The sequence below is a fragment of the Microcebus murinus genome, chromosome 24 (assembly GCF_040939455.1).
Source record: "Microcebus murinus isolate Inina chromosome 24, M.murinus_Inina_mat1.0, whole genome shotgun sequence".
Taxonomy (NCBI): Eukaryota; Metazoa; Chordata; class Mammalia; order Primates; family Cheirogaleidae; genus Microcebus; species Microcebus murinus.
Window position 1 is genome coordinate 25,238,314 of NC_134127.1, and position 63,306 is coordinate 25,301,619.

Consider the following 63,306-nt stretch of genomic DNA (forward strand, 5'->3'; position numbering starts at 1 on the left):
GAGCTTCAACCCAATAAATGTACTTTTCTCCGTTATAATGAAACTTTATAATAGTTTTCATTATAGCAATCCAGCATGATATTGACAGTTTTCTATCAAGGGCAAAAAGAGTTTATGGCTTTATGGAATAGTAAACATGTCTTACTTAATGACACCATGGTCTTTTCATAAGCTATCTCCGCCTCCCAGAAACTAAAAGAAAAAGGTAATAGAATTACCAAAGAATTTCTCCCCACCTCTAGCAGATATCCCTAAATTGGACATCTAATCTTGGCCACACTCTATTCAGAGTGTAAACCTTACTCATCCTTCAAGGTCCTTCCTTCAAAGGATGCCTTCTCCTTTAAGAGATAACTTTCCCCGATTCTTCACTCTGGAATTAAAGCCCCCTTCCACAATTGGTAGTTGTCATAATGAACCATGTAAGGGAAGAAAAAGATAAAAATTCCAGTTCAAAAAGATTGCTTTATAAATCATTTCCCTCATCCTCCCTTCTTTGTTGGTTCCTGTTTTTCTTTTGCAGACAAATAAGCTAAACTAGGCTCTCCGCGGTGACAACATTATGAAGTGTCTTAAGAAGGGAACACTTAAGGACAAAATAAAAGGATGGACAAGCATTGGGTGATGTGATGAAGCTGCACAATTTACTTTGTGAATACTGTGAGACTTCGGCCAACTCACTGTTCTTAGGTACTAAATGGTGAGGATTTCAAAGGTTAATGAAGTAACAGCAGACCAAAAACCGTATTTCCTATTTTAGAATTAAAAAAAAAATGTCAGTTTCAGGGAGGGGCGTGGGAGAGGAACAACGAAAGAGAAATTATTTGAATAAATTCCTGGCATAATTTAGACGTCTGGCAGTTCAGTTGGGTGGTACCTAATGGGGAGGCTGGGCGGTGGTGACCGATGCACCAATGTCTTAGACTTCATAGATGTGGGTGGAAGTTCAGGCTCTGTTACAGATTAACTGGGTGGCCTCTAGCAAGTCACTTGGGTGTCCCTATAGGAGAGGATTAATCACTTCCTCTTCTGTGCACTGTTTCTACATCTTCCTAGGTCCCTCTCACACGTCTTTTTTATGGTTGCCCTCCTTTGTTCAAGGTCACACCTCGTAGCGCGACGCTCGAGAGTCTGAGGCGGGGCCCTGGGTCCGTCCCCGACACCTGGCGGCTTCTCCCGGGCCACACAGCTTTCATGCCACGCTTGCCATCTTTTCATGGCGAATGCATACAAATAGTCACTATTTAAGGCACTCCACGCTCTGAAGAGCCGTTGGAGGGGATACCACTCAAGTGGAGGGCGGCAAGACAGGGTCCTCTTCTCGTCGTCCTGTCTTCCCAGGCCTTTTCTGTTGAGGAATATTTGGAGGGAGTGAGGGATGCCGCGGGAGGACGTGAGAACTAAGAAAAGCGTTTTCCTGGTAGGAACCCAAATCTTCGGGTCTGGCTGTGTCTCCGGAGGTATTTCCAAACGGACATAGGCGCGGACCCATTTCCGGCCCCGACTCGCGTGTCTTCCGAGTTTCGAGCTCCGCTGCTTCCGCCCGCAGTAGCTCTGCGCTGCCCCGCGAGCAGCTACTTCCGCCAGGAGTCCCTAGCGGCCCGGGCTTGGAAGCTGGCCCTACGGCCGCCTCGTCCTCTTGCCTTCAGTCCGCCCACGCGCGATCGGGTGCCCTGGTGACAGCGGCGGGCGTTCTCTGCGGCCGAGGCCTGGGCCTGGGCGACCGGGCGGTGCGGGAGAGACGCCGGGCCTGGCCCAGCCCCCGCCCGGGACTTCCCGCGGCCAGTGTCGAGGGCTGCAGGCCTCGCCGCGCCCACCCCGGCCTGGGGCGGGGCCCAGCCTCCCCGCCCGGCCCCGCCCCGCCCCTCCGGCCAGCCCGGCGCGGGTCACTCTCTGCGCTGCGGCGGCGTAACCGCCCCGCTCCTCCGGCGCTGGGCGGTGCCCTGGCCCCGGCCGCTGGGGGAACATGGAGTTCGCGGAGCTGATCAAGACCCCGCGGGTGGACAACGTGGTGCTGCACCGGCCTTTCTATCCGGCCGTCGAGGGCACGCTGTGTCTGACCGGCCACCACCTGATCCTGTCCTCCCGGCAGGACAACACGGAGGAGCTGTGGCTCCTCCATTCAAACATCGACGCCATCGACAAGCGGTGAGTGCCATCCCTCCGGAGTCCTGCGGCGGGGTCCCGGGGACACGCTTCCTTGTGTTTTCCTTGCGTCCCAGTAAGCCTCCAAAATGATCCGTCTGTGGCCTGGGTTGAGGAGTTTTAGGAAGCAGAAAGCCGTCCAGATGGGATACCTGGGTTCTGCTCAGTCTGGCCCTGGTGCTCAGGGTAATCACGTGGTTACCGTCCTGATAATCATGTTGGTGCATACCACCATTTGGGTGAATTTTCATTTTCTTTTTAAATTTCTTTTTCTTGCCCCATCATATTCTTTGAATCGCAACTGATTGTCAATCACAGCTCGTGAAGTTGTGATTGGATGTGATTTAGGCAAAGTCTTTATTTACCTCTTGGAGGAAAACTCAAAGAGCTCATTATGTAGTTAGGAGTGTCTACATGCCACGAACCCACGTTTTCTTCCTCAAAAATGTTCAGTTAGTCATATTTATACTTATTTCTTACCTTCTGGGTTATCAGTTTAGCACTTCTTCCCACTGAGGAAGGTTATAATGTCTTCTATTCATCTCTCTCTCTCTCTCTCTCTCTCTTTTAAGACAGAGTCTTGCTTTGTTGCCTGGGCTGGCCTGCAGTGGCGCTGTCGTAGCTCAAACTCCTGGGCTCAAGGGATCCTCAGCCTCGGAGCTAGGACCACAGGTGTGCGCCTCCACACCTGGTTAATTTTTAAATTTTTTGTAGAGACAGGGTCTTGCTATGTTGCCCAGGCTGGTCTGGAACTCCTGGTCTCAAGAGATCCTCTTGCCTCGGCCTCTCAAAGTGCTGGTAGAACAGGCCTGAGCCACCCAGCCCAGCCCTGCTCCAGTCCTTGCCTCATCTTTCCTTCTGCTTTTGGAAAAAACAGGGTTGGCTCTCAAGGAAAGGTATAATTAACGTTTTTTTTTTTTTTTTTGTACTCCAGACTTTTTATCTTTCCAAGGCAGTGTCTCAAAGTAAAAAAGTTACACTTTCATCTGCAGTCAAAATTCCCATCTCCTCAGTGGCCCTGTGTACTCTAGCCAGGAGAAGGCAAATTGATTATCCAATTTATGCTAAAGTATAGTAGAATCACAGCAATGTTTTCTATTGCCTCCCAGGAGAAATTGGATATTAAGAAAATTCCTAGAGAGGATATGCTTTAAACTATTTTCTAATGGTAGAATTTTGAGCAGTTTGAGTGGTAGATTTATTTATTTTTCGAGCAGAGGTCTCGTATTAGACACTTCAAATCACCTTTTCCTGTGTAAAGTTTTCGGTGGTCTCTGATGGCCTGCACGATATAGAAAGTCTGAACCCCTTCACCTGTCATTCATAGCAGTCCATGTTCTGGCCCTAACCTACTTTGTTTCTTGCCGTTCCTTTTCCTGAACCCTTCTTGCGTTTCCTTTCACGAAGCCTTTTTACTAGCCAGTCCTCACTATTTATTATTGCTCGTATACATCCTGAATTCTCTCATCTTTGTATTTTACTGACCTCTTTCTTCTACTGGAATGCCTTGCTTCTCCCAAGTTCGTTAAACATTTATTGAGTGCCTTTATGTTCCAGACATTTTGTGAGGCATTAAAGACACCAAGATGATTAAAATATATTAACAGTTCTTGTCTTTCAGGAGTTGATAGGCTGCCATCTCCCTGTTACCCCTCTGTCAGTGTTCACTTTAACCAGTTCCGCTGCCGCCACCTTCACGGATTCTTATGTCAGTCCCATAACTGGAAGTAATTCCTCTCACCTTGAAATTCTGCAGCTCTTTAATTATACTTTTTTCATAAGAGTATATTCAAATTTGCATTTTAACAGGTACATATATATTAGCTCTTGAAGCCAGGACTCACGTCTGATTCATTTTTATCTCCTTCAAAATGCCTCTAGACACATAGTAAATAGAAGGATTGACCACTGAATGGTCAGTGGTGCCAATAATGCAAATTAATAGTCTCTGTATGACCATCAACTCTCTTTTCTTTCTTATTTACCTCTTTTTTTTTTTTTCCCTTAACAATGCTATGACTGTGCTATTATTTACCTCTTTTGATGGTTACTTTTCATTCATTCATTTCTTCATATTTACCTAGCATTTACAAGGTGCTGGGCTTTGTAGGGCATAAAGAAGACATGTAAGACATGGACCTTTTATTAGGGGAGAAATGACAAACTGTACACATGCTTAACCTTTCCTGGGAAACAGCATGGTGTAGTGGAAAGGGCACAGGTGAAGTGGTCAGATTGCTTAGTTGTTGCTTTTAAGATCTATTTACTTCCACCTGTCTTCTCTGCGCTGAGCACTGTCTGGGCTCTGTGAAAGCCGTGGTGACTAAGTTTGCTTAGGAACTAGTGGAGAAGATGGACAGTCAGATGAATCAACAAGTAAATATACATATGACGATGTGAGGTAGTAAGTGCCAGGAAGGGAAATAAAGGAAGAGGAGATGATAGAGAATACCTGGAGGATTTCAGAGAAGACAGGTGACATTTGGATAGGTAAGTGACACCTGAATGAAGGGAGGAAGAGCATTCCAGCCAGAGGAACAGTGTATGCAAAGGCCCTGAGACAGGAATGTGGTTGGCCTGTGCAGGGAAGACAAAGAGGCCAGTGTGGCTGGAGAGCAGTGAGCAGAGGGAGGGTCTGGGGGGGAGAGGCTGGGGTTGGGGGGACTCGTAGGCCATGCTGCTTGTCATGGGAGCCCTTGGAGAGTTGAAAGCAAGGAAGTAGCAGCTGGTAGACTTTTTAGAAGATGGTTCTGGCTGCTAGCAGAAAGTGGATCGCAGAGGGTCAAGAGTGGAAGCAGCAGTCCCAGTTGGGAGACTGTTGAGTAGTTCACATAAAAGCTGACGGTGGGTGACTTAGTGGGAAGCAGTAGCATGGTCACAGGCAGTCCAATTTGGGATGTATTTTGAAGATTGAGCTGCCATGCCTTGCTAGTGAATCGTAGATGGGGTGAGTGAGAAAGTCTCATTAAGGATGAATTTAGTTCTGCTTCCTATTAGACAGGTGCCCTTGGGCAAGCTTCTTATCCTCTCTGGACCTCAGTTCTGGCACATAAGAGGAAGAGAAGCCCTTTCATATCGAGTGGTAACTTATATTTGAATAATGCTTTGCAAGTCTCACTCTTATATACATTGCTTACATCATTTTATTTGATCCTTTCAGCACACAACGTTGTCCACAAGTTGCTTTTTTTTTTTTTTTTTTTAAGAACCAGGGTCTCACTCTGACACTTAGGCTGGAGTGTAGTGGCATGATCATAGCTCACTGCAGCCTCGAACTCCTGGGCTCATGCTATGCTCCCGCCTCAGCCTCCTGAGTAGCTGGGACTACAGGTGCATGCCACTGTGCCTGGCACAAGTTTTGAAATTATACCTGTTGTTCTTTTTTATGGATCTCAGATTCAGAAAGTTAATTCTACTTAGTTGATGACTCGTTGTTTTCATGATTGATTCATTGAAAGGTTTCTCTGTTTTTTATTTTATTCTTCATACTAATTTTCACTCCCATTTTCCACTTCATCCACAATCCCTATAGGCAACCATGTTAAGTGTTGTTATAAAATAGCACTGTTGTATGTGGGTGTGTGCACGACGCGTGTGTGAATTTAATTTACCTGATTGGGAGTATGTCGTAGATCTTGTTCTATTCCTTAGTATTTTAACTCAATACTCTTTTTCAAGATGTCTTCATATTGCTGTATGTACATTCATTTCACTGCTAAAACATTTTACTTATCAGACCTTTTAGATAACCCCCAACTCCCTGCTATCACAGACAACTCTGATAAACACACTCTTTTATGTCCCATTATGATCTTGTGCAAGAGTTTCTCTGAGATTGTGCCTGGGACAGGATTGAGCTGTTGAAGTGAGTCAGACATCACTTCACAAACTGATTCCTTGCCAAAGTGACTATTCCAGATTGCTTTCCCACCATGGTGTAGGAGAGTCGTAATGCTCTAGATTCTTAACAACATTTGGTGTTATTGTCTCTCTAAGTTTTGCCACTCTGAAGATTGTGAAATGGTATCTCTTTGTTTTGCTCTATGGAGAAAGACAGAGTTGGGTTCTTATCACACTTAAAACAAAGGTAGACTCCAAAGGAATTAAAGACCGAAAAATGAAGAGTAAAACTATCAAGCTATGGTGGAAGAATATTAGATCAAACTGGTGGTTAGTGTTGTTCCAGTCTTCAGTGTTTCCTGACTTCTTGTTCTATTTATTATTGAGAGAAGGGTATTGAAATCTCTGACTATAATTATGGAGTAACTCCTTTTTAGTTCTGTCAGTTTTTGCTTTATGCTTTATTTTGAAGCAATGTTATTAGTGCACATGCATTTAGGATTGTTATGTCTTATTGATGAATTGACTCTTTTGGCATTATAAAAAGCCTTTATGCCTGGTAGTAATATTCCCCATTACTTACTTTGTCTCATAGTAATATAGCTATCATTGACTGGTGTTAGTGTGGTATGTATTTTTTATCATTTTATGTTAAACAATTTTTAAAATATTCTTTGAAGTAAGACCCTAAATAATTTTCATTAAAAGAATGAGACAAATGTGAATTACCTTATGTATCTGAAGTTTTAAAAAATACATATATTATAAATAATTTACAGCTCCCATTTTAATGATGCAGACTTGTCTCCTAATTAGACTAATTAGGGAGACGAAAGTTGAACACAAGATAGTGATTACAACTACATTCTCTTTTCAAAGACATAATCATATATTTGAAGTTCAGAATATATGTGTTCTAAGCATGATTTGTAATTTGTTACAGATTCGTGGGATCATTGGGTACCATCATCATAAAATGTAAAGATTTTCGAATTATACAGTTGGATATTCCTGGAATGGAGGAATGTTTGAATATAGCCAGTTCCATTGAGGTAAGTATTTTGGAGGCAAAATCTGATGGGTTGTATGCTCTGATGCTTCTTCATTAGATATTTGGTCATGTTCTCTGACTCAGATACTGAAGACTGGTAGGAAAAGCCTCACTTTGATTCACTGCTCTGTGAGTGTAGTGGGATGTTACTGACTTACAGCAGCATTTACTGTTACTCATTTTACAGGAGTAACCCCAATTCCATAAATTGCTTGGAATTCCGTGGAATTGTATTCTAATGGGTTTATGGAATTTTCATTGTTTTATTAAACCGGGAAAGCACATACAGTTAGAATTGGTTTCTGTATGTTATGATGAGCAGGTATTGAGTTGGGGGGAAGCCCTCATTGATTTGACCTTTCCCACCTGCCCTCTAAGGGCTTCCTTAGAGACGTTGAAAACCACTAGTGAGGGCTAATTGAGCACAGAATCTACTTTTCTGCCAGATTAGCAGCTAGACTTGGAATTGTTTTTTTTTTTTGAGTATGCTAGTATATCTTTTGTAATGCATTCCTAGAAATTTGAGTAGAATTGAAGTTTTCAGTTCTCTGAGCATCAATGTGTTTAAAGGAAAAGACCCATCTCTACTGATAACTGCAAGTCAAAATATAAGTGCTTATTGCCATCAGAGTGGCTGCTGACTTGCATTTAAAATAGTGCTGGCACTGACCGATGGCAGCTCTGACCAACGCCAGACATCCATATCTGACTGTTCTGCTTCTGTTTGGTGTGATTGGCAGCCACAGACGATATAGAAGGGGCAAAAAATATATTCATGTGTGTATATAGAAGTGGATAATGGATTCTATAGCCATGCTACTCCATATTTTATGAGCTGGTGGGGGGAAGGCTTCATGATGTATAGACAGATAGAAAAATAACTTTGGGTGGAGATGTTTGTGTTAAACTGCTGAGGTATACGTCCAGTCTATTACTGAATGAATCATGGGCCTGTGCTTTTGCGATCCTGGTCCTGTGACCTGACCCTCTGTGGTAACTGCATTCTGAGAGTCCATTCAGTTTGCTGCTGAGACTGTCGCCTCCCAGTAGCGTGCTGTCGGTTTACCTCCTCACCTACAGGTGAGTCTTCATAATTACTGCAGCATGAATTGTGCTAATTGATCTGGTGCCCGTCTTGTCCAGCCATGGACATACTCTTCATGAGCACCTGCCAGAGGGATGAACCTGCCAGGTGGTGGAGCATGTTGTGTCTGTTCCTCCTGTCTAGTCGGGCTTTCCTGGTTTGTCTGTTACCCAGAATTTAAGTGCTCCAGAGAAATATAGGCTCATTTTGGGACAGTAGAGTTATCTTCCCAACTTGAGAATGGGTTAGTGTAGCAGAAAGACAGGATGACACCTCACCAAATGGAATATCACTCTAGGAAGGGAGGAATTGAACATTGATGAGGTTTCTACACATATGAAGCATGTAAATAGATAAGTTATTTTAGATTTTATTGTGTGCCTGGAGCTGTTCTAAGCCTATTACATACAATATATCTCCTAATGCTCCAGCAACCCTATGAAGTAGGGACCGCCACTTCCCCCCATTTTATAGTCGAGGAAGTTGAGGTGTGGAGTGATTATGTTACTTAACCACTGTTGCACAGCTCGGATGTGGAATTTGAGTCCAGCAGTCTGACTCTTGTCTGACTATTGGCCACTAACCTATGTCAGTCTTTTTTATTGAGACCTTGACTTAAAATAATTTACATATATTTATATAGCTAATAACTGGATATTGAGCCAAGCCCTTACTGACTAACCAAAAACCATATATGTTCTCTGATCCCCAGCAATACTTGGACCTTTTCGTTAAGCTTTATTCAGTCGTGTCAAGGAGAGTTATTTTATTTTTCTTGTAGAATTAGTGTGTACATCTTTTTGTTCTCATTCAGTCAACACTTATTAAGTGTATGTTTTGTGTAGGCACCTTGTTAGATGCTGGAAGCATGGAAATTAGCTTCAGTGGGACTATAATTGTATGGAGTGATAAGTATAATATTAGAGAGACATATTGGGTACCCATCATTATTAGGCCATATTTGCTTAGTAACCAATCCATCAGTTAGAATGTGTTTCCAATTGTGGTATGTTCCTTTTTCCTTTCTGTCTTTTCTTTCTGCCCTTAGGCATTGTCTACCCTGGACTCCATCACTCTGATGTACCCTTTCTTCTACCGGCCCATGTTTGAGGTGGTAGAGGACGGCTGGCACTCGTTCCTTCCTGAGCAGGAGTTCGAGCTCTACTCCTCAGCTGTGAGTTACCTTTTGAGAACTATGGGTAATGAGAAATAACCCGTCACCTCACTGTGCTTGTAAAAATGATCACTTCCTTTTGAAAAGTTGAAAGGTGAAGCTGACTCATCCATGCTAAAAAGAAGTATATGCATTCATACGTTGCTCAATGACAAAGCTGCATTCTGAGAAATGTGTCATTTTTCTTAAAATATGGTACCCATAACATTTAGTAGCTTGGAACTATTAATATTATTAATACTTTAAGGTAGCCTAAAGTTGCATTAACTTTTTTGAGAATAAAATTACTAATGAAATAATGCAAAATTCCTACATCTTTTCACATTAAGAGATCCTACCTATGTTTACTTTTACTTATATTCAGTACTCTTTTCTACTAGGTATTTCCTTTTGGGTTTAGGTTAATTATTTAAGCAATTTGTATATTTGAATAGAGAGCCCTGTACGTTTGGAAACTTACAGTGTGACAGTATGGCATTGCAGATCGGTGGAGAGTCCTATCTTTATCTAGAGTAGCAGGAAATCAGTAAATAACATGCAATAGTGAAAACTCAGGAAATACCAATGTAATGTTTAATGAAATTAAAGTAAATGCCATTTAAAAATGTAGGAAATGATTGCCTTTTGGGGGAAGGGCTTTGGGATGGATCAGCAGAAAGTAGACAACCACTTTTTTTTGTAATCTTTTAGAAACTATCTTTTAAAATTGGTAACAAATAACTTTAAAAAGTGAAAAAAAATTGAAACTATCTTATAAAAGCATTTTAAAAATAATACTCTTATAGTTCATCTAACATACTTTTTAGCTTTATCCTCCTGTAAACTATGGCTGGTATGTTTGGCCAACTCAAATTTACAGGAACATGTTGAAATTTGATTTTTTTTTTTACTGTAAAAAGCTTTTTGCGGTTTCAGTTCTGATGTTTAAAATAAATCGTCAACTGTATTAGAAATTTTTTCATTGACTCCTATGTAACCTTCCTTAGTAATGAGTCATTTTTGTTTTAAGAAAGATGTACCAATCTTACTACATTTTGTTCCTTTTTTAAATAAAAGAAAGGAACAAAGGATTTGATGTAGGCAGTAGGTGTGTTCTGGTCTGTTCTGGTTAGTATTATCTGGTGTATTCTAGTCTTACTTGGGCAATACTTTAAGAGGACCACTAACAAACTAAAAGACCCAGAAAGGAGCAAATGGGATGATGTTGGCAATTGTAACCATGGATATACTTAATATATTTAATTTGGAGAATAGAAGACTGTGAGCAAACATGTGTCTTACAAATACTTGTTAGGATGCCATGTGAAATAGAGAACTTGCATTGTGTTGTCTGAAATCATGGTAAAGCCAGTATAGGAAGTTATGGGGCAACAGGTTTTGCTCAAGAGGAAGAAATTTCTAGGAACTAGTGATAGCTAGCAACACAGAATGGAGCTCCTTTTTTCTAGAGATATTTAATTGTAGACTAGATATCCTTCCATTAAATTCCCGAGAAATGGCTTCTTCATGAGTGAAAGTTGATCTCTAAGGTCTTTTTAAATTTTTCAGGTTTTTACATTGAGCTACTTGCTTAGCTTTGAAATATTTTGTGTTTTTCAGACCAGTGAGTGGAGGCTAAGCTATGTCAATAAGGAATTTGCTGTCTGTCCCTCGTACCCACCCATCGTCATAGTGCCCAAATCTGTTGATGATGAAGCTCTTCGGAAGGTAGCTACATTTCGACATGGAGGGCGCTTCCCAGTACTCAGCTATTATCATAAAAAAAATGGAATGGTAAGTGTAGAGTTGTGCTGCTTTTTTTAGAAGTGTCCCTTTTTCTATGTACCTGTTCATTGTAGTGATTGGCCAGGTCTCTCCAACTAGGACTTCTTTCATGTACACTTCAGAGAATCATGAATAGGGTGTCTTCTGTGTTGAAGATAAGACTATGAATTCTTTCCACGATCCTTCTCAACCTTAGAAAAGCCCAGATAGATTTATCTTCAGGACACCGTACAAAGGGAGCTAGTGTGTGTATAACGCTTACAGCAACGTTCTTTTTTTTTTTTGAGACAGAGTCTCGCTTTGTTGCCTAGGCTAAGAGTGAGTGCCGTGGCGTCAGCCTAGCTCACAGCAACCTCACACTCCTGACTCAAGCAATCCTCCTGCCTCAGCCTCCCAAGTAGCTGGGACTACAGGCATTCGCCACCATGCCCGGCTAATTTTTTGTATATATATTAGTTGGCCAATTAATTTCTTTCTATTTATAGTAGAGACAGGGTCTCGTTCTTGCTCAGGCTGGTTTCGAACTCCTGACCTTGAGCAATCCGCCCGCCTCGGCCTCCCAGAGAGCTAGGATTACAGGCGTGAGCCACCGCGCCCGGCTACAGCAACGTTCTTAAGGTAGAAAAATGAGAAATTTCTCTGCCCAGAATAATGTGTGAAAGGTGAATTGAGCAGACATTTTTATTTTCAAAGTGAGAAGAGTGACAAATGTCATTTAGTCACAACTTTCTAAACACAGGAGTCAAGATTAAATAGGCAAGGGCTCACTGTGTATTTATTTCCCAAGTATTTTCTAAATCTCTTTCTCCCCTCTCATTTTGTCAGTCAATAAACTCTGCTTCTCATTTTGAAATCATTAATAAATTAGTGGATGAGTTACAGCTATCTTCCATTTTCCTTTTTACTCCTGGTAATATGTCAAGAAATGGATATTTAGGATAGAAAGATACTTTACAAATTGCTACTTTAGCATCAGGCTTGCTCAGTAGAATTGCTCTTCAGAAGGATTTATTATAAAGCATTTTAACAACTGATATTAAATATAGTGTGGTATCTATTTGAATGGTAGGTGCTGTCTGAAAGGTAACCATTGTCATCCTCTGGGTAACCTTTCTTGGTCATATTAAAGGTCAGGGTAGCTAAGATAATAGTATATAATGATGGTCTCTTGAAATAACTCTAAACCATTCATTAGGGAAGAGATTAGTATAATAGATAATGATTTTTTAAAAAAAGATTTCCAAAGCACATCTTTCAAAATATATGGTTGGTAGGGTAGTCTTTGGAGACAGATGGTTAAGTCTGGAATTCTGAAAAGGGTGGTGGAGGCCACTGGAGAATACATAATGGACAAGCACCTTTTGAAGTATTGAAAATGATTCCCCAAACGAGAAGAATAGCGTGTGACCTTTTAAATTTTGCCATTGGTTCCGTGCCTTGTCTATTTATAATTCTTGCTAAAACCTGCCGACCCTATGTGTGTATCGTTGAAGTCTAGTTTTTTTGGCTCATAGGCCATCATTGTCTTCATTACAGGGCCAGGACTACTGGGTATTCGATTCCCAGACTAAATGAATTACCGTATTTGATCTTAAATAAAGAGGTGATATAATTTATCATGTGGATGTATTTGAGGTAGTAGGAAGAAAAATTGTGTAAAAGTACAAGACTTATCTATTTTACAGTTATTAACTATTATCAATATATGCCAATATTTTCTTGTTTTCAGATCATATCCATCTCCAAAGTGTCACACAGTTGTTTTTCAGATACCTCAATTCAGCTAATTTCTTTCTGTTTTCAGAAGCTTTAAAAGCAGATGCTATTGAATTTTCCCCTGTATTATGCTTTAAGGTAATTATGCGAAGTGGCCAGCCCCTCACTGGCACGAATGGGAGGAGGTGCAAGGAAGATGAGAAGCTCATAAATGCTACCCTCAGGGCGGGAAAGCGGGGCTACATCATCGACACCCGCTCTCTGAACGTGGCTCAGCAAGCCAGAGCCAAAGGAGGCGGCTTTGAACAAGAAGCTCATTATCCTCAGTGGAGGCGAATTCATAAGTCCATTGAGAGGTAAAAGATTCCAGAGATAGTAAGGACTTTTTTCTTCTTTTTTCCTCTTCTCTTTTTTAATTTCAGAATATTATGGGGATATAAACATTTTGGTTACATAAATTGCTTTTATAACATTTGAGCCAAAGTTATAAATGTGCCCATCATCCATTTACCCATCCCGTCATCCCCCCTCCCACCTGATTGATTTCCAATAAATGTTATTTCCATATGTGCACATAGATGCTGATCAATTAGTTCCAGTTTAATGGTGAGTACATGTGGTGTTTGTCTTTCCATTCTTCACTTAGAAAAATGGTCTCTAGTTCCATCTTAACACAAGAAGTATTAGTTCACCGTTTTTTTTTTATAGCAGCATAATGCACAATTGCAAAGATGTGGAAACAACCCAAGTGCCCTTCGGTACATGAATAGATTGATAAAATGTATTTAGGACTCTTATTTGAAGCTAATTAGAGTGGGTAAGTCCTTAGCTGTCCTCAAGATCAAAGTGCTCAAATGAACCTGCACATTAATTTAGGGTCAGTTACTGGCTGGACATCTTACTGTGTCTTGGTTTTTCGGGGTTTTTTGAGTCAGCTTTACCAAGGTTTAATTGACAAAAAATATATATATTTATAATGTACAATGTACTGTTTTGATATATGCATACATTGTGACATTAAATCAAGCTAATTAACCTATCTGTTGGTGAACATACTTATTTGTGTGTGGCAAACATTTAAGATCTGTGCTCTTAGCAGTTTTCAAGTCTACAATACACCATTATTAACGGTAGTCACCATCTTGTACAGTAGATCTCCAAAACGTATTCCTCCTGTTTTCTCAGCCTGTACAGTCTGTTGTTTATGCTTTAAGTGGGAAGTGTTTGAGTGTTTCTGGGTGGGTGGGAGGGAGCTGGAGCTAAAAAACAGTGGGATCCAAGCTGGTTTGGGGTATCACTGCTGATGGTGCCAGGTGTAGCGTTAGATCGGTGGGAATAGTATTGCAGATGCAATCTATCACAGACTGCAGGGCTCTGGCCCTCTCTCCTCCTCAGATAATCCAGCTATGTGAACTGGATTTTTCAGATGAGGAACAGGTTACCACCATAGGCATTTTAAGCATCTTTGCAACAATGTTTAAATATTAGTTTTTCAAGCCTTAATCCTGAAGTTACTGTACAGTGGGGTAAATATTTTTAGAGTATTAATATTTTGAACTACTTTTGCTCTTGGACATATTGGAGGCTGAATTTTTGATTTGGTTTCTTCCTTTGTCATTCTACATCCTGTTTTCTTTTTTAATATTTTTACTTTCTTTTTCTTATTTTTAAAAGATACCATATTCTTCAGGAGAGCTTAATCAAGCTTGTGGAAGCTTGTAATGAGCAAGCACATAACATGGACCGATGGCTCAGTAAATTGGAGGCCTCTAATTGGCTGACGCACATCAAAGAGATTCTGACGACCGCCTGCCTGGCGGCTCAGTGCATCGACAGGTAAAGTGCGCTTCAGCCTTCCTGAATGGCACACGCGCTGATAACTAGACTTATTCTTATCCAGACCAGACACGTGTTTATAGACGATGTTTAAGTTTGTGCCTGTCATATCTCATGATCAGATCATTTGTTAAATGTAAGATTGCCAACACCATTCAGTTATTGATGAGTTATGAGCGTAGAGTCTGGTGTTTAATGGATAATTCATGTTTGTTGAATGAATGTGAACCATGAACATATACACATCTTCTATGACACCGATTTTTTAATTACTAAAGCAACTATTTTTTCCCATAAAATCCTTAAATTATTATTTTACCAATTCTCTTAAGCTGTGAAAAAGAGTGAAAGCAAGTTTTTTAAATTTCTTCTCAGAGGACCAAATTTACCTCCTTACTTTAGAAATATCAATGAAAGGAAGCATGTAATTTTGTTACACAGCCAAATGATCCTTTGTCATCTCTCAGACATTACGAACTACTTCATACATGCCGTCGTGTCTGGGTCTCAAGTTGAGAAAGCCTAATGGTAGTGATGTGGAGTATATGAAGTGATTTTAGTTTATTCACTCAGTTAAAGGTTGCTAATCCTTGAGACTTGAGGCAGAAGACTTGAGCAGAGGCAGAGGATTGGTATAAATTGTGGCAGAAGCTTAGAATGCCCTTTTTAAGAAGGGGATTCCTACCGAAACAATAGGTAGGTATAAGTATCATCAGCACATAGTTGGATGGCACTTTTGAGACTTTAACTTGTTTTATTGATGCTTCCTTAGGGAAATATGTAAGTAATTTTTTATGGTTAGAGAGAAATTGATAAGAGATGGGTTGGTGAGATCATGTGGTAAGTTAGTGATAGAACCGAGAGCAGGTCATGTCCCGTGGGGTCAGGGTGACCAGGCTGCCATTGCTCTTTTTTTGGCATTAGGTGAAACTAACTCCTCTAATAAAATATGGGAAGTAAAGACCAAGGTTCTGTGGCAAGGAAACCACAGAGTATTAACATCATTGAGGGTTTTGTTTCTTTTTAACCCCGAGTTTACCAGATTTCTCGTTACATTATTAGTACAGCCGCTTTTGTTTTCTTATGAAACATGAATTGTAATAAACATTTATCACCACATTGTTTAAGTTTTCATCGGCAATAACAAGATGATGCAGATAAGACAGCCCTAGGCACAGAGCAGTTTTATTATCTCCACCTTTGTTCAGTGTAGGCTGGCCATCTTCAACGGGGCTTCCAGACTGTCATGCAGTTTCAGGATTTGGGTTTATTTTTCCATGTTTGGGTTCCCTTTTCTGATCTATTAATATATTAGCTTATTGTTTACACCTCCATAAAAATTTGCCCTTATAATTAATTGCTGAAAATGTAAAAATAGGGTTTAAATTAATTGAATTAAATTCAGAATATCCCACAGATAATCAAGATATATATTCATTATATATCAGAAGTCTTTAAGTATTTGCTCCTACCCTTGATCCTAGTCCTTAAATTTTATCCTAAGAATGGAATTGTTAAGCCAACTGTAGGTGACTTAGGGGGTTTGTTATTTTTAAATTAAGACCCTCCAAATAATTCAGCAGAAGACAAAAAGCTAAGTATCTTGTCTACAGTGTAACAAATGTCAGCATAACCAGAATGTGATACACAGGCATGAAGTAAGCCCATGATATTAGAAAAATGGTGCCAGTAGTCTTACTTGACACAGGATTGCCATAAACTTCAATTTGTAAAAAACGCAGTATCTAAAAAGCACAATAAAGTGAAGTCTAGACTTATAAAACGAAGTATTCCTGTAACTATTAGTATAATAGTTCTAAAGATGACATAGAAACATGGTAAAATGTCCATAAAGAAAGTGAAAATAGCAGGAAGTTACCTTTATTGTAGCTATGTAAAGTATATATGTACATGGGAAAAGAATTGACAGTGATAACCAAACATGAAACTTTTTATGTGGGTGTTTGTCTTTATTTCAAAATTTTCTTCATTGTATTTTGAATAAAAATGGGTGGAAGAAGGGGAGGGGAAAAGATGTAGTTAATTCAGTTTTGATGTTTTCTTCCATTCTCTTTAGAATAATGGGATCCCCGACACCTCGTAAGTCTCATGGTACAGTGGTATCATTGCCACTAACTTTCTAGATTAACAGTATTGTGTTTTGTTTGTTTGTTTTAAGAGACAGGGTCTCATTGTATTGCCCAGACTGGAGTGCAGTGGCACAAACATAGCTTTCTGTCATCCTCCTGCCTCAGCCTCCCAAGTAGCTGGGACTACAGTCTCATGCCACCGCTGCTGGATAAGTTAAAAAAATTTTTTGTAGAGATGAGGTCTCACTATGTTGCCCAGGCTAGTCTTGAACTCCTAGGCTCAAGTGATCCTCCCAAAGTGCTGGGATTACAGGTGTGAGCCACTGCTCCTGGCCTAGATTGACAGTTTTATTGTTTTGTTTTTTCCTGTTTTCATCTTCTCAAAGTGTGGTTCAGGCCTTGTTTGCCAGCTTGATTGTATTTTCTGAAGGTGTCTTCATAGTTAGCTGATGATGGAAAGGTAGAATCCAGTGAGAAAAATAACTTAAAGTGTATGCTTAGAGATTTGATGAGAAAAGGCTTTAATCAACTATTAAAGCAGAAAAGGTAGGTACCTTCTGTGATAAGGACTGCTTTTAGGTTTTGTAAACAGAGTGAAAATTTAGCTAAAAAGTTCTATGAAATTTGTTACAACTTAAAAGGATTCTTACCATGTGAGATCTGGGACTCATGAAAGTCTTATTTTTTCTCAAGAGAAGTTCTCATCTATCACATGCCTTATTTAGACTCTAAACTCTGCTGGTACAGAGCAGAGTGCGGAAGTCCAAAATATGCACTCAATAAATGCCTGTTGTTGACAGACTTCATTGACCATGTTGGCAGTATCCCATTTGTACTCTGCATTTTCCTATCAGGGAAGGAGCATCGATACTGGTTCACGGGACAGAAGGAATTGATTCCACACTTCAGGTGACCTCCCTGGCCCAGATCATCTTGGAACCAAGAAGCAGGACCATCCGTGGTTTTGAGGCCTTGATAGAAAGAGAGTGGCTACAGGTGAGATGGCTACTTGACATGCAGACGAACTGCTAGCAATTGGTATTGTCATCCTGGTTGGTGGTAGCTGACATAATGCATGAAATTTTAATTGATGAGAATTTTTAAATTGTATGTTTAATTTTCTGCAGGGCAATTAATATATCTTGCCTTCATTTCTGAATCTTTCTTTGCCTGTATTGTTGACTTGGCACCTCATACCTCATTCCCTTAACAGATTCTTGTTGGCTGTACTGAGTTACATGTAGGGAAATGCAAATAGCGGAAAACATAGTCTAGTCTCTAGAAGTTTAGTCTTGGTAAGAGATAAAGGCATCAGCAATGGGGCCGGGAGTGGGGCTGTAGCTACAAGGCCATGTCCTTTAGCACTTTGTGCCCGTTGCTCATCTTGTCCCATCCCACCCCTTCCCTAACCAGGTGAAATCCTCCTCTTTCTTTAAGATCTAGCTAAATGTCACTGCTTTCATGAAGTCTTTGAGACCTTAACTTCCTTCACAGATAAGATTGATCCATTTTCTTCGTGTCCTGTTTCCTGAACTAGACCCCCAAATATGTGACTTCTTTGAAGTCAGGGAACCACAGCCTGTTCATCTGTTTATCCCTAGAACACAACACAGTGCTCTCACATAATGTTGGATGACGACTAAAATAAAGGTCTCATAACAGATGGAAATCCTCCAACTTAGACATTACTTTACGAATGTGTGTTCACTGTGTAACTTAGTAAATACTTGTGATTGAAAATGAATGCTTAGATATATCTTGAAAGCAGACACACTGCTGGTAAAAATTAAAAAAAAATAATTTCTAGCTGTTCTAGTTATAATTCAAATTTATTATGTATAAATGCTCTTATGTATATACCATGTCTACCCTGCCTGACAGCTGACCTTTATCTCTGTTTTTAAGTCAGACCATCCTAAATTTACCTTCCATATCTGGTGAAAGTCTATTCAGTTATATTCCTCATGGTAAAATAGTAAACAAATAATGAGTATGATTGACTTATTTATATATTACCATTTTAATGGGTATCAAAATCCCATTAACCACTGTAATATTTTTGTGGCAATATCTTTGTCAGATAAAATAGTGTGAGGACCCAAAGACAAGCAGGTCTATGAAATACCCAGTAGTGTGTGATTTCTGGGAAGGTCAGTACTTGGGTTCTGGGCAGGCGGGCCACATGATTCTTAAATTTATTTTGGTCAGTAGTTGGTAAACTCTTCCAGTTCTTTTTGGGAGAAGAGGGTAATTAAGGACACCTGTATCTGTAATATAAAACCATTTACAACGATCTCTTTAAGACAATAACTTTTTCCAAATGCAATTAAAGATTTAATATCAGAGCTGACCTTGTAGTTTGTCTCCCAGAGTCCCATGTTTGTCTTTCGTTAGTGATGAGGCTTAGGTAGCTTGCAGCACAATCTATGGTGTTTTAGATAGGTAGAAGGTGGGCCGGGCACAGTGGCTCACGCTTGTAATCCTAGCACTCTGGGAGGCCGAGGCGGGTGGATCGTTTGAGCTCAGTTTGAGCTCAGGAGTTGAGACCAGCCTGAGCAAGAGCGAGACCCTGTCTGTACTAAAAATAGAAAGAAATTACTTTGACCACTAAAAATATAAATAGAAAAAATTAGCCAGACATGGTGGCACATGCCTGTAGTCCCAGCTACTCCGGAGGCTGAGGCAGGAGGATCACTTGAGCCCAGGAGTTTGAGGTTGCTGTGAGCTAGGCTGACTCCACGGCACTCACTCTATCCTGGGCAACAAAGTGAGACTCTGTCTCAAAAAAATATAATAGATAGATAGAAGTTGACAGTTGTCCTTTGTTTTGTGTCTTAAGAACTTATGTTCTTTGACTTTACTCTAAATTTTACAGACCTAGAAAGATTTATTTTGTAAGTTAGTCATTACTTAAGTGCATTGTTCTCCCACTTGCTGTCCCAAGGACAGCTGCAGTTCCTGAAGTCATGCCTCACCTGCGCAGCCTTGTGAAAGGTTTGAAAGTTGTGTCTTTTTCCTTAGTTGGCGAAGTGTTTATTTTAGACCAAGAAATCGTTCATCTAAAATAGCAGCTACTCTAACTATATATATGATGCTCCAGTTAATAACAATGTTATTGTAACTGTGTGAAACGATGTTGACAGAACGTGTCTGTCTTTTCCCCAGGCCGGCCACCCATTCCAGCAGCGCTGCGCGCAGTCGGCCTACTGCAGCAGCAAGCAGAAGTGGGAGGCGCCCGTGTTTCTGCTCTTCCTGGACTGCGTGTGGCAGATTCTGCGTCAGTTCCCGTGCTCTTTCGAATTTAACGAGCATTTCCTCATCATGCTGTTTGAGCACGCTTATGCCTCCCAGTTTGGAACGTTTCTGGGCAACAATGAAAGTGAAAAGTGAGTGCTCTGCTCACCTGGGGACATTTCCTTTTTAGTTGTTTTGGTCGTTTTGCAAGAGAGCCCAGGGTTGAGGACACTTTGGTAGTTGATAGGCACGAGGACGGGGTTTTCACACTCGGTGTGAGATGAGCGTCCCTCTAAGCTTGTTATGCACCAGCACAGATCCTGTCTGACCTGAAAAAAGAGACAAAAATATAGAACCAGGATTTGGCTCTATGTTAATGTTATTTATAAGAAGGGAGCGGTTACAGTGATGTGTAAATTAAATCACATAAAGTATATTCTTATCCTGAGCCAGTCAGATACTAGGTGAGAGCATGACACAGACTCTGTTCAGTTAGATTAAAATCAGCCCCCACACAGACTTAAAAGCTTGGAATAAATGGGGCGACTGTTTTAAGTGTTAATTACTTTATGTAGTATCATAGTGTTTTGCGTCTGGAAGAAGCCTGTATTTATAATTCAGGTTTGCCCTCCATCTCATTTTACAGATTTGAGAAATATCATGAGAAGGTAAACGACCTGTCCCAGGACACACAGCCAGCCGGTCACCAAAAATATGGCCTAGGGTGCAGGTGTTCCTGCCCCTGCTCTAGACCTGTCTGTTGCACTCAGTGCTGTCCTCAGGCCCAGGGTGACCATCTCACTTCACAGCCCAGACACGACCCAGCGTGTCGGTTTATTTAGAAGAGTCACGGCAGTGGAGTGCTTTAGAGGTGCTTACCCCCTAGTCTTCTGGGCTGCTGCTGGGGGGAGGCAGGGTTTGCCTCACTGTTGGTAGCCAGCATTATTTAGTTGAATAGTAAATTTTAAAAATAATTAATTAATTAATTATTAATTTTTTTGAGACAGGGTCTCCAGACTCTGTCACCCAGGCTGGAGTGCAGCGGCGTGATCATAGCTCACGGCAACCTCCAACTCCTGGGCTCAAGCTATCTTCCTGCCTCAGCCTCCCGAGTAGCTGGGACCACAGGTGTGCACCACTGTGTAGTGTTACACCTGTTAACTACACTCAGAACTATGTTTCGATCTGTGTTAACATTTATTTTTTTCTAAAGTGTGCCAGCCTGCTTTCCTTCTCTAACAGTTTATTGTAAGAATGGAAAACTCACAGTGGGAATGCTCACGCTGTGGGTGGAGAAAGATTTCTCACACAAGGATTAGGATAGGAAGAAGGAAAAGTTTATTTTCCTTGCTCCAGATGGAAAAAGGGCAAGGGAAGAAGTGGAAGAGGCAGAGAGTGCTCAACATAGAGAAGCAGTTACTCAGGCTCTTAATGAGGGGTTGTGAAAGATTTGCCTGAGTTTTCATTTTAAATACATACAACTTTTGTGTCTTTAGATTCTAGGCTTCTCAGAAACAAAGTTAGAAAGTCTTTTATACTTAGCGATTTTAAATTAAAATACAATTCCACATACAACAAGGGACTTTTGCATACAGTAACATTCTCTGGATTAAGGTTTGACACCAAACCTGACATGACCAGCTTCTTGTTTTATTTTTCTTGTCAGCTTATTGGAAGCCTGTAAAACAGTCTTTGTGTTGTTGTTGAGAGTTACAATGCTGATTGAATTTTTTGACAGATATTTTTATTTTACAACAATTTGTTTCTCAACTAAAAATCTTGGCCGGGTGTGGTGACTCACGCCTTTAATCCTAGCTTTTTGGCAGGCCCAGGGTAGGAGGATCGCTTGAAACCAGGACTTTGAGACCAACCTGAGCAGCATAGACCCTGGAGATGGTGACCTGTACCTGTAGTCCCACTTACTTGGAGAGTTGGTGGAGGAGGATCACTTGAGGCCGGGAGTTTGAGACCAACCTGAGCAACATAGTGAGACCCCATCTCTACAAAAAATAGAAAAAATTAGCCGGGCATAGTAGTGCACACCTGTAGTCCCAGCTACTTGGGCTGGGGCAGGAGGATCGTTTAAGCCTGGAAGTTTGAGGTTCAGTGAGCTATGATGATGCCACTGCACTCTGGCCTGTGCCACAGAATGATGCCCTGTCTCAAAAAAAAAAGGTCTTAGGTTCTCTTTGCTGTCAGATAAAGAGAAGAAACTGTCCTATGAAAAGGATCATTTAATAGTGGTTGTTACAATGCTTTAATGGCCATTTTCTTTGTTGATCAGATGTAAGTTGAAGCTGCAGCAGAAAACCATGTCTCTCTGGTCCTGGGTCAATCGGCCCAGTGAGCTGAGTAAATTCACCAATCCTCTCTTTGAAGCCAACAACCTCGTCATCTGGCCTTCAGTTGCTCCGCAGAGCCTTCAGCTGTGGGAAGGTAAACCACGAATTCTTTGCAAGCTCTCTAGCGATCAGGTGTGCTGAGTGGGCTGCCTGTGAGTCCGGCTGCTGCTCGTAGTTGAAGATGGTGAGCTAGACGTGCCCCTCAGGCCGTGTGCAGTCGCCACTGTTTTCTCCGTGTGCGCATGGTTCTGCGTTTAATGTCAGTCACCTCGTCGTACTTTTCTGTTTCAGTCCCCACTGGAGAAATTAGCAGTGAGTATTCAATACAGACTGCTGTTTATGTTGGTTATTTTTCCTAGATGAGAAATACGTTACTTTTTGCATAAAAGAGTTGGTAGGTAGTTGGGACGTGAGTAAATTGTAAACTCCTCCCAGAGGGTTTCTGTCTGTTTTGTTTATTAAGGACAGGGATCTTGTGTTAGATTCTGTGGAAGGGTTGCATGGCTAGTCATTGCAGTAAATGGACACAAAATGCCACCGATGCAGTAATGCAGATATATCATTGTTCAGACTGAATAATAATTCCACAGTTAATTTTCAAATCTATTCTAAAGTAGGTTTCTTACCTACACTAAGTTTTCAGACTACTGAAGCCTATCCTCTTAAGTAGCTTGTTTTTAAGAAAAATCTATCTAAAATTTATTAAACAAAGATTCTAAAATACCATTTCTCTTTAATCATTTTGAAGTTATTAAGCCCATATTTCTTTATGTTTGTATTAAGCAGCATAAAGTGTACACGCAAGAATAGTAGCTGTTTGGTAAATTAAACTGAATGACCATAAATGCCAGTTGTTACACCATGTTCTGCCATGTCGTGCCCTCAAAGGCAGTTTCTGTGTAGGAAATTATTCGCCCTTTGTGTAAAGGGTCTCAGATCTCTTTGCTTTCTTGGTTTGAGAGCGAGTCAGCGTCTGTCTCCTCTGGACGCCAGCCGTCAGCTCTTGTTCCTCCTGGCATTTCTACCATTAGCCGTTTCCCTCTGTTTCAGGTTGCACTTCTGAGGTTAACAGCCATGCTTCTTGTTTTAGACTTCTGGGACAATTCACCTAAAAGCCAGTGTCACATTTTATCACTGAAATGAGAGACCAGCCGTTTGGGAGAAATGCCAAATCAGGGACTGGATGGCCTGAAGGATGATTTAATTAGCTTGTGCCAAACCCCACTGGGAGTTTAGGGATTATGTGATGGAAGGAAAGCCTGGTTGTTGTATGGACGAATTCCTGTGAGTCTAGGGTTTCAGCGTGTGTTTCAGCGTTTCAGCGTGTGTTTAGTGCCTCTGTGACTTAAAGCTGGGAGAAATTCTATATTAAGTAAAATCCTGGGTTGGTGTGTGCATTGAATGAGACTGCCCTCTAGCCTTAAAATCACAGCTAACCATTAATATTAAGTAATTCCTGTGTTGAAGAATAGTAGGCTCAGATAATAGAAAAATTAGCATGGGTCAGTGAGTCTTTAATGTTATGGTTCTGTTTTCTCTTTCTGATAGAAAGTAGGATTTGGGCACATATAGAAGGGCTCCTTAGGGCCCATGACAGGTTGGTTTATAAAAAGTGTTTTAACTAATCATAAAATCTTTGTGAGCTTGCCAGCTACTAACTAACGTGCGGCAACCTAGAGTTTTTGTGCCTTCTTATTTAAATACCTTTAAAGCATTATTTTGGCACAATATAGTCAACATAGGTCTTTGCAGAGGAGAAAATATCTCTTTTTAGTCCATAATGAAAGGACAATTATTGAAAGGACAATTACAAATAAAATTCTGTAATTGTAAAAACAAATGATTTGTATTGCAAAACTGAAAAGTTTATGGCATTGTAAATTAACAGCTTGTGTTCGTGAATATATCACAGAATGGTATCTTGATCTATTTGATTATTTTGTGAAGAATCATGATCATGTACTATATGTAGTAATTCTTGGACACAATTGCATTCTTTTCAGTGCCTCAAGATTCCTATGTATTTTAGAACAGAATAAAGCACAGATGTGAGCTGTGAACAAAAGAATGTATAATACATGGACTTATGTATTATCCACGAATATAATGTTAAGCCATTTTATATATTTTTTTTCCTTCTGTTTCCCATTTCCGGATTCAATAGGTATTTTCCTACGTTGGAACAGAACCTCGAAGTATTTGGATGAAGCCTACGAAGAAATGGTTAACATCATTGAATATAACAAAGAATTACAAGCGAAAGTCAATATCCTTAGGAGGCAGTTGGCAGAGCTGGAAACAGAGGACGGGATGCAGGAGAGTCCCTGAAAGGTGTCCCCACACCCTCTGTAAGGACCTTCCTGGACCTACACCTGCCTCTGTCTCCCCGTGCGCACTTCAGTTCACTTTCACACAGTAGCCTTGAGCGTAAGGCTGTAGATGGGGTCCCTCTATGTCATGGTTTCTCGGTACTGTATGGATGACACTTACCATAATGACTTGTGTGTCATGTGGCCTATAGGGACCCTTCACCTGGGAGCAGGAAGGAGGTGCTAGTCATTTTATTTTATGTGAAATAGATGACCTATTTAATGCCATTTGTGTTATGCTCCATTTCACCCGAAGCTTTCGTCCACTTTCCAAACAGTGCTGTAGACCAGTCAAGGATACAGTTAGTCTCTTTAGGGAATATTTGGTGGTTTAAAAAAACGGTTAGTTTTAAACACTCTGAGCATAGAAATGTTTTTCGAAACTGAAGTGATTGATAAACACAGCATTTTGTGTTTAACATGCCACTTCCAAGATCTATGCCACATAAAGCAGCTGTTCTCTTTAAAATAGTTTTGGACTAGCAAAGCTGGACTCATTCCCATTCTGGTTTGTCAAGAAAGGAAAATCTGAACACTTATTCAAGATAATTTATTTCTACAAGAGCAACAGGTATAGTTGTCTGTTATTTACAGTAAGAAGAGTTTAACAGTAGACACTGAAAGAATGTGCAATATAGAATTAAAGTAGGAATTTGTTACTGATAGAGAATTGTTACTGTTATATTGGTTTTTCAAGTTTTGACCTTACATATAAAATGTGTATAAAATACTGGATGTAAAATCAAAATCAAACCATCACTTAGAATAGAGTTAATGTGTTATAATTAAGCTACAGATATGGTTTTTGCAAACCAGAGATGCACTGCCCTTGTCTAAAGTTCTTATTGCACTGGTTTATATATGTGTGTGTGTGTGTGTTTTATTGTGTTTTTTTATTTGTAAGTATTCTAAGGGTTTACTAATATTAAGGTTAAAATTTTCATGTTGTCCTGAGCCTTTTGCAGATTTATTTTAACTCTGCTGATTTGTCCATATGTGTCAGGCAAATAGGGCTGGAGGGAGGAGTTCTTGAATATGATGCAGCTCTGTGTTTTAAACGTCAGAAACAGATCTGAAATGTTTCAGTGTTATAGAAATAGTGGTGGCTGTATTCATGTTCTGCCAGTGTGTTTATGCCTGCAACTCTAAATGTTTGTGGTTCAGTACTTCCCATGTTCATTTCTGTTTTGTGGCACTGCTCATTTTAACAAATACCATCAATTCTAGTTTTTCTTTAAAAGGATAGTTGACAAATAATCTTTAGTACCATTACCACACCATCTGTATATAACCATTTCAGAGTAGAGCACACCACACTGAACCCTGCTTTAGAGCTATGTATTGAACTAAAAATATAATTTTTAAAAAATCAACTGGGAAAATCTATGGCCACATCCAGAAGGCTTAGAAAGTACTTTCTAAGGCCCAGTACTTTGTATCTCCCGTTGCCCAAGCTTCATCTTTTTTCTGCTTCCTGAGACTTGTAGCAAAAGGCTAGACAATAATCAACAGTCCAAAACTGCTGGTACATTCACCTGCCACCTTCTGTAAGCCCAGTTTTATTCTTATTTTTTTAGTTATAAATCTCGGGGTATGAAAGTTGTATGACAAGGAGTATAAGAAGTGTTCTGATATCTCTGTGTTGTGGGAAACGCCTCTCTCAGTTTTATAGCAGAGGAGAAACAGCCCCACTTTTTTTATAGCCCCTCAATAGTACTTGCTATGTCTGTTCTAGAAACCTTTTTGTTTTTTCCTGTTTTTGTCTCAAAACTACAAATGAAAAGGAACCTTTTTCTTCTCAACTACTCTACCCATAAGGAAAATCATCTAGAGATTTTTCTTTAGACGTTATCCCCACTGCGTATGTTGCCTGCTGTTGGGCTGCCGTGGGTGGAAACTTCTTGGTCACGGAGAAATTGTGTGCCATCAGTTTACACCTGTCTTCCTGATGGACACTTGACGTTGGAGCCAGAGTACAATGATAGCATGGCATTTGTCCTTCCTCTTTTTCTTCTTCATTTTCAACTTTTATTTCTCTTCTTATTGAGACAGCAATCTTCACTGTTTTGGCAAATTTGCATTTTAGTGTTAATTTATAATTACGGATTGTCCAAACCCTCAGATCTGTTTACAGGTTGTAAAAACAAACTTTGGTATCAATAAACTTTCAAAAGGGTCATTTAGTAATGCAAATATTTGGGATTTCCCAAAGTCAAAAACTCTGTCAGAAATTAGTACGTTATCAATATAATTTGAGGAGGGTTTTTAATAACACTATTAAGCTACCTGTCCTTGGATGAGAAGAATAAATACAATGGGTGCACTCATGATGAGGTAATTATTGAACATTAAGTTTGGAAAGTTGCCTTTGATGAAGGTGGCATTAAGAACATGAATGAAGAGGATGAAGGCGGGACTAGGGAGTTGCCCGTAGGAGCCAATAACAATCAAGTGAGACGCAATCCAATTCGTGGATATTAGTCATCGTCTCTAATTTACGATGAAGGCTGGTTTTCATTTGGGGGATGCATGTAGTAGGCCCCACAAAAAATATTTTTAAAATACAAAGCATCACTACAATTCTCTATCAGCAATACAAGAAGCCTTACATTTAAATTAATAATTTTTTTTAAAACCAGAAGAACGTAGTTGGCTGGTTACGTACAAAGCCTAAAACTTTTTTGGTAGCAGGACTTTTCAGTAACTATTTGGCCAAAACTTTTTATTTTGATTTTATTGAATGAAGAAAACAAGCAGAAATAGTAGAATCCATTAGGTTTCAAACAACCTATAAATCTGTTTTATTTTTAAGAAAACTTAGGCCATCAAAGCAAGATTTAAAGTGATTTTTTTTAGAAAACTTGGGAAGACAATAATAAACATAAATTTCAAATCCTATGTGGGGGATTTTAAAATATTAATTTTGAGACCTGATTTACAGGTGGAATCTTAATGTTCTTCCTTTAAAGGATGAAATTTAATGGGATTTTAGTCTTTGATTTGGTCAGTATTTGGTTTATGTTAGGTGGAAAATCAGTATCAGGGAAAAGATTTGACCAGTAGTTTAGTCTCTCGAAGTGAGAAATAGGAGTAACATTGTGCTGCATTTTGAAGAATCTGGTTAGTGACAAAACTCTTGTAGTTACCTGGTTTCAGGAATAGCTGTTTTAATTGTTAGTCTTCAGTCGGTCATCAGGTTCACTTATTGTCAGACCTTTACACCTGAGATAAAGGTTTGGTATTTTGCCCATTTCCAGATTCAATGAATGAAAACGGTATCCTAATAAACACTCTTTATTAGAAAGGTATTTCCTGGACAAAAAAAGGGGTGGGGACAGTATTTAGAATAGCTGATCCCTGTTCCGGAAACTTTGAAATTTAACGGAATGAAGTCATTCCGTGTATCCGATGCAGGTTTATGCAGCACCTTGAGACACCGTAGGTCTGGGACATCTTACCATTTAACATGGGCCGGATCTTCCCCTCCAGAGGTGGTACCCTAAGTTATTACCAGATAGTATTTTTATGTTTTTCATCATCTTAAAAATCATTAAAAGACTGATTTCTCCATTTATATATTCTCAGATGATATGAAATGCTAAATTTCTTAGAGTATCAGTTTCTAAATTTTATTTTCTTGAATAAAATTATTTTCACCTCCACTTGGTCTTTATAATCCACCATTTGCAGCATCTTTTTCCTTTAAACCAGAAGAGACTCCCTAAAATTCTAGCAGTGGGTTTCAAAATGCCTAAATTTGTCTAAATTTCCCTTTTAAGAAACCGAAGGTCGTGTCTTTGAACTACACTGTGGAACAGTGGTTTGTGCTCAGTTTGGTGGAGGATCGTGGCGTTTACTGTAAACACTACATTGTCCCAAGAAGTGATTCCTGGTAAGAGCTTACTGACTTTTAGAGCCATGCGTTTCACCGTCTGCAGGTCTAAGGATTCACTGTATTTGTGATTTGTAATAAAATTGAGCTGTGCAACACTGCCTGTGTCTATCTGACCCAAGACATTTGCTTCACTTTTAGAATGCACATCTTTGGAGAGGCGAATTACTCTACACAGTACACCCTATGTCCCCCTGTTTAGAATCCTTATAGATCAATTGCCATCTATTTACACTAAGAATGTTGTACTTGCACAATTTAGTTTATTAAAAAAAAATATGTATTGCAATAGCCGGGTATTTTGATTGTACTCTTTGATATATTTGAATGTGACTCTTGGAGTTAAGTGCACTATTACTCATATCTTACACAATAAAATTGCACTGTCTGGTGGATGTGTCTATAATGTGTGCTTTGCTAAAACCTCAAGAGTGCTGTAAGGTACAGGTTTCTATATTGTGAACCTGTCTGTGTATACATATATGGTCTTAGGAGAAAATTCTGAATTTTTGTAAGTCTGTGTAACATTTTAATATTATTTGTAATGTTTACTAAGTGATAAGTTCACTTGTGTTCTACAGTTGGAATCATTTAGCTTGAGTTGACAAGTTTGCCAAGCTTGGTTTACTGAATCAAGAAACAGTTTTGTCAAACATGGTACTGTTATTAGTGTGTAAGATCTGTGTATGGTGTCCTCCCTCTGCCTAGGAGGCTTTACGCAGATACTAGTGTAAAATTTCTACAAGGGTAATAAAACTTAAACATATTCAAGTGCTGATAAATGTGTTAGCTGATTTTAATTTTTTTCAAATATTTGTGAAGGTTTTGACAATATTTCAATTAAAACTGCTATAGGTTTTTGACCTTATATTTTGAAAAACTGAGATCTACAAAAAGGTTGCGAAACAATACAAGGTCTTCTATATGCTGTTCACCTATAATGATTGATAACATTTTCCACATTTGCGTTAACACTGTGTATATTATTACTATTGTTATTTTGCTGAAATAGTAAGTTGCGGACATTGTGACCCTTCTAAATACCTCACAGGTAGCTCCTAAGAATTAGTATGTATTGTATTTAATACATACTATTCAGTTAGTATTTATAATAAGTAAATCAATGAGGGAAAAAGGAAAGTTCATCCTTAGTGTAGAATGCCAACTATTAAATGTAGCAAAAAGGATGGAATTAAAAAGCCGCTATTTGGCAAGTTATCACAGTAATCATTGTTTTAGGTAGTATCAGTGAATGGCAAAACTAGTAGGGGAAAGTTTGTGAGGAACAGAATATAGTCAACGTATCTTTCCACAAAATACTTATTAGTTACAAAGGGGAAAATAGTAACTTTATAACAAAAGAACCTGGTAGATGCTGCCTTATCCAAGCAACGGTCAACACCACTGGTCATGAGACACAAACATGTACCTTCTAATATCTACACTGAGAACACGGCATTACTTTGTGGGCAAAAAAGCACAACTTGCTGCTTTTTTTGTTTGTTTGTTTTTAAATATTCTGTGTTTGCCAGATGCAATCTAAATTGACATCCAGAAATGTAGCTTAAAGTGGTTTTTGTTGTAAAGCACTTTGATGGATGCTGATGGGAAGATTAAATGTCTTTCAATGTTAGTAAAGTTCTGCAAGCTAAAAATAATAATAATAACTAAGTACAGAAGTTGTGGCTCGGTGTTGTAATTTACTCACATGTCCCCTGGGCCTTAGTTGCATAGTCTTTCTGGACATAGTCCCTATCCTGGCACTACTATTAGACATCACACAGAAACAAGCCTCTCACTTCCTATTTTAAAGCTGTGGGAGGCTGGGCGCGGTGGCTCACGCCTATAATCCTAGCTCTCTGGGAGGCCAAGGCGGACGGATTGCTCGAGGTCAGGAGTTCGAAACCAGCCTGAGCAAGAGCGAGACCCCGGCTCTACTATAAATAGAAAGAAATTAATTGGCCAACTAATATATATACAAAAAATTAGCCGGGCATGGTGGCGCATGCCTGTAGTCCCAGCTACTCGGGAGGCTGAGGCAGGAGGATTGCTTGAGCCAGGAGTTTGAGGTTGCTGTGAGCTAGGCTGACGCCACGGCACTCACTCTAGCCTGGGCAACAAAACGAGACTCTGTCTCAAAAAAAAAAAAAAAAAAAAACGCTGTGGGATCTTGAAAGCATGGAATTTGCATGTTTTGTTCATTCTGCCTGAACTACACATGCAGATATCTTAAACCAACAAAAACACAGCTTTTTGGTCTACTTTGTTTAGGAATTTATTGTCATAAATGTATTCATATTCTCTAATTGCAAAGAAAAATATCTTTTCATTAAGCAATTTAAGCCTGAAATCAATTTCTATAAATGATTTCATCTCCCTCCTTTTCATTTTTACTTTACTGAATTTTATTTGGAATTTATTACTTTCCATTTAAATTTTACAACAAAGATTTGATTCAATGTTCAGTTGTTTTTCTCAGTTCAAATTTAAACAAATACAGTTTTTCCCATCGTGACTGTCCTTTGGTGGTCATTATTTCTACAAAGTCTGTATTTCTCAAGGGAAATTCTTATTTATATGTATCAGGGAGATTTTTAGTCATTTGTATTAAGTGACAGATTTTGCTGCATGCATTTTTTAATTAAAGTACTTTTAAAAGTTTAAGATCATTTGGCTTACAGAACTGAATTACAAAAAGAGCACAGACAGTTCCTTTATACCCTTATATATATTAACATCTTATTAATATATAACTATAGCATGATTTTCTACTGGAGAAGCCATCTACAAGGAAGTAACATGGGGATGGTACTATGAACCAAACTATATGTAAAGTTTATTTGGGTTTCACCAGTTTTCCACTAATGCTCTTTTTCTGTCCCAGGATTGCATCTGGAATTCCACATGACACTCAGTTAATGCCTCTTCTTGTTCTCTGTAATCTGGTACCGTTCCTATCTCTCCGTGCCTTTGTCTGAGGAGGACTGGTCGGTTATCTCACATTAATGGAATGTTCCTCCATCGGGTTGTCTGCTGTTTTCTCATGATAAGATTGGGGCTATGCATTGTTGGGCAGAAAAATGTCAAGGTGACAGGCATCACCCAGGGCATCTTGTCATGGGCTGGGTGATGTCCATGTGTCTGATTTCTGGACACATTGGAGAGGTAAGCCTTGTTCACGGGATTAAGGAGAGGGCGCCAGTTTCCTTCATTTGAAAGTTACCATTTTCCCCTTCGTTATTGATAAACATCTATTTGGGGAGGGATACTCTGAGACTACACAAATACTCTTTTAAGCATTCACCCTCTAATTTTAGCTTGTCCGAGGATCTTGTCTGCAGCAGTGATTGTGGTAGTGTCTCAGTGGTGATTTTCTATTTCCCTCACTCCTACGCTTATTGATTGGAATTCTTGGGCAAAAAAAGAGTTGCCTCCCCTCCCCCATTTATTTACTGTTCAGTTATTATATCAATATGGACTAGGGAATGTTTATATTTATTTTTTATTTGGGTTTGTGGTTTGAGAGCCAGCCTCAACCCTGAAGGCAGAGGGAAATTCTGAATGTTATCACTGTAACTTAGCGTCACAGAAGCCCACCTTGCCGACCAAAGCCAAAGGGTACCAGGAAGACACAGACTGGCTGAGAGAAGGCAGGAGAGCCTGCCTGACAGGGCCAGGAGGAACACAAGGCATTGCTGGAGCCAGGGAGCTCACAGGCAGTGGCAGTGGCAGGACTGGCCTCCTCAGAGGGCCTCTCCTGGTCACCTAGATCACGATTCAAGTCTGGAGACAGGGTTTGCCCTTGTCGTGAGGGCCAGAGGACTGATGACATTCACTTCAGACTGCTTCCATGGGGAAGAGAGAAAACAGGTGCTACGTAGCCAGGAAACCACTCACCACCTGTCAGTCCCTGGGAAAGCAACCCTTTCTCTTTGTTCCGTCTTCAGGAACAAAGCTCAAAGCCATGGTCTGTGTAACTGTCCCCTCCCCCTCCAGGCCAGCGGATTGCTCCACTAGGCAGCACCCCCACCCGTAACCCCACTCAGCAAGCTCACTGGCATCTGGACCCACCACAAGGTTTGAGGAAAGCAAAAGAGAGGTCCCCATGCTGTGCTGCCCTGCCCTGCAGGGACAGGGACTCTGGGTCAGCATTCTGGTCTGCCCTGGGTGTGGCCTCGAGCAATCTCCACCTTTCCTGGTGGGGCCTCACCTCAAGGAGATAAAGAGTCCTCAATAACCTCTAAGATCTCTTGAGACGCTTAAAGTCTGTAATCGGGATTTCAGAACACCCCCCCCCCGTGGGAAGTTTGCTAGAACACGGAACTGTTGTGACTTTAGATTGCATGAGTGACATTCTCCAGGCAAGGAGACTGCCCTGACCAGAGGGCGCTGGGGTCTTGTGAGAGTCGGCACATTCAGGTGTGCCAGGGGCAGAGCCATCACCAGGGATCAAGTCATCAGAGGAAAAGGTGAAGCTATGGGGCCTTGCTAACTTGTGAAACAGAAAATTATACATATCTCATAAAATCATAGATTCTTAATACTGGAAGAAAACAGCTGTCGTTTCCCCAAACCTAAGGTGCCTGCAGCCTCCGATTCAGCAGATCGGGGTGGGAACTGCTTCGCCCAGGAGCACACCTTGAGTACCGAGCCCCTACGGTGGTGGATCGGTGGTTCCAACCTGGACAGCACGTTGGAACCGCTTGAGAAGCTTAAAAACCGCACTTGCCGCCTGTCCCCTTCCCACCTCGGGATTCCGAGTCAGTTGGTCTGACGCGCAGCCTGGACGCCGGGAGGTGCTACCTCGCAGAGGAGAATGGGAGCCGCGCCGGCCGAGCGCTTCTCCGGGGACTGGAGCCTCAGCCTGGCCGGAGCGGCTGCGGCCCGCCCCGAGAGCCCGGCGCGGCAGGTCCCGGGCGGGGCCTGAGCGGCTGCACGTCCAACCGGCTCCCGGCGCCGCGGACTCCGCTGGTCCGCGGTCCAGAAGGGCGCCTAATTTGGAGACCAAGATGAAGTGCCTCGCTCAAGGTCTGTCCACACCAGACCTCCAGACTCTCGGTCCCGGACCGTTTCCTCGGCCAGTCTTGCCGGCTGTCCCCAGTGCAGCCGACACCCGCAGAGGGGCCCGCCTCGGTCCAGCGTCAGCCCTTGCAGACTGGCCCCTGCCTGCCCGGCGCGCGGACGCGCGGGGACGCGCGGGGATTCCACAGGGCCCTCGCCGCCCTAGGACCCCCAAGAGTGGACCTGGGCTAGCTGGGGTGGCGCCCGCCACCCGCGGAGGCACGGTTGCCATGGCGACGGCGCCCTCCCCCAGCCGGCGCGGATTGGTGCGCCGAGGGGCGCGCTGGGCGCGCGGGGCGGCGCGAGCATAAAGGCGCCGCGCTCCGGCCGCCCCACGTGCAGCTCGGGGCTCCGCACAGCGTAGCGCAGGCTGGTCGGGAGGTCAGTGCGGAGGTCGCCCGCCGTGTCCGCGGCGCGGTCCCGGGGAGCCAGGACCCCTCTCGGGGCAGGGGCCGCGGCGGAGCCCCCTGCCCGGGGCGGCGGGGCGGGGCGGGAGGCGCGGGGCAGCAGACTCTGCGCTGGGGGCGAGCGCGCCCGGCCGCGCTGCAGAGCTGGGAGGGCGGTGCGGGGGCGGCGGGGCGCGCCACCCGCTCTCGTCCACTTTTTGGAGGGGTTCCCACGCCGGGGAACGGGGCGGGCAGGGCTGTTCCTACAAAATCGGTTCGTCCGGTGCTGTGGGAAGCCGTCTCCCGCGGAGGGTGGGACCCCACATCCTTCCGGGGTCCGGGCTGAGGTCCTCGCGTCCTCTGCTGGCCCTTGCCCTGGGCGCCGCGGGGGCGCCTCCGGGCGGCTGGGGACGGGAGGAGGGAGACGCCAGCTCTGCGGAGCCGGACCTCCCCCTGAGACCCTCTGTGGCTCAGGCTTAGAGCTCCGGGAGGTTTTCTCAGTCCTTTCTGGCTTTCAGATCATCCCCACGTAGAGCCCAGACTTTACCGGCTCGAAAATTAAAACAAAACAAAAAACCTAACGTGGACGGAGCCTTGACCGCACAGTTCGCCAAGTGCTGTGCATGGATTGACTGCTTTTATTAAATCCTCTGCACAGCGTCCTCTGGTGGTACTGGGATTGCTCCTTTCGGGGGCGAGGGGACTGCCTTGCACCCCGGGTGGGTCGGTGCTCCCCTGGGGAGAGGCGGGTAAGGTCCCCCTGAGGGGCCTGGGGGGTGTCTCCTCTTGGTCGCTAGCATCTGCTTACCTTGGACTGGTCACTTGATCCTGCAAAATGCGAAAAAGATTCCAGCTTCAGGGTTGCTGTGAGGGTTAAATAAGAGTTCAGGAAAGCAGGTGCTTCTTTGGTGCACAAGAGTTATTAAGAGGTGCCTGACTTTTCCTTGGGGCATCACTATTTGGAGGAACATTTACTATTATTTAATGAACCGGCGCCTTGCAGATGTGTTAGGTAAAACGTTATTGCTCCTTAAGGCAGAATAGGAGAGCCTGGGAAGATGACGGGGGGCGTGGCCGTCGGTGCAGCTGCGGCTTCCTGCCTGCAGAGCTGGAGGCCGGTGGCCAGCGCAGGGCACAGAGGGGCCCCTGAGGCTGGAAGATAAGAAGAGGCTGGTGGGAGAACAGTAGGGAGCTGCGTGACAGGGGCATGGAAGTTTGGATGCAGCTGGGGTTTGCCGGGTGTCCGGGGACATTACTGATCTATATTGGGCGGATTTTCTAGCTCTTCGGCAGTATATGTATATGCAGGCCATTTCTTGGTGCTGGATACTTTTAAATTCCATTTAATTTTAAATTATGGTTACAAACGTAGCATCAGATTTACCATCTTAAACATTTTAAGGCACACAGTTCAACCTTAAGTCTATTGTTGGGCAACACATCTCCGGAGCTTTTTCATCTTGCAAAACCGAAACTCTATGCTCATTAAACACTAATTTTCTCTCCCTTCTACCCAAACCTTGGCAACCAACTACTTTTCTACTTTGTATCTATGATTTTTGACTATGTTGTATATATACTTTAGAGACAGGGTCTTTGCTCTGTCACCCTGGCTGGAGTTGCAGTGATATGATCATAGCTCACTGCAGTCCTGAACTCCTGGGCTCAGCGGTCCTCCTGCCTCAGCCTCCCAGGTAGCTGGGTCTACAGGCATGCGCCACCACGCTACGATTTTTGACGACTTTAAAGAACACACATGAGTGGAATCATGCAGCATTTGTCCATTCGTGACTGGCTTATTTCACTTAGCATAATGTCTTTATTTACTGCTCCATGGCTAAGTATGATCAGAGCTAGAAATTTTGGGAGCTCTCGGGATAGCAAGAGCATCGAGGAAAACCAATGGTGAAAAACTCAGGGAAGAGGCCTGTTTTTAAATGGTAGTTTTCTTTAATATTCCTAAAACAAAATTGTCTGTCTTCAGAGTAATCACAATTAAGTTTTTTTCCACCCCAAGAAATGGAAGTAATTTTTTTTTTTTCTGATGACAGGGGCATTTGATTTTGTTGTGGTGTAGACAAACACCCCTGATGGTTTCTCCTTCCCGTCTGTCTGCCTCTTGGACTCGGTGTAGGGTGAGTCCTAACGTGCGCCCCGGCTTCCTGGGAGAGGCAAACGTGCTGTCTCCTGGCACCTGTCTGAAACCAAACTCGTCCATCTTCTCGCCTGACCCGCTTCTCCGGGAGGCCCATGCTTGCAGCAGCCCCAGTTAGAGGCCTCAGTGTCATCCAGGACTCCTTCCCAAACCCACCCATTGCCACAATCGCCAATGCCACCTTAGCTCTGCGTCTGTATCTCCATCACCCCTGGCTTCCTGGTGACACTGCTGTCTCAGGGTTCTGCCGCTGCTCGTGCAGATAAGTGTATACGCCGGGAGGTGGGAGAAGTCACAAATGACCCCCCTAGAGAGGCCTGGCTTCAGCAAACGTGTGCAAGGAGAGTCTGCTGATCTGTTCTTTTTCATCTCTCGCAGTTCAAGGAGGCGCTTGGGAGCGAAAGTTTATGGACTGTCATTTTGATCTTTAAAGCATGGAGGGAGGAGAATCTTCTTTGATGGTTTTCCCCTGTATAAATTTAATAACTGGCTTGGCAAAGCAAGTTTTCATTTAGAACAGCTGTTCTCAAAGTGTGATCTGGGAAATGGGGGGTTAGGGAGGGGTCACGGAGACCTTTTATAGGGTCCACGAGGTCAAAACTATTTTTAAAGGACTACTGAGGTGTCATTTGCCTTGTTCATTCTTTCTCTCACAAGTGTATGGTGGGGTTTTCCAGGGGCTACATGACTTGCAATGAGCTTTTTCTCTGATGGCTAATGAGATACGCACTCGTGTATTCTTCTGTTTCTAGAATCTTTTAAGGTAGTAGAGTCAGGGTATAAATATGTGCATTTTCAGGGAAGAACTCAGTTCTTAGTACTTCTGTGCATTTACTAGCTGCCTTTGCTTATATCTATTATTATCTCTGTGACCTCATTTTCTTTTGATAAGGCATTAATTTGAAATCCCAGAGCTTTCCTGTGCCTATATGGAAAAATGACAAAAAGTATACTTTGTAGTCTTGATTTGAAAACCTTTCTAAATGTTTTAGCGGTGTCAAATTATTTTTTAATTTAATATTTTACTCTAAAAGGATATACATTTATTTTTTATATTTAAGGGTAGATTATTGGCTTAAAAGGGGGATGTTACAGCTTTTCAAATTAGAAGTGACAAAGTCGAAGCATCCAGCAGGGTAAGGTATCAAGTCAGGTTGGCTGGAGAAACACACAGGAAAGCCTGTTTAGATGATAAAGCACCGAAAGAAGTCACAACACTGCCACTTTCCAATGAGAAAGAAACTTGCCAAATTAAAGATTTAGCTGCAGACGTGAAGACTGAGTTATTATCTTGACTGCAGAAGTGTATTTTTTTTTTTTTTTTTTTTTTTGCCTTAGAAGTGGAAGAATGGCTAGATTTGCCATTTTGCTTGTGTTCTGGTATCAGTACCAAAGTGGTCGTGTGAAGATATCCTTTTAGTGAATGTTTGGCAGCAAACACAGGTAGTGCCAAGATATTCAAAGTGTTGAATAACTTCTTTGAATGTTATGGTTTACTCAGGAGCAGCTGTGTTGCATTTGCATTGATAGCGCAAGGCAGTGCTAGGTAAACCTCCTGGCGCCTCGGTATATATCAAGGCAGCCGTGCCAAACTGCAGTGGTAGTCTATTCTTTACTGCTGGGACTACAGGCACACACTACTGTGCCCGGCTAATTTTTCCTATTTTTAGTTGTTTGGCTAATTTCTTTCTATTTATAGTAGAACGGGGTCTCGCTCTTTCTAAGGCTGGTCTCGAACTCCTGACCTTGAGTGATCCTCCCTCCTCGGCCTCCCAGAGGGCTAGGATTACAGGTGTGAGCCACCTCGCCTGGCCAGTAGGACTTTTTGGTATTATATAGTGAAGTGTGTTAACATTTGGAAAATGTGCATAACTCACTGAACCAATGTTTTCCAAAAGACCAAGGCATGGAGTTACTAAATCATGCAGGAGTTCGTGATCCATTTAAAAAGCAGTAGTTTAATGTAGCAAGGTACAAAAGCTTCATTGATAAGATTTCAGATTACATATCACAACTAACCTTTGAGAAACTACCATGTGTTGAGTTTTATAGGAGTATCAACGATGGAACATTCAGGATTATCTGCAAAGGTTTATAAAATACCATTTCCTCTTTCCATGGCTTTGCTGTGTGTTTGCCTTTTATTTTTATACTTCAGCCAAAGCAACAGTTGAATAGAGAGCAGAATTAGATGTGAGAATCCACCAGTTTTCTATTAAAGCAGACATCAAAGAGCTGTATAAAATGTAAAATAATGGCATTCTTCTTACTAAATGTTTTTTGCTTTGGAAAATAGTCATTTTTATAAAATATGTTAACATGTTTATTTTTAAATGTATGAACAAAATTGTTAAACATATCTTGGTTTTGATTTCTAATGCAGGAAATATTAATAGAAAAAACAACATGTAAATAATGGTTCTTTTGGGGTCCTCAGTTTTTAAGAGTGTAACTGAGTCTTGAGATGAAAAAAGTTAAGTTCTGCCCTAAGAGTATTAAATGTGCCTTGGCAGGAGCGAGGAGAAAAGCTACGTGCTGTCGACTGTTGGAGGTTTTTAAATTTTAGTTTTGTTTTTAATACCCATGCACTGTTGAAGCAATCCCGGAATAGGGGCGACAGTGCTGCTCGGGTTTTCTAGGGGGCGGTGGCCGCCACAGTTAAGTGCAATGGTGCAGTAAAGCACTCAGCCTGTGGCACATGGAGAACATTGTTAGCTGTTAATAATAGTGGAATAAAAAGAACTAACTCAAGGCCGGGCGCGGTGGCTCACGCCTGTAATCCTAGCTCTCTGGGAGGCTGAGGCGGGCGGATTGCTCAAGGTCAGGAGTTCAAAACCAGCCTGAGCAAGAGCGAGACCCCGTCTCTACTATAAATAGAAAAAAATTAATTGGCCAACTGATATGTATATAAAAAATTAGCCGGGCATGGTGGCGCATGCCTGTAGTCCCAGCTACTTGGGAGGCTGAGGCAGAAGGATCGCTCGAGCCCAGGAGTGTGAGGTTGCTGTGAGCTAGGCTGACGCCACGGCACTCACTCTAGCCTGGACAACAAAGCGAGACTCTGTCTCAAAAAAAAAAAAAAAAAAAAAAAAAAAAGAACTAACTCAGTTATGAATTGTCCATATGGTTAAACTGAAACACTATATTCAAGTAAGAATCGTTTGGTGCCGCCTTCATGCTTCCCCCTTGTGAAGAAAGAAAAATGAATACAATTGTACCTTTCTACTATCTGCAGGTCTGTTTTTTACTTGACTCTAGTATTTTCAATCTTTTTTTTTTTTAAAAAAAAAAGAAAAACTTTCAACTGTGGCCATTTATCATTTTGCTTTTGAGAACTGGGGATTGTCTTTGAGTTTCAAATGTTCTGGGAAGTCCACTTGTCTCTCGGCTTCCTTATATCCCTTTTTGAAAAACTTGTTATTGCAGAACGTGTTACCTCTGTCCTCAGTATCGCTTTGAACTTGCTGAAATAGTGACTCTAGGAATCAAGGTTCTGCCCTGGTTTCAGGTGCCAATCAGGGCTGCGGGCATGGTTTTCCTCAAGTGAGCCTGTAAGAGCCGATTGAGGAAAACCTCAGCCTTTCTTGTGAAGTGGCCCATCCTCGACACCCCTTTTCTGACCTCGGCTCTGTGCAGTGAGACCAGAGATGTGCCTACCTTGGGAAGGCTCTCTTCTGCTCACGTACTTGGGGACTGGGGACATGAGCTGGAATGCAGGGCCTCCGGTGCTGGGGCTGGCAGGACAAGTCACCGCCCCAGCAGAGGCCCGCCTGCTCTTTTCTTTTTGAGATAGTCTTTCTCTGTCATCCAGGCTGCAGTGCAGTGGCATCATCATAGTTCACTGTAGCCTCAAACTCCTGGGCTCAAGCGATCCTCCTGCCTCAACCTCCTGAGTAGCTGGGACTACAGGCGTGCACCACCACGCCCGGCTAATTTTTGTAGACAGGGTCTCACTCTGTCATCCATGTTGGTCTTGAACTCCTGGCCTCATGTGATCCTCCTGCAGCCTCCCAAAGTGGTGGGATTACAAGTGTGAGCCACTGCGCCTGGCCCTACCTACCTTATTTTGGCATATTAAAGAGCAAACCCTGGTGACCCATAAAGGGGGTGAAAGCATATGTTTTCAGAAGACGATATTTTCCTTTTGTTTTCTTCATCCTGGGTTTGGGTGTGATCAGGGAATGCAGGAAGCTATTGCTGCCTCTGGCGTTTTAACTTAGAATTACTCTCTTAAGTCTACTCAAGGCACTGGGTTGGGTACAAGTTGAGATTTTACTGAAACTACTGTGTTTCCCCGAAAATAAGACCTACCCATAAAATAAGCCCTAGCAGGATTTCTAAGCATGTGCACAATAGAAGCCCCACCCCGAAAATAAGCCCTAGTGCTGGGCGTGGCTACGCAGCGCATCTGCACAACCCATGCGTTTCCTCGCGGAGTGGGAAAGAAGACGAGCAGCCCTTCTCATCTGCCCCGTGAGAGCTCTGTTGCTTGGCATGAGAGATTGGGGCCAATGGTTCTAAAGGAAATAGAGTCGCAAGAAATTCAGGATGGAATTCGGGGTTTGGAGAGTTATGAAGATGTTCCAGAAGAAGACGACTTCACTATATTTGAATAAATGTAGATTGTTATACTGTACTTAAAAAAATAACACATCCCCTGAAAATAAGCCCTAGGGTGTCTTCTTGAGGAAAATAAATATAAGACCCTATCTTATTTTCGGGGAAACACAGTATCTTGCACTGTGCTTTGTTTATTTTTTCTCTCTTTATAATGAAAAATATAACCTTGAGGGACATCAGAGTTGGCTCTGAGGGCTCACTACCCTTTCTGTGAGGAGCGAGCTTGCAGGTGAGTGAGAGGGTGGCCGAGGCTGCTCGTGCGTGCCCGGCGTGTGATCGGCCTGTCTAGGCAGGGCGGGAAGTTTGCTGTCAGAGCCAGCAAAGCAAGCCAGGTGGCTCCAGGCTGCTCTGGTGACATGCTTGCCTGGCTATTGGGGACAGAATGGGGAACATGGACGTTTGAAGCCATGCAGTCGGACCATCCTGACCTCTCGAGGCCAGGACTGAGTTCACGGTCAGCCAGTGGTAAAGGTGACAAGGAAGAAGAGCCAGAGACTAAATTAAATATATATGATTTTGGAAACAGTGAGAATATGGCTTTTCTAAACGGTCCTCTCTAAGGAGATGGCAGTACAACAAAAATTATTCACAGCCTGCTAAATATTGCTGGGGGCGATCCGCTCTTCTAGTCTGGTTCATTCCGAAGACATCTGAGCGTTCCTACAAGACTTACAGGGCACTGTGTTCTTCAATTGGGGGTCTCTTGGACCCTGAGATGGATGTGTGCACACGTTGATGGCAGTTGTAGTTAAGATGTAAAACCCTCACCAGATCCATTGACTTTGTTTTGGGGTCAATTATGGCTCTCTGCAGGAATTTCCTCTGTGGCATCGGATCCCAGTTGGCATCAGCATTGTACGATGTCAATTCTAACTCTCGGTTCAGCCTTGGTTTGCCTGGACTTTGTGTGAGTGACATTTTATCCCTTTATTACAGTATGCAATTGACTGGCTTCCTGTTGGCAAACTCAGCAGTTCAGATCCTGAATCCAGAAACGTGACTTTGCCTGTTAGCTGACAATCTTAGCGTTAGTTTCAGTTAAAGAGCTTATGTGGAAGGGTAGAAAGAATAAGAGTTTTGTAGTTAACTCCACTTCTTTTTTCTTTACAGGCTATTTGAGTAGAAAATGCCAGTCGTTAGGATGCTGAGGCAGGTGGTGGGCCCGTTGGCGCAGCACCCAGCCTGCGGCTGTGGGACATATGGCCCGCCGGTCCGGTCCCTGGCCATCTCCCCTCGGCAAGTTCCAGCAGATGCCAGCTTCCACTCCTCCTCTTTCTCTGATACAGACCATCCACGAGTCTTAATTACAGGTTGTTTTTCTTTTTTTTTCTTTTTTCCACTTTGGTGACTTGATTTTTTCTTTTCCGTACTGCTTCTGAGTGATTGTGCCTTTGGTTTTGGAATGTGTAACACGCCATCAGAACCTCCGTATGTTGCTCGTCCCTGTAGCAGATAATGCAGCAGAAGCAGGCTGACCAAATAACATCCAGAGTCTGGATTTATTTACTACTTTATGAAAAGGATCTCAGAATGGGAGATATTTTGTAATAGAACATTTTTAACTAGAGCAGCTAACCTTATTGATCAGATACTGCCTTTTTTCACCATTAGCTTTTTTTAGAATATTGCAAATCCAAAAATCCTTATTTTATCACTCTTGCCAGTGCTTGGTTTCTCTGGCATAATATTTTTTTGTAGCCTGAAAGGACCTAAAAACCTAGGGGCCAAATAGCTGCTCTGGAACTTGGTTCCCTTCCTTATTGGATCAGTCTGGGGAGTGAAGGCTGCTGGATAAGAAGGTACCAGGAGTAGAACATTGATTCTGGAGTCAGGCATACCTTCCCTTGGCCAAACTCCTAAACCTAAACTCAGTGTCATTCACCCCAAACTGTTATTGCACATTGAAGTATTGGAAATAGAGAGGGTAAGTTAGTATCTGTCTGGGCTCGTTGTCGCCACCGAGCTCGTCATCGCCACCGAGCTCGTCATCGCCATTGAGCTCGTCGTCGCCATTAGACGACGACAGGATCCCTGATCCTCCTTATCTTGAATATTCCTGGCACCTGACTGTACCCTCCAGACCTTGCTCTGTCACTTCCACTCAGCCCAAGTTCACCTCTGATTTTCATTGACATGTTTCTTTCTCCTTCTTACCACGTTTTCTTCCCTTGGCTTTATATTGATATCCTCACTTTCCTCACTTTGTGTGTGTGTGTGAGTGAAATCCCACTTTTGTGTGTTGTTTATTTTTTGAGACAGAGTCTCACCTTGTCACTCAGGCTAGAGTGCAATGTCATCATTATGGTTCACTGCAACTTCAAACTCCTGGGCGCCAGCAATGCTCCCGCCTCAGCCTCCCAAAGTGCTGGGATGACAGGTGTGTCACTGTACCTGGCCATTTTTACCTCTCTTAATGGCCCTTCTCAATTGAGTCATCTGCCCTTTTTCCAAATGACTTCTTGGTTTGTCCCTTCCTCATTGCCTTTTTATATCTCAGTCCAGTTCTAATGGGATGGGATTCTGGATAATCCCACTAGAAGCTGATATTTGGTTTTGAATGTTTTTGGTGCCCATAGCAGACAGACAAGCTTCCGAGCCCATCTAAATGCTGCACTGTGTTGTCGAGGAGAGTGGAGTGAGCAGCGACTGTGTCAGCCCACCCTAGGACTTTATCTAATTAACTAAGATTGAAAAATAATCTTACATGGTTATTACAGTTTTAGAATAATTGGACTGGTTAGATTTGGATTAAAGTTTCACTTGTTTCTTCTCCTAGGGGGCCTTGGCCAGCTGGGAGTGGGGCTTGCTAACCTTTTGAGGTAAGAGCCCTAAAAACTTGAAATTCAGAATCTGAGATCGTAAGTATATGACCCTTGTCTTTGATGCCATTTAACCGTCTTTTCTCTCTCCTCTTGTCCCTTAGCATTTTAGATATCGTACCTAAATGTTTCAAATACACTTCATTTTGCCTCTTAATATCACAGACCTGTCGCAAGCCTTTGACTCATCTCCAGTCCCACCCTCTGCTCCGTCTCTTTCCTAACCCAGGCAGAATGAGACATGTCACTGCACGTAAAGCACCTGGCTGCAGCTGCTTGGGGCAGAGGGAGGTGCAAGTGGAAACTGGAAGGAAACCATGTGGGGTTTGGAGAGAGTTGTAAGATAAGGAGGGGGGGGTAAAAACTCTAGGGCACTAGGAAGAAATTGGTGACAGACAAGAGACGTAGCGTTGGCAGAGGGGTGAGAGGAGAAACGGACGACAGGGTGTGGGCAGGGAGAGAGAGGCCCGGGGACGAGAGGGGCAAGAACTGAAGGTATGTATATGTGAAGGAGGAAGAGGAAGGAGGGATTTTGGAGTCTGACAGTGAATTGCAGTTCCTGGGTTAAGATCGTTTTCATAGGACCTGTTACAGCCTAGATGCTGCCAACTTGTGTGTTGTGATTTTTCCATTTAGGAAACGGTTTGGGAAGGACAATGTGATTTTGTCCGACATAAGGAAACCCCCTGATCACGTCTTCCATAGCGGTAAGAGAGCCATAAGCCTTGCTTTTGTTTTTATCTTTAATTTTCAAAGTGCAGCTAAAGAGGTGGCTTATGGAATCAGTGCGGGCAACAGCTCATACCAGGTTTATGAATTAAAGAAGTTGCATGATATGTCACTTGAAAATATTTGTATTTTCATATAAATATAAATATGTGTGTTTTATATAAAAGCTGAGAGAGAGAAATACACATAAAGCCCTTAGAACAGTGCCTGGCATGTACAAGTACTGGAGAAGCATTAGGTATTGTCACCGGCGGGGTGGCCTTGTCATTCTTCCACGGGGAAAGCGCTGCAGAGCACCTGACGGGTTTAGTTTACCCAGTTGCTACTGATGAAATTCACAAGTCCATGGGGGAGAGGGGAAAGGTCCATTTAGTTCTTCAAACCCCAAACTATTTCACTTCTATGTTTTCACTCTGTGTTCCCCGCAGGCCCATTTATTTATTCGGATATCTTGGATTACAAGAATCTTCGAGAGATCGTGGTAAACAACCGCATCACCTGGCTGTTTCACTATAGCGCCTTGCTCAGCGCGGTGGGAGAAGCGAACGTACCCTTGGCGAGAGCTGTGAATATCACCGGTGAGCGCCTGGCCCTGGCCCGGTGCGGTCCATTCGCCAGTGCTTCCAGTTCTTTGGCAAGAAGAGATTGTTTTTTTTTCAGATCGTGATAACGTCTGTTCCTTTCAGGATTGCACAATATTCTGGACACTGCAGCGGAGCACAGTGTGCGGTTGTTTGTGCCCAGCACGATTGGGGCTTTTGGACCGACCTCTCCCCGGAACCCAACCCCTGATCTCTGCATTCAGAGACCCAGGACCATCTATGGGGTGTCCAAGGTCCACGCGGAGCTCATGGGAGAAGTAAGCGTCACCTGGCGAGATTGCTGAGTGCAGCGGGGCAAGATGATTTGGTGTTTTCTTTCTCATTCTTTTTGCCTCAAACTTGGAGGTACTTCCCCTGTCCCCTGACCCCAGCCCCTAGAGTCGGTCAGTTGGCTCACTGTGTTTCCCGGGTGGCAGGCGTCCGTAGCTCCTGCAGACCTGCCCAGGGCAGCGTGGCAGCCTCTCCACAGCCGAGTGGTGACGCTCAGCACTTCAGGGCCCCGTGCGTGGCTCCCTCCCTCTCTTCCCTGCTGTCCTCTTTCAGGCTCCAACATTGCTAGCTATCGGTGGCGACTATAAACCTTCTTATTATGGAAAACTTCAAACATTTTTTGGTTGTATTTTTTACACTCTTTGTAGTCAAATTCGGTTGCTGTCTCACCCTTGGGCGGATGCATCACAGTCCTTGTCGCTCCCCTGCTGCTCTCTCCGCTACTCTGTCCAAGGCTGCGCTACGGGAACGTGCTCCTGTGGGTTGTTTAGGGCAGTGGGCAGGAACCTCCTCTCCAGAGAAAGCTTGGAAACCCCTACTGTAGGCTGGTGTAGTATTTACAATGTCAGTGTTATCACCAAAATGGCGATTCTAAAAACTCAAGTTGTTTATTAAAGATAAACGAGGCCAGGTGCAGTGGCATGCACCTGTAGTCCCAGCTACTGGGGAGGCTGAGGCAGGAGGATGGCTTGAGCCTAGCAGTTTGAGGTTGCTGTGAGCTGTGATGATGCCACTGCACCCTAGCCCAGGTGACAGAGAGAAATTTTGTCTGAAGAAGATAAGATAAATGAGTGCCTCTTGGAGATTCTAAAGTCTTCATTTTCTTTAGGTATCATTTTAATATAAAATTAAAGGAGAAAAGGGTGTTACTTCTTTGCATCGCTCCATCTGATTTAAAAGATTCTTTTTTGGAGTAAGTTTTTTCTTTGTCATAGTATTATCATTACCGGTATGGATTAGATTTCCGATGCCTGCGGTATCCTGGAATCATTTCAGCCGACTCCCAACCTGGAGGAGGAACTACTGGTAAGTGTTTTCTATTGCTTTTGTCTCTCGTGTAGGAAGCAGGTGGTCCTGCAGCACGCCACTGCGCTCCAGCCTGCTGGCCTCCTTCACTCTCCTCTTTCGTAAGCGCACCGTGGAGTTTTCCACAGCTGTGTCGTGTGGCATGTGACAGGACAGACAAGAGACTTAACACGACATGAAACAGGTCTGCCTTTGCAGCAGATTTTGTTTGTTTGGAAAAATGCATTCTTTTTCATATAAAATAGCATACATACTAATATATGATAGGGTTATTGCCTTTTTTTGTTTTTGAGATAGAGTCTCACTCTGTTGTTGCCCGGGCTACAGTGCAGTGGCATCATCACAGCTCACAGCAACCTCAAACTCCTGGGCTCAAGTGATCCTCGTGCCTCAGCCTCCCGAGTAGCTGGGACTACAGGCATGCGCCACCACAGCCTACTATTTATTTATTTATTTATTTTTGAGACAGAGTCTCACTTTGTTGCCCAGGCTAGAGTGAGTGCCGTGGCATCAGCCTAGCTCACAGCAACCTCAAACTCCTGGGCTCAAGCGATCCTCGTGCCTCAGCCTCCCGAGTAGCTGGGACTACAGGCATGCACCACCATGCCCGGCTAATTTTTTCTATATATATTAGTTGGCCAATTAATTTCTTTCTATTTATAGTAGAGACTGGATCTCGCTCTTGCTCAGGCTGGTTTTGAACTCCTGATCTCGAGCAATCCGCCCGCCTCGGCCTCCCAGAGTGCTAGGATTACAGGCATGAGCCACCACGTACGGCCTATTGATTTATTTTTAATAGACACAGGGTCTTGCTGTCTAGCTCAGGCTGATCTGAAACTCCTGGCCTCATATAGTCTTTCTGCCTTGGCCTCCCAAATTGCTAGGATTACATACATGAGCCACTGTGCCTGGCCTATTGTCATTTTAAAATACAGTAATATTTAAAAAAATTCTTAGTTAACTCTAGTAGAGTAAATATTGATACAAGCCACATTAATCAGGTCTCTTTGGGAGTCCTCAATTTTTAAGAAGTCTTCTGAAGGCTCATTCTAGGAATGTCTAAAAGAGGCTGCAACCAGAAAGTACTCTGTAGAAAACAGTGTTGTTCTAAAGTGGTCTAAATCAGGAGTCCTCAAACTACAACCCACGAGTTCTAAGGAGTTCTGAGACTAAAACATTGGAGAACCGCCGCCTCCATCCAAGAGGCTCATGCAGGGTTTCGGTATAAGAGAACCCACAGACAGGACTGTCTTTCAGACTATGCAGTCCAGATTTTCCATGATGCCATGAAGCACGGCAAATTCGAGTGCAACCTGGAAGCTAGCACGAGGCTCCCCATGATGTACATTGACGACTGCCTCAGGGCCACCCTGGAGGTCATGGAGGCCCCGGCCGAGTCTCTCTCCATGAGGACCTACAACATCAGCGCCGTGAGCTTCACCCCCGAGGAGCTGGCCCAGGAGGTTCTCAAGCACGTGCCGGAATTCCAGATCACGTACAACGTGGACGCCGTTCGGCAGGCCATAGGTTGGTACCTCGTGGCAAACAGTCTCAAAGCCAAAATTCAGCTTTGGCCTTCACTGAGTCCCTGGGGGACATAAACCTGGAAGGCTGAGGAGAGCACAGCTCCTTCCTGAGGTCCAGACACTTTCCGGAGAAGGAGCCAGCAGACGCTTCGATGTGGGGAAGTGATGTCTAAAGTGGGTGAAATGGTTCCATTCCAAATACACAGCTCGTCAGCATTCCACCATTTTTACAAAGCAAGGAAAAATGGAAGCAGTGGAGGTAGTATGAAAACAGCTCTGGGTTTTTAAATACTGTGACTTTGCCAATTTGTGGCTGGGAGCACCTTTTTGAGTATAAGATTCCTACCAAAGTTGCATGTGATTTTCACACTGTGGGAAAATTTTTCACAGTGCCTGAGAGATGTGTAACATATAGTCTTCTAACTAAGCTCCACTGCTCCTCTGCTGTACTCAGAAGAAATTTCCTTTTTTGACTTTTGTATAAAATGTTCTAGACTGTTCTGCAAAATCTAGAGCCCAAATAACTCGAGCTGCTCTCTTCTTCTCCTAGCGGACAGCTGGCCGATGAACTTTGACGACAGCAACGCTCGAAAGGACTGGGGCTGGAAGCACGACTTCGACCTTCCAGAGCTGGTGACCACGATGTTGAACTTCTATGGTTCCGACGCCAGAGTGGCCCAGGCCAACTGAGGGGGCCCTGAGGGAGAAGCAGCTCCTGCATCCCGGACTCCTGTTGGGGCAGAACTGCCGCCACCCAGAGGTTGTAGACCCCAAGGAGCCTGTATTATTGGAGTTGACTAATTGGACTACATTTTGGCAGCTCATATCCAACTGCTAGGTGGAGACTGGAGTTAACGTTAAGCATTTTCAAAATGTTTGTAGGTTCGGTGGGAGGACTTCACTGTCTTTGCTGTTTGCCTAAATTTGTCTAAATGCACATTCCACGGAGTGAAGACTTAAGTCATCATTAGTTTTCATTTCCCTAATTAAGATGAAACGGCCATTTCTGGGAAGGTAGAAGTTATGTGACATTTGTACTTAATTAAATCCAACTTAAATATCACTCCATTATTCTCTTACTAGAGACCAAAGATTACATTGTAAAAACTTTAAAAAATGTGCTCCTAGGATAGAAGTATTCTTTGCTATCTCGTCTGAATATAAAACATGTTTGGTGTATAACCCAATGTGCATAATGTTCAAGGGATTTGAATTTCTTCAACGATGGTTACTTCTAACTTACTTTTCTGCAAGAAGATACATCTGTAGGAAATGGAGAATATTAAAGGTGATGTAACTAGTGGGGAGCAGCCCCTCTCTCCCTGCCCTCCTGTCGGTGAGCTAAGTGGTGATTACCAGGAATGTAACTCCTCACCTGGCAACGCCAGCAACCAGGGGCTTGTCTAAGTTAAGCGTCTCTGGGCTCCACCCCACAGCCAGGTACTTCTGGTTACAGCCTCTTATAGACATTCCGAGACTGAGCCTTCAGAAGAACTCCTCCACACCTCTGATGCAATCACTAGAAAAATACAGATCGAACTTTCTTTGCAGCTACCTCAGCGTGTGCGACAGGTGAAAACACTAGAAAGGAAAACTTCCAGTTCCACGGGTTAATCATGGGTGTATTTGATAACAGCTGTCAAGGATGACAAGGCATTTCTATTACGTGCTTAATGACAATAAAATGTTATGCGTTTGGAATTTTGTCTTATTTATTTTCAATATATTTAAGGGGTACGAATGCAGTTTTGTTACATAGATATATCAGATAGTGGTGAGGTCTGGGGCTTTTAGGGTTCCCATCACCCAAATATGGGGTACGTTGTACCCAGTAGATGATTTTTCATCCCCCACCCACCCCATCCCCTCACCTTGGGAGTCTCCATAGTTTAGCTCCCACTTACAGGTGAGAACTTGCAGTACTTGGTTTTTCATTCCTGAGTTTCTTCACGGAGGATAATGGCCTCCAGTTCCACCCAAGTTGCTGTAAAAGACATTGTTTCATTCTGTTTTATGGCTGAGTGGTACTCCATGGTGTGTACATGGACATACACCAGATTCCACTTTTTTTTTTTTTTTTTTTTTTGGAGATAGAGTCCCACTCTGTCACCCAGCTTTGAGTGCAGTGGCATCACCATAGCTCACAGGAAACTCAAACTCCAGGGTGCAAGTGATTCTCCTGCCTCAGCCTCCCGAGTAGCTGGGACTACAGGCATGAGCCACCATGCCGGGCTAGTTTTTCTATTGTTAGCTGTCTGGGTAATTTCTTTTTTTTTTTAGTAGAGAGAGGTGCCCCCTTCTGCTCAGGCTGATTTCGAACTTCTAGCCCCAAGCAATCCTCCCACCCGGCCTTCCAGAGTGCTAGGATCACAGACGTGAGTCACCACGCCCAGCGGATAATTGGGTTTTAAAGCTGCTTTAATTTTTATTGTTTATAGTTTGAAAAACAGTTCTTAAGTTCCCTGATTCTCAATTATCTTAAAGGAATAAGAAATTCTTCCATGAGAAGGGAAGATGCAACTGACTTGGGTGACCCTGTGTCTCATAGACCCTGGTGTTCCAGCGTTCCCACCAGTTTCCTAGGATGACCTTGTCATCGGGGTGCTTTGGAGGGATTTGTTCTAAATGGCTTCCTTTAATCTAACTCTATGAAGGCACTGCTGGGAGAACCTCAAAGAAGAGTGAAAAAATGATGAATGCTTCAACTTTCATGGATGACTCCTATTCACTGACATCTTTGCACTCTCAGACCAAAATTAGTTTCTGTCTAAACACTCAATATCTGGGGCACCGCTTGGGGTCCCACAAAATGACTCTGTGTTTGCTATAAAAAGCTTTCCTTTCTGTTGGGAGAAACTGCTTTTTTAATGGTCAATTTGGAAATGATGAGAAGAGCTACTTAGAAAAAGTGGATTTAACCACAAAAATAGTTTTTTTGATTTTAAATAAAGAATGCCACGGTTGGCTTTGCCCTGATGTCTTCCATCTTGTAGGTTTGCACGGATCACCAGTGTGGTTATTGGTTCTGCCTACACGTTTCATTGTGGTGTTGCCACGATGCACCTTTGGGCTGGTCCACAAACAGCACTCACCTAATGACTGCCAGCGAGAGACACTGTCTAACCTCACAGGTGGACTCGGGCAGTGAATGTCACTGCCCTGCTTCAGATTCGTGACGTGGTAGGCGTGTGTGCTAACAGTTGTTTTTTTAACTCATATAGGCCAGATCGCCAATTTGTTCTTGCATTTTACAATAAGGGCATGAGTGTGTTTAAAAAATACTTTAAAATTTTCCATTTAAAAATATTTCTGGTCGGGCGTGGTGGCTCACGCCTGTAATCCTAGCACTTTGGGAGGCCGAGGCGGGCGGATTGCTCAAGGTCAGGAGTTCGAAACCAGCCTGAGCAAGACCCCGTCTCTACCAAAAATAGAAATAAATTAATTGACCAACTAAAAATATATATACAAAAAATTAGCCGGGCATGGTGGCGCATGCCTGTAGTCCCAGCTACTCGGGAGGCTGAGGCAGAAGGATTGCTTGAGCCCAGGAGTTTGAGGTTACTGTGAGCTAGGCTGATGCCACGGCACTCACTCTAGCCTGGGCGACAAAGTGAGACTCTGTCTCAAAAAAAAAAAAAAAATATTTCTATTAAGAATTGAAAGAATTAAAAACATATAATTTAAACCCCATTAATAACATGTTAACAGGATAGTGTGTATCTTATTATTTTCTACCTGTGTTTATACAACCTAGGATCGAAATGTCCAACTTTTTTTTTTTTTTTACTATAAAGGTAGTGCTAAAGCAACATTGCCAAAAGTTTTGGAAAAGACTTGCAATTTTTGCCACCTAATGTAGTAGCTGTTTTTTATTTTTTTTATTTTTTATTTATTTTTATTCTTTTTTTTCTATTTTTTTCTTGTGTCATAGATGGCATGTAGTAGCTGTTTTAAAATATTCTTCAACCTTCTCACATACACTGCAAATGACGTAAGTGTAGTTTTAATATTTGCACTTTAAAAATAGCTGCATAACCCATTGAGTGACATAATCCTAATGATGTAATTATCCCACTATTTAACTGCTATACTTGGAAACCTAGAAGTACAATTTCTGGGTCACAGAGCATAAACATAAAATTCCTAGTTTTCTTATTGTCATACAGTTGTTTTTTGAAGGAAAACCCCAAAGCATTTGCTAAATATCTGCCATATGCTTTGAACCAAATTTTGCAATGTTTACTAAATTCTGGAAACCAACTGCTATGCTGACATATTTATTCAGTCTTAAAACAGATGGGAGTCTGTTTTGAGGGGGAGACGTGAATGGTTTTTAAGAATCTGTTTTAATAAAAGATTCAAAACTGATCCCTGTAATATTGAATGTTGATCATTCAATAGTTTATATAATTGCGTGGAAACTGTTTCCAACACTTCTGTTCAGGAAAGACAATTTATAATTCTCTGGACTCATTTGCACTAATAAACAAATGTTCTTTATCTTATAGTTTGTATTTTAATACAGATACTCCTTGACTTAAGATGAGGTCACACCTCCTGATTAACCCATCGTAAGTCGAAAATAATGTAAGCTGAATACAGACACCTAACCTGCAGAGCCTCGTAGCTTAGCCTCACCTGCCCTGAGCATGCTCAGAACACATACAGTAGTCTATAGTTAGAAAAAATCTTCTTGGTCTTGAATGATCTTCTTGGTCCCCTGCTGGAATGTTCCCTGGCCAGGTGACCAGGCCAGGAGCACTTGAAAATGCTCAGCTGACGCCTGACTCTGCTGTTTTGGGACCGGGCATCCCTCCCCCATTCCACTGGCCCCGAGAGACCGCGTGGCCCGTCTTTCCTTCTATCTCTGTGTCCAACCTGGGTCAGCACGTCTTATTCTCACTCCCCTTTCTCCAGGGACCTAGAGGCCCTTTGCCAAGTCCTAAATCTCGAACGCCCAGCTGCAAACTAGATGTTCCCTTTTTCAGGGCAGAGGGTGCTGGCTTTCATCAGACTCTCAAAAGGTCCCCATCCATCCCAGAAAATACAGAACCACGGCGTTAGGGGGTCTTCACCCGTGCATGTGGACGAAAGGGCAGACCGCTCTAGCGCGGGCTGTAGCGGGAACTGGCTGGGTGCCAGGCCTGAGAGCCGGGCAGTCCCCACAGCCCCCAGAGGAAAACGGGGCAGGCTGCGCACCTGTGCTGGCGCAGTTCCCGGCCCCACTTAGCTTATCCGCCGCTCTGCCCGTATCTTGAGGCCGAGACCTTGTGAGCTGATAGCATCCTGCCCTCCTGCCAGAGTCCGCACGCTGCATGCCCATGAGGCTGGCCGCCGTCCCTGGGAAGGGGGTGGACGGAATGCCACCCTGTCACCAAAGCAGGCGGGTGTACTCGGCCTTCATCGGACAGGCAACTTTGGCTTCTCCTCTTCCCTCCTCCTCCCCAGCACGAGCGGTGGCTATGCGGGGTGTTGGTCCAAGGGCATCTGCTGTCAAGATGCACTGAGCTTCTGACATTGGCCCCAGGGACGTCTCTGTCCCCGGCAGGGATCTTTGCAGGGCCCCAAGCTCCCGGGATCACAGACACGGGCAGCAATGCAGAGTCCGCGCCTGGGGCCTGTGGCTGGCAAACGTCCCTGGATGGTGGCGGGTGGGCTGAACGAGCGGAGAAGGCGTGGACGCCAGCTGGGCGTCTGCGGGCATTCTGAGTGGTGTCGACGCCACGGGGCCCTCCAGCTCTGTGCCAGCGGAGCCTGCAGGCAACGGGCACAGTGGAGGGCGGCGAGGTGTGAAAGCAGCAGCCGCTGTGTGGGGCGGGACTAGCAAGGCGAGCGCAGGACGGCAGCGGGGCGTGCAGTCTAGGAAGCACGTCACCGTGGCGGCAAGTCACCACGGGAGCGGTTTATGGCAAAATCACACCCAAGACAGGTAGAGCCCCCAGGAGGGCCTGGCCTCTCAGTCTCTGTGAGATGGACTTCAGAAGTGGGGGGAGAGGGAGGCCACACTGGCCGGATAACCAGGTTGGAACACTGGGCTGTCCCTGTGGCAAGGACAGCGGCTTCAGCAGAGTGTGTGGAAGTGCGTGCCTTGCGGGAGCGTGGTGACAGTCTCCGTCTAGGGCTTCTCAGTGTGCAGAGACACCGGGGCCCTTGGCCCTGGGGACCCACGGGTGACTCACGGCCTCAGGCTCAGCAGCCTCAGTACACCTGCACACGTGGTGTCATGTGCTCTGTGTGCCACACGGTGAAAGTGGGGGTGACACTGACACAGGCTGGGAAGCCACACCCCAAAAGGACCTTTACAGAAGAGCCACCCCCCCCCAAATCCTTACGAGAAGCACCGTTAGCGGGAGAAGGCCCCGGACTGAGAAGTGCATGGCTTGGTCTCTTCCTGGGCCTGGAGGGAGGGAATTTACATTGAGAAAAGGAAGGAGGCCGGGCGCAGTGGCTCACGCCTGTAATCCTAGCACTCTGGGAGGCCGAGGTGGGCAGATCACTCAAGGTCAGGAGTCCAAAACCAGCCTGAGCAAGAGTGAGACCCTGTCTCTACTAAAAATAGAAAGAAATTAATTGGACAACTAAAAATGCATATAGAAAAAAAAATTAGCCGGGCATGGTGGCACATGCCTGTAGTCCCAGCTACTCGGGAGGCTGAGGCAGGAGGATCGCTTGAGCCCAGGAGTTTGAGGTTGCTGTGAGCTAGGCTAACGCCACGGCACTCTAGCCCTGGCAACAGAGTGAGACTCTGTCTCAAAAAAAGAAAACAGGAAGGAAAAAGAATAAAAACCCTTCACAGAGGGCTGCCAGTGCTCTTTCTCAGAGGAAGACATAGGGTGATGAAGAACATTTGGATCCCCAGGAAGCCCGAGGCCCGGTCAGCCAAGGCAGCAGGGCCTGCTGGCTACTCCTGGGAGGGAAACTTCTGGAGCAGAGACTCGGCCCGCCGCCCAGGGGCACTGAGCGGCCGGAGCCTGCGCATCTGGGAGGCTGCAGAGCTGGGAGGACTGAGCTGAGGTCACCCGCTGCCGTCCCTGTCACCTCGCCCCTCTTCAGCCAGGTTTGCATGGCCTCAGGGCCTTGCGCAAAATGGGCGGCAGAGGGGGCAGCTGGCAGGACGGAGGCAGCCACCCGCCAGGTGCGGGGACGGTGGGGAGGAGCCAGCTGGTTCCTGGCCGGGTCACATTTGCGTGCACTGTGTCCCCCTCCTGCCTTGCTGCTCGGAGCGAAGCCCACCGACCGGCAGCACCCACACGGGGAGGGGCCAGGAGCGCAGACTCTGGGCCTGCCCGACCTGCTAAGTCAGAATTAGCAAGATCCTGGCAGCTCTCGCTGGCGTGCAGGGAGGTTTGGGAGACCTGCTCTGCTACATACGAAGCTAGTGTCGCGGACACGTGTGGCCCGCACCCGGCTTGCACAGTCTGACCCACGTGACCCACTGCAAATTTCTCAGCGTCTCTGAGCCTCAGTTTCCTCACCTCCAAAATGAGGACAGTCCCAGCACCCACTTGCTAGGATCAGGGGGAGGATGAACCCGGTCAGCGTGCGAAGTGCCTGGCGCAGGTGGGAGCTGGGAGGTGAGAATTCTCTCTCGGGAGGGCAGGCTCTGGGGGGGGTGGCGCTGAGGAATGGCAGCTCTAGTGCTGGGCCGGTGATGCTGCTTTGTCATTGGCTGTGCCTGACACCTGGAATTGGATCCAGGCTCCCTGGTGCTGGGGTCGAGACTGGCGAGGGCTGGAAGGTTAAACTCTCCCCAGCGGAGCAAGGCTGGGAGCAAGGCGCCAGCCCTGGGCAACGTGGGGAGGTCAGGGCTGTGGCTGGAAGCCAGGGACGCGTTCTCAGCCACAACAGCCGGCTGGAAGGAACGCAGAGGGACGGGGGAGGCAGCGGCTTTACACCAGCTGTTTCGGGAGCTTGGCTGGGAAAGGACAGATACTTGAGATGGGCGAGAGTCAGAGGGATTTTTTTTTTTTTTTTGAGACAGATCTCACTCTGTTGCCCAGGCTAGAGTGCTGTGGCGTCAGCCTAGCTCACAGCAACCTCAAACTCCTGGGCTCAAGGGATCCTCCTGCCTCAGCCTCCCGAGTAGCTGGGACTACAGGCATGTGCCACCATGCCCTGCTCATTTTTTTCTATTTTTAGTTGTTTGGTTAATTTCCTTCTATTTATAGTAAAGACGAGGGTCTCACTCTTGCTCAGGCTGGTCTTGAACTCTTGAGCTTGAGCGATCCTCCCACCTCGGGCTCCCAGAGTGCTGGGATTACAGGCGTGAGCCACCGCGCCCGGCCAGAGAGATTTTTTTTTTTTTTTAATTATTTTTTTTATTTTGGTATATTATGGGGGTACAGATTTTAAGGTTTCAATAAATGCCCATTTCCCCCCAGTCAGAGAGATTTTTAAGAAAGGAGTGAACCCAGACGGCGTTCCGGGGCCATAGCTGAGCTAACATCTATTCAGCACCTAACGCTTTCTTCTATGGGTTTGGTTTTTTTTTGGGGGGGGGAATTTTTTTGAAAGTCTGTAACAACACACATATAGAAAGTGCATAAAACAAAAACGGACAGTTTAACAAATCACTGTAGAGCGAAGTCCTGCGCAGTCACCAGCTAGCCGAGGGTGCACACCTCGCCAGCAGGTGTCCTGGAGTCCCGTTCCCTTGCAGGAGGCGGTACGTGCGTGTCATTTACTGAGACTTTATGCCCGTTCTGTGAGGCGGCTGCTGTTCTTGTTCTACTTTACCTGTGAGGACTCGAGAAGCAGGCGATTACGCAGCTCCCCTGGGTGGCACTCGGGGGGTGCTGGAGAGCTGGCCCCCAGCACAGGGAACAGGCAGGAACAGGCAGGAGGGAACAGACTCGGGATTGGGAAGTTCTGAGCAGGGAGCGTGGCAGGAGGGCCATGGAGCAGGCATGTGGGGTGCACAGGAAGCGCACCCCGAGGTGTCCCTCCTCACCTCTCCCTGACAGTGCCAGGGGTGGTCAACCATTCTGCTGAGGCTTGGGCAAGGGCGCCCGTGACCCTGTTAGACAAAGAAGAGCTTGGCAGGCAGGCCTGGGGACATGCCAGTGCTGGGCCACCCAGCGGAACAATGTCCCAGGGACGAGGGAGGGGAAGAAGGGACCCCAGAGGGGAGGCTGCAGCCCAGCTGGCTCTGTGGCCCTCGGGCCCACTGCTCTTAAGGGAAAATGCTCTGGGGGGGTGGCCTGAGGGCTGCTGCTGGGCTCCGAGTGAGATAAGACTGAAAACAAGTCCCCGGTCAAAGACAGGTCAAGGTAGACCAGCCGGAGGAGTCATTTCAAGGAGCTCACGTGGCCATTATGCAAACCTTGAAATGGGACACTTCTACCTGTCTGTAAGCAGCTGGGAATTTCTGAGACCTGTTTAGCTAGCATCAGAACTTCTAAGAAAGGACACGTGACAGGTGTCACATTCGCCCTTGACCTCCAACTGTCCGGTTCCCACGCCTCCTTAGGTAAACTTTATTCTTTGTTGCTTATGCGTCTTGATAGAGTTTAAAAATTGCTTGCCCAAGCAAATAAAATACTAGATTTGCATTTTCCCTCCCCAAGAAGTTTCGCAGTCCAGAAATTGGTCTGGTGGATTTTCTTATCAGCCACTGAACCAGTCTCTCAGTCCCAGGAATAGGTCAGTCCTGTTAATCAGTTGACCATTGTGCTCCGGGTGGGCTTCCATCAAATCTACCCTTCTCTACGGTGTGAGTAATTAGGTATTTAATAAGAAAACTTCTATGGAAACAAAAAACCCCAAAGGTTAATGGTTAATAATAAACTATAAACTCATTTTTTGAGTTCAGAAAGCAGCCAGTGGAGAAAGATTTCTAGATTTGGGGCTTAAAGTGTCTTCAGTTGGAATGGGGGCAGGGAGTGGCAATTTTACAATTGCAATTTTTACTCGTTTACAGTTTGAGTCAGGTATGCCAGTGAACTTTCTGAGTAGTCCATGCAGGAAAAGGTGTGAAGCATGACCATATATAAGCTGCTGTGATTTTGCCGCAGTCTATATCAAATCATCCGTTCAGGAAAAGGGCAGTTTTAATTTCAGTAATTCCGATCTGTAAAGGTGGGAGAAAAACTGGGAACATCAGTTTGGAGAGTTGTAGCCAGATGTTGGAAGAAACCAGAATTCAGGATCCAGTCCAGATTGTAGATAAATAACAAAAACCTTGAAAACAGTGAGCAAGGATCTAGTAATGAGTGCCCTATAGTTTTCTTATGAGACATGATTTTTCTCTCTACAGCCACCCCCATTTTAGCAAAAATAATCAAAGTAAGACTAATTTCTTTGTTAAATAAAGTTCAATTTACTAAACTTGACCACAAAAATAGTGATCGACTATATAGACTCTTTTAAAATTTGTTTCACTGGAATTTTTGATGAGGAAGTTGAGGCCAGGAAGCCAAGCCAAGAACTTGCTTTCAGACTTTGCCTTCAATACCTATAGATTGGGGTGAATTCCTTTTTTTTTTGAGGTCCCCAAAATGTTCTGAGCTTCCTGGGCCTGCCAGGAAGTGACATTCCTTCCTTGCCTGTACAGCTAGAAATCTTTTTAAGCCAGGCCAGTTTTCCCAAGGAGGGCTTTATTGGCTCCATAAAGTCAACCTTAGTTCCTTAAAACGTCTGGTCATATCAGAAAACAGAACATTCCAGTCTAAGCTGTTGGTAATATCATTAATGTTTTCAATTGTATCCTGTTACAAGGAGAACATATTGAACGTATGCAAGAGTATTGCCAAAAAAATAAGAACACTCATAAATAGCTTCTAAATTCTGGATGGATCAGGTAGAAAGAAAAACTAAATGTTTCAACTTTTGCTCAAAAAAGTATACTAAATTACTATAAGCTATAGATAAAAGAAAAAATTTTCTTAAATCTGGAAAACAACATAGCATTTAAAGAACCAACAATGTTGCAAATAAAACGTCATAAAAATTATCCTCATCAGTTCATTTAGTCCCATGTCATTAATTTGTATTAATATTCTGCTTGATCTTGGTTAGCAGGTTCATAAACCAGTTTCTATATTAGAGTTTTGGATATTTTTACCCAGCCCAAGGGTATAATCTTAAAGTTATCAGGAAGCTGTATTCCAGGCCAGGTGCGGTGGCTCACGCCTATAATCCTAGCACTCTGGGAGGCTGAGGCAGGAGGATCGCTCAAGGTCAGGAGTTTGAAACCAGCCTGAGCAAAAGTGAGACCCCATCTCTATTAAAAATAAAAAGAAGATAATTGGCCACCTAAAAATAGATAGAAAAAATTAGCCGGGCATGGTGGCACATGCCTGTAGTCCCAGCTACTCGGGAGGCTGAAGCAGCAGGATCGTTTGACCCCAGGAGGTTGAGGTTGCTGTGAGCTAGGCTGACGCCACAGCACTCTAGCCTGGGCAACAGAGTGAGAATCTGTCTCTAAAAAAAAAAGGCTATATTCCAGGGTATTGTCAGAGTCTTTTTCATGAATATCCTTGAAGAAGAAGGAATTTTGGACGGTAGCTGATTATATATGTTTTCAGAGAAGAATCAATAAGTGAGGTTAAAGAGGTTGGTTGGATGGTTTTGGCTGTCTATTTCTTCATTTTGATCCTTTAATCTGATTTTGAAAAAAGTTACTCATGTAAGTTGCATTATTTCTTGAACCTGAATTAATATTAAGCTCAAGAAACCTCCTCCCTCCCTCTTTTCCCTCCCCTCCCTCCCTTCCCCTTCCTTCCCTTCCCTTCTGGCAGGGTGCTCCTCTGTCGCCCTGTGCATCCTCAACCACCTGGGCTCAAGCGATCCTCCTGCCTCAGCCTCCTGAGTAGCTGGGACTACAGGCATGTACCATGACACCCGGCTAATTGTTCTATTTTTAGTAGAGATAGAGTCTCACTCTTGCTCAGGCTGGTCTTGAACTCCTGGCTTCCTTCCAGTGATCCTCCCACCTCAGCCTCTGAAAGTGCTAGGATTATAGGCGTGAGCCACTGTGCCCGGCCGGGAAAACTTTTTTTTTTTTTAATTATTTTGCGTCAAAGGGATACAAATGCTGAAAGGAATCTATCACCCAGACCTTGCTTGCTGGAGTAATTTATACCTGGCCGTGTTGCCAGGGATAATCAGTGTGTAGAAATACTGGTTGTCCGTAGGGAGGGCAGCTACCCGGAGACAGGAGTGAATCAGAGAGACATCTGAAAAGCAAGCAGGACCATAGAGCGAGGTGAATGGAGACACGTCTAGCTGGGGGAAACTTGTCACAGGGGACTTGTGCGATGAGGGGCAGATAGCCGTTGGTGAATGCAATCTTCTAGTTTCTGACTCACGGGAAGGAGGCAGCAATGGAGGCAGGGCAGTGGGGAGACTAAAGGGCAAACTGAAGTGTTTGGCAGACAATGTGAGATAGTTATCCCCCACGAAGAGAAAGCCAGGCTTTTAGCTTCAGGCTGATAAGGACCAAAGCCAGAGCTCTGCCAGTGAGTGAAGCCAACAAGGGAATGTGCAGAAGGCTTGGGGGTTTGACAAAGGTGGGAAAAAGTGACAGAGAGACATGACGGGTTCTTGCTTTTCAACTGTAACAGGGAAAATGTCTACATGACTTTGGAACCACAGCTTTTCAAAACCAGAAAGAAAACCCCCAATTAAACAATAGCTTAAAAAAATGAGCCAGGCATGGTGGCATGCACCCTGCAGCCCCAGCTGCTCAGGAGGCTGAAGCAGGAGGATTTCTTGAGCCCAGGAGTTCGAGGCTGCAGTGAATTGTGATCCAGCCTGGATGACACAGTAAGACCCCGTCTCTAAAAAGAAATAATAATAAAACTATCTCACTATATTCAAGCTAATAATGGCCATTTTATTTTCTTTATAAAGGGCTGGGTTCCAGAGCAGAGCAAAGATGTGAGCCGCAGTCTAGATGTCATGAAGGAACCAAAGTGATCCATATATTTTCATCTCACGTCACGGAGTTGGCACAACAACGCCCAGCACATGCTGGACATGAAAAGTATTTGTAGAATTTAATTGCGTTGTGACAGAGTAATCCGAGTAGAGGTTTCAGGTGGTGGAAAACAGCATCTGAATTCTGAATTTTTCAGCCAACAGGTCAAGCGACAGCAATGGCGGATGCCAAGAAGTTGGGCAACAGCCTCGCTAGTGTTTAAGAAAACGCACACAGAACGGGAGTCCTGTCTCTCCAGCAGGGGGCGCTGCAGGATCTCCTTTGCACAACGGGGCTGCGCGATAGTCTGGGAAAACCCTTTGTGGACTCTGCAGGAGGAAGACCACACGGAGTTGGTTTTTCAGGCCTCCTCTGCCATGCGTGGTTCTGGCAGGGAGAACTCGAGATGGAAGTACTGCAAGCGCGGAGGAGGAGTCAGGAGACCACGGCGCAGTCCCTGCCCTGCCCCAGGTGACCTTAGCCAGTCACATCAGCACCTGAACCTGCCCCTGTGTCTGTGGCGGGGCAGCCCGCCCCCCACCCTCTGCTCCCGGCTGCACAGAGTAACTGCCTCAGCACGTGTCCACCCCCAGCTCGGGGTCAGTGTTAGGTCACGCCTCTTTTAATATTTCATAGGATGCAACCCTGAGCCCTACCCTGTCGCTTCAACCTGCTGTCCTCTGCTCCCTTTCCACTGAGACTCAATCATCCCGCAGTGTCACGGCCCCCGTGACAGGCCCATTCCTGTCCCGCAGCCGGGCCTGTCTGGGTCACATGCGTCCTTCCCCTGCAGAGCCGGCATCCCCGAGGCTAGAAATGTCCCAGAGATGCTTCCGGAGCTTTGACTCTGGGACAGGGCTGAGAGCCTGTTCTTCCAGAGGCTTCTTGGCCGCAGTGGAATTTGTCCCCCATGGCTCCCAATCTTAGCGGGTTGGGGGGAGGCCCGTCTCTGCCTGCAGGCCTGGCCCGGCGCCCCACAGAAGAAGATCCGTCCCTCCCTCGCCTTTCTTCCAGTCCGAGGAAACATCACTCATCCGTCTGTCTCGGGGAGACTCACTGTCTCCTTTGCTACAAAGAGGCGCAGCTGGAGTCTTTTATTTTTTTATTTTTATTTTTTTTGAGACAGAGTCTCACTTTGTTGCCCAGGCTAGAGTGAATGCCGTGGCGTCAGCCTAGCTCACAGCAACCTCAAACTCCTGGGCTCAAGCGATCCTCCTGCCTCAGCCTCCCGAGTAGCTGGGACTACAGGCATGTGCCACCATGCCCGGCTACATTTTTCTCTATATATTTTTAGTTGGTCGATTAATTTCTTTCTATTTTTAGTAGAGACAGGGTCTCGCTCTTGCTCAGTCTGGTTTTGAACTCCTGACCTTGAGCAATCGGCCTGCCTCGGCCTCCCAGAGTGGTAGGATTACAGGCGTGAGCCACTGAGCCCGGCCTGGAGTCTTTTAAATAGAAACTTTTCTTGCTTAAAAGAAATCAAGTTCTGCCTTCTGGGATGCCCTGCAACATTTCATGATGGTTCATTGACTTTTCTGAGAGAGTGAGAGGGAAGGGCATGGAGGCAGCTCTGCAGACAGGAAGGCTGGGTGGGAAGAAAGCAGCTGGGATCCAGGGGTGGCCCTGCCATCCTTTTGTCTCCTGCAGGAAGCGGGCAGCGGGGTGAGGGTGACCTGCCAAAGCCTGGGCGGAAGGGACGAGAGGGGCCTGAAACCGAGTGTGGGCTCATGCGGCCCTGGGTGGCGGTGGCTCACTCACTGGCGTGGCCGAGCGTCAGGGCTTGGGGTCTCCCACCCAGCTGCTGGGCCTTGGGTCTGCTCCCGCCCCAGCCTCAAACTCAGAACTGTGATTTCTGGGCCTTGTTCTTAGAATTGACCAGAACATTCTAAAAAGGCAGGTGTGGTGCAGGAAGGGAGACTGTTTCCTGGTCTCAGATTTGGTGCTGATTCCCCATCTTAAATAAGAACCTCCTTTTTCACTTTTTCTTGTGCCTTCTCTCCTTCTTGGCCTCCCGCCCCTTTCTCTCTCTCCCCACCTTCTGTTTTCTACTCCAGGTGTTTCTGACGTGGGCTTCGTCCTGGGCCTGTCCAGGTAGCAGAGCTGGCGTGGATGGGCAGGACACTGGTCTTCTACCTAAGGCAAGGCGTCGGCAGTGCCCTTTGTGGCCACACGGGGGCAGCAGGACCTCTGGCAGAGGATGTGCCCGTGCCACCTCTCTGTGCCACCTCTTGGGAGGAACATGCTTCTGGCTCTGGTATTCCTGGGCTTGGCCAAGTCCCAGCCACAGGGTGACATCCCATACAGTGTCCCTGCAGACACAGGCTGGCCCTGTCCTTGTTCGATTTCCCTCCATCTGTAAAACCGTGCGCCCCAGCAGATTTATCCGTCACAGCTCGTATCACTGTCCCAGAACAGCGTTCACACTGAGAGCATGTTCAGAGCAGAAGAAAGAGATAAAGTAGTACCGTGTTTCCCCGAAAATAAGACCTACCCAGAACATAAGCCCTAGCGGGATGTCTAAGCATTTGTGCAATAGAAGCCCTACTCCCAAAATAAGACTTGGTGACGGGCGTGGCTACACAGCGCGTCTGCACAACCCATGCGTGTCGTCGAGGAGCAGTAAAGAAGACCAGCAGCCCTTCTCATCTGCCCCATG

General features: G+C 44.3%; 2 protein-coding genes and 1 non-coding gene across 4 annotated transcripts; all 3 read left to right on the top strand.

Annotated features, from left to right (window-relative positions):
* Nucleotides 1–1,556: 1,556 nt before the first annotated feature.
* Nucleotides 1,557–29,319, top strand: MTMR9 (myotubularin related protein 9). Of its 2 annotated transcripts, XM_012752977.3 has the most exons (11): nucleotides 1,557–2,148; nucleotides 6,929–7,037; nucleotides 9,169–9,294; nucleotides 10,894–11,067; nucleotides 12,913–13,130; nucleotides 14,449–14,610; nucleotides 17,555–17,696; nucleotides 19,866–20,086; nucleotides 22,219–22,370; nucleotides 24,441–24,624; nucleotides 28,425–29,319. In XM_012752977.3, the coding sequence occupies exons 1-10, from the start codon at nucleotides 1,967–1,969 to the stop codon at nucleotides 24,602–24,604; spliced, it is 1,650 nt and encodes a 549-aa protein (XP_012608431.1). In that variant the 5' UTR covers nucleotides 1,557–1,966; the 3' UTR covers nucleotides 24,605–24,624; nucleotides 28,425–29,319. The 2 variants fall into 2 exon arrangements, with proteins under 2 accessions (XP_012608431.1, XP_012608430.1); XM_012752976.3 differs by having other exon boundaries at nucleotides 1,558–2,148; nucleotides 24,441–29,319.
* Nucleotides 20,163–20,264, top strand: LOC142864301 (small nucleolar RNA U13). Its single transcript, XR_012914826.1, has one exon. It is a non-coding gene; the product is annotated as a small nucleolar RNA U13 (small nucleolar RNA).
* Nucleotides 29,320–33,918: 4,599 nt separating the features above from the next.
* LOC105864822 (L-threonine 3-dehydrogenase, mitochondrial) lies at nucleotides 33,919–49,418 on the top strand. The gene is made up of 9 exons (XM_012752978.3): nucleotides 33,919–33,979; nucleotides 41,870–42,069; nucleotides 43,536–43,578; nucleotides 44,215–44,285; nucleotides 44,736–44,885; nucleotides 44,994–45,166; nucleotides 46,115–46,205; nucleotides 47,463–47,732; nucleotides 48,282–49,418. Exons 2-9 carry the CDS (start codon nucleotides 41,886–41,888, stop codon nucleotides 48,419–48,421), a joined length of 1,122 nt encoding a protein of 373 aa, XP_012608432.2. The 5' UTR covers nucleotides 33,919–33,979; nucleotides 41,870–41,885; the 3' UTR covers nucleotides 48,422–49,418.
* Nucleotides 49,419–63,306: the final 13,888 nt, after the last annotated feature.

What these genes read in the sequence shown, in the direction of transcription:
- MTMR9 (XM_012752977.3), top strand. Translation starts at nt 1,967, where the DNA reads ATGGAGTTCGCGGAGCTGATCAAGACCCCGCGGGTGGACAACGTGGTG. An exon ending in ATCATAAAAAAAATGGAATG is followed by an intron (nt 11,068 to 12,912) that starts GTAAGTGTAGAG and finishes TTATGCTTTAAG; the next exon opens with GTAATTATGCGAAGTGGCCA. An exon ending in TAGAAAGAGAGTGGCTACAG is followed by an intron (nt 17,697 to 19,865) that starts GTGAGATGGCTA and finishes TCTTTTCCCCAG; the next exon opens with GCCGGCCACCCATTCCAGCA.
- LOC105864822 (XM_012752978.3), top strand. Translation starts at nt 41,886, where the DNA reads ATGCCAGTCGTTAGGATGCTGAGGCAGGTGGTGGGCCCGTTGGCGCAG. An exon ending in GGGCTTGCTAACCTTTTGAG is followed by an intron (nt 43,579 to 44,214) that starts GTAAGAGCCCTA and finishes TTTTCCATTTAG; the next exon opens with GAAACGGTTTGGGAAGGACA. An exon ending in TGATCACGTCTTCCATAGCG is followed by an intron (nt 44,286 to 44,735) that starts GTAAGAGAGCCA and finishes TGTTCCCCGCAG; the next exon opens with GCCCATTTATTTATTCGGAT.